Source organism: Beta vulgaris, chromosome 1 (assembly GCF_026745355.1).
Source record: "Beta vulgaris subsp. vulgaris cultivar EL10 chromosome 1, EL10.2, whole genome shotgun sequence".
Lineage (NCBI taxonomy): Eukaryota > Viridiplantae > Streptophyta > Magnoliopsida > Caryophyllales > Amaranthaceae > Beta > Beta vulgaris.
The window spans coordinates 13582823-13654911 of record NC_079202.1 but is presented as its reverse complement, the minus strand read 5'-3'; the positions used below and the strand labels follow the sequence as shown (position 1 = coordinate 13654911).

Here is a 72089-nt window from a genome sequence, read left to right as displayed (position 1 = left end):
GACTTCTTTTTAGTTGAAGATAGTTTTCTCATTTCGATTTTAGTGTAAGTAATTAATTTATTTCTAGTATTTATATAAGTTTGTTTGTATCAATTAGTTATTTAAAAGGATTTCTTGTAGTAGTGACATTCCCAGAAGACAATGTTTCCGCCATCGTCCTATAATACTATTATTATGTCTTTTTCCGCTTTGAATGTCTGGGGGTTACAGTTGGTATCAGAGCAAAACGCTCCTAAACTCTGAAAAAAGACTTGCTAATGGTTCTTTGGAATTATTAGTTAGCTTAGGAGATAAAATCTGTTCAGAATTAAGTTTTGTAGTTTCGCTATAATGAGAGAAAGATGGGTGGAGTAAGTAAGAGGAAGCCTATGGAATGTGGTGTGCTCTCATGCTTCTGGAGCATATATAATATGTATAGTTACTTGTTTATTGGTGCAATTAGTCTACCAAGTTTGCTAATCTTATTTGCAGGGCCTCCTATGTTTAACCTTTCTTATTATCAGAGTGCGCAGTGAAAGCGAAGTGATTTATAACCCTCTAGTTCGGGGTTGAGTTGCGCGTTCAAATTGTTTTGTGTTCTGCATTTGAAAAATAAGCTTCTATTTTATTTTAACATAGTCATGTATAGTGCATTGTTGTTATTCTATTTTTATGGTTGCTTAATAGTGTGTTTTATTATGTGAGATGATATATACCGTTTATTTCTTTCAACTAAGTGTTGGTTTTATGTGAGTACTTCTTATTTGTTTTTTTTTTGTCATTTACAAAACTTTGAACTTGAGTTCATATTTCAAATAATATTATATATTTGCTCTTAATAAATTCATACTTATATTAGAATTATTTTTATTTCAAGTTTTGTTATTGTTAATATTTTGCTATTCTCTTGAAAAGAAAATCGGTTTAGCCGAGATCTAAAACTTGTTTGAGTTGATATTAAGTCATAATGGGTGATTCCTTTGACTTGTATGTCAATTTGAAAAGTCTAAATTTTAAAATTATTTGAGTTGATATTGAGTCATAATGAGTGATTCCTTTGACTTGTATGTCAATTTGATAAGTTAACACATTTTATCTATTTTGAGTTAGTTTTCTTTCTGAGTTGATATTAAGCTTATATTGGGTGTAACCAGGAAACTTTAATGTCGATTTGATGTGTGAAGGCTTTCAATTATTGTTTTGTTGATACTAGATTGCATTGGGTGGTTCCTTGCACATTTGTGTCGACTTGGAAATTTTATTGACCCAATATGGTTTTGATATTGACAAACTAAAGTAATTTAACTAACAAAGTTTATGAGTTTTATGTGTGCAAGAATCATTGTAAAAGGTTGTGCCTATAGCATTGAGAATGCTTGTTATGAAAGGTGTGCGAGGTGCAGTTCCTATGGATAAGAGAATACTACAATCAAGGTTGAAGTGAAGAGGCTTGACTTGAAGATTGAAGTGAAGATATTCAAAGAACAACTATCCAACATGAAGCTTAGAATGCATGAGTTTGTATTTAAGTTCCTAAATGTAAAAAGGCAACAGATCCGGAAAGGTAAGGAAACTTGAGTTATAAAGTGGATGAAGGTTAGAGTCTCTAGTTAAGTTCTTAGGTTTAATGAGTCTAAATGGTAAAAAGGTTGTGTCGGTTTCTATTAATTAAGTCTACGAGTTCCTGTTCTGTTCCTATGTTGGGAACAGACGTTGGTACAGATTGGGAACAGACCTAAAACGTTCTATGTTGTGCGCCTAACCTATATGAAGCGCTTAACCTAGCTTAGTTTGACTAGATCCACTAATTTAGGGATTAGTTAGGAGTTTGTTAGGAAAAGATTTTAAAATGATTTTCTGTTTTGAAAAGGATAATATCTTATTTTAAAATCTTATCTTTTTATTCTAAGTAAATCAAAAGATTTTCTTTTTAAATAAAATCTGATTTTTAGTTTTTAATATTTTAAAAAGATATTTTTTCTGAAATCATTTATTTAAAAATGGTTTAATTGTTCCCCATGCAACCACTAACCACGTAATATTTACTGTTAAACATTTTATTTGTTTTAGTGGGTTTAGTGGGCTTGCTTATTATTTCCCAAGTATTAATTAATTTTATATGGTTTAATTACTCCCCAAGCAAACTAATATCACGTTTATGCTTACTGCTACATGTTTACCTGTTTGTGGAGTAATGGGCTTGATTATTTTATTAAAGCCTTAATTTATTTTAATTAGATTAATTAGGCTTCAAGTTTTATAAACCACGAAATACTTTACTACATCTCCTAGGGGTGTCAATCTGGGTCACTGACTGGGTTTGGGTTGATCCAAGCTGGCTCAGAATTATTTGGGTCGGAAAAAACTGGGTGACAGTGTGTCATGGGTCGGAACTGGGTGGGTCGGGTGAACTTGGGTCGGGTGAAACTGGGTGTGGGGATCTCAGAACTAGGTCAGAATTGGGTCGAGTGAGACTGGGTCGGCCGGTATCCGGGTTGGGTGAATTTGTGTCGGAATGGAATAAGGTGAAGTCGGTCCAAATCGGTTTTCGGAATGACTTTGGTCGAAAGAAATCGGCTTTCAGAATTACTTGAGTCGAAAGAAATCGACTTTCAAAATGACTTGGGTCGGAATAAATCGGGTTTCGTAATGACTTGGGTCGGAAGAAATCGGCTTTCGGATTAATTGGGTCGAAATAAATCGATATCGGAATAACTTGGGTCGGAATAATTCGGCTTTTGGAATTACTTGGGTCGGAAGAAATCGGCTTTCGGGTTACTTGGGTTGGAAGAAATCGATATCGGAATGACTTGGGTCGGAATAATTCGGCTTTCGGAATTACTTGGGTCGGAAGAGATCGGCTTTCGGGTTACTTGGGTCGGAAGAAATCGATATGGGAATAATTCGGCTTTCGGAATTAATTACTTGGGTCGGAAGAAATCGATATCGGAATGAATTGGGTCAGAATAAATCGACCTTCATAATTAATTGAGTATTCAAGAAATCGATTATTGGAATGACTTGGGTCAGAATATATCGGATTTCGACTTGGGTCGGCATAAATCGGATCTCGGTAGGACTTGGTTCTTGGTTCTTGGAATGACTAAATATCAAACCGGCGGCGCCGCGGCGTATTGATTTGGGTCGAGATTGTTATAAACTTATAACATGTGATATTGTGGTATAGATTATACTTTATAATGGTATATTATAGTAATTATACTGATATTGTGAATTGTGATTGAGTCATTATGAATTTTTTAATAATACATTGAATCATTAATAGTTTGATACTTATATTACTAATTTGAAATGTTACTAAAGTAAGACTTATAAGTTATACTTATATTATTGGGCCATTCGCCATTATTGGCTATTGGTAATTGCCCTATTGCCTAAGTATCGCCTATTAGTTATTCACTTATTTAGTTATTGTTATTCATGATTGCATAAGTATTCAAGTAACAAGTAACAACTAACATCTAACAAGTAACAACTAACAACTAACAACCATAAGGATTATTGATTAGAGACTTATAGTGTTAGAGTCAATAGACTATTAAACTTAAACAGTTTGTTAGTTAGTGACTTACTCACTCTCAAGTCTGAATCAGTCACTATATAGCAACAAAAAGAGTTATACTTTCATCGTTCATTGAACAACTCCACAAGTAATGAAGTAACAATGATCAACGTTAATCACTTATCACTTAATCAAATATGTCAATATGTCATATGAAGATGAAACATAATCAAACAATATGTTAGTAGAGGATGAACATGATCGAATTTCGTTAAGTTAAGGTTCATAATCTTGGCATAAATTAATCAATGAAATGATCATAAGATTGATTGTCTTCGACATTAATCAAAAGTCAAAACCATCAAATGATCATAAGATTGAACATCGGTGTTATTACACGGTTTTAACAATAATCAAAGCATCGTTAGAAATTTAGAATAGATTGATCGACTTTCATCGATGACATTTCAGTTTTGGATCTTAAAACACAGTATCTTACTAAGTTCTTATACGTATCGTCATATAGCAACTTAATCATATGTATCGTTGTGGATCTTAATCAAAAGTCATACTAGGAATCCGTCTATTTCATTACTTTAATAATCACACATTCATATTTCATACTTAACACTTAACAATTTATACTTTAACTGTTTCACATCAATATATCATTATTCATTGAACTTCTAAAGTAAGTAGGAATTATTAAGACAGTTAGTAAACAACTAAACATCATTCATAATAATTTTTACATTAATGATCTTGTTTATAATTAAAAATAGTAATTAAACTTCTAAAGTTTGTAATTTTTATTAATTTACAATATTACTAATTAGTAATTAGTATTACTAAACAAATTTACAAATCAATACTATAAGAACTCTTAAGACTTAACCTTAACCATTTGATTTGAGAAAGAGTAAATATAACCATTGTTATTTTGAAATCCATGTGCTTGTTCACTCTTGATGTTCATTGGTCACTTTTCAAATATGTAAAGGATTAAGGATCATGATTTGAGACCATTGATTAAGTAATATCAAATCTGAGCCCTTGAACCTTCTATTTTTTAATCTCTAAAATCAGAAATCTAACACCCTAAATGAACTCACTAAAATAAATCTTAGCCGCTCATTCACTCAATAGTTAAATTCAACGGTTGAGATTTAACCATTGATCTAACCCTAAACCTCCCCCTAATCGCTTAGTACATAAACCTAAATCTAACTCACACGCTCATTTCTTCATTTTATTTTCTCTCTCCTTCCGGTTTTTATCTCTCATCCTCTATTTCTTCATTTTCTTTTCTCTCTCATTCTGGTTTTATCTCTCAGAGACTCAGACTCATCCTCTCCATTTTCTTTTCTATCTCATTCTGGTTTTTATCTCTCATCCTCTATTTCTTCATTTTCTTTTCTCTCTCGTGTCCGAAAAAAGAAAGTGTTCATCAAAGAAGAAGCAAAAAAGAAGAAAAAAAGCAAAAAAAAAAAACGCAAATTTAATCTTTAAAAACACTATGTCGCAACCACCAGGTAAGTTTTCTCGATTTCATTTTTTTTTTTTAGAATTAGGAAGATCTGCTCTTGCTTGTGAATGTGGGAATATATGCTGGTCCAGCTTGCAGATCTACTGGAATATCATGTTTTTTTTTTTAATTTTACTTTTTTTTTTGTCAAGATCTAGATTTTGAGCTTCGGAATATCATGTTTTTTTTTTCGACCTTCATACTGATTTTGTATTTGTTGTATTTGATTTTTTTAATATTTTACTTTTATCATACGTGACTATGTGAGATATGAGATCTATAATTTTTTCGGAATATCATGTGTGTTTCTCAATCTTCATACTGATTTTTTTATTTGTATCTTTTTTTATTATTTTTCTTTTTTTTTATTTGGAATATGCGACTAATTTTTTTTTTAATGTGAGATCTGGAACCTTCATTTTGTTATAATAATTATAATTGTATATAATATTGAATAAATTCTTTTATTTATGTTAAGCTTTTGTGAATTCTCGGTTTATTTATGTCTGTTTTTTTGTTAGGGTTTGATTTGTTTAGGTTTCACGTTTTCTGGGTGCATGTTTTCTGTGTTTATTGATTTGGGTTTGTGTACTTTTCCTTGGAGACTATGTACTATATATTCTTTCTTGTTGTTCAAAGATTAAATCTGTTTAAAGATTCAAAGGATTTTTATAATTTGTGCAGTCTAGACTAATGTGTTGTATCATTTTGATATTTCGTATTTTGTATTGTTTATAATGAAATGAATAAATAAATAAAGCGAAGGTGAGAGTTTTTTTAGTTGTAACTTCTAATATTCATAGATTAGTCTGGTATTACTTGGCAGGGTTTTTTTAAGGGGACATTTTTTTGTTTCTTATTTTTTTTAGGGGGTGGGGTGGGGTGGGGGTGTGTAATATCCCAAGTTTTTATAACTACTTTATAAATTTATTGCGTTATAATAAGATTTTATAAATATAAAATTCTGAAAAAATAAAGTAAAATCATAGTAAATCAGATTTTTTTTATGAAACTGTTTTATTTATTAAATCAGATTTTTATCTTTTTTTTAAAAAAAAAAAAGAAATTTCGAAATAGAATTTTTGAAATTAAATTTTTCGTTCAAAAAGAAATATAGAGAGAAAAGAAAATTCTAAAATTATAATTTGAGTTGGTTTTGGAAAATGATTAGATTTTTGTAAATACTTATCTTTTAGTGAAACCCTAGATTTACATACATATATATATCCCCAAATACCCAAAAATCCCCACGTAATTCACTTTCTTCATCTCTTTGGTAATTTCTAAATTTCAACTCTAAAACCACCATTGTTACTTTTCGAAGCTTTCAAACAACAAAAACAAAAACAAAAAAAATTTAAAAATCCCGCCATCGGTTGCTTGGCCGGAGTATCGACGCCAGTCTTGGTATTCTTCTCTTCCTTTTTTCTTCTTTTCTTTATTCGTCTCTTTTGCTGCTCTGAAGTTTTCAAGTCTAGTGCTCGGTTTAGCACATCCTTTGAAATAAAGTTGCTAAACTAGTGTTGCTTGAATACAGATTTTGATTTCCAAATTTTTAACAATAGGTTTTAATGTGTTTTGTTTTTAGTGAGGCAACAAACAACTTCCATGACGTATTGTTCATCTGCCAAGTCACAAGTGGTTTACAAATTTCTAAAAGTTTCTCATATAATATTTAGTTTTTTTTTTTTACAAATACTTTTGTTTGTCCGAGACGTGACTTGGATTAATAAAGTTTCAAACTTAACTTTTATTTTCGGGATATTATATCAAATGTCTAACTTTAGGTAATATTAGTTGTTGTAGACGGAACTTTCGTAGAAGGCGACTTTTAGTTGATATTGCTATACTTAGGAAACGTTTGAGGTAATTCACAATGTCCATCAACAACTATAATCCCGTTAGGAATTGTATGTGCTATGTGTAATACATGTGGTTATGTGATTCTATGTGTATATTAGATGTATATTATGTGGCATAATTAGTATTATTACTTGTTATGACTAGAATTATTATTATTATATTTATAGTACCTATTATTTTTATGTATAATACATATGTATCTACAAGTGTTTTGTTATTACTTTTGGAATATAATGTACATATGTAATCACCATATTCAAGAAAATTATATTAACGTGAGGCGTGAAGAGGAAGTTATGGGGAGGAATAAGATAAAAGACCCACCTAACAACCAAAATGACCATGGAAATGACAAGAAACCTAGATATGGGGGGAACAATAGTAATGGGGGCAATGATCATAATAATGGTGGTGGTAATTATCTAGGAAACCATTGAACTAGATGAGACATTATCCTTTGAGCAACGCCCAGTTAGAATCCTTAATACCAAAACGAGAAATACCGGGAACAAGACGGTAAAATTAGTCAAGGTGTTATGGACAAGTCAAACTTCTGAAGAGGCTACTTGGGAAGCCGAAGATGATATAAAACAACCGATATCCCGAACTTTTTCAGCAGGTACGCTTGTGTTTCGGGGACGAAACTCTTTAAGGGGGGTAGAATGTGATACTAACTTTTTGTTTGCATATTAGTAGCGAGCGATAACATTAAAGTTCGAGGACGAACTTTCTTTTAAGGGAGAGTAGATGTAATATCCCAAGTTTTTATAACTACTTTATAAATTTATTGCATTATAATAAGATTTTATAAATATAAAATTCTGAAAAAATAAAGTAAAATCATAATAAATCAGATTTTTTTTTATGAAACTGTTTTATTTTTTAAATCAGATTTTTATCTCTTTTTTTTAAAAAAAAGAAATTTCGAAATAGAATTTTTGAAATTAAATTTTTCGTTCAAAAAGAAATATAGAGAGAAAAGAAAATTCTGAAATTATAATTTGAGTTGGTTTTGGAAAAAGATTAGATTTTTGTAAATACTTATCTTTTGGTGAAACCCTAGATTTACATACATATATATATCCCCAAATACCCAAAAATCCCCACGTAATTCACTTTCTTCATCTCTTTGGTAATATCTAAATTTCAAACCTAAAACCACCATTGTTACTTTTCGAAGCTTTAAAACAACAAAAACAAAAACAAAAAAATTTAAAAATCCCGCCATCGGTGGCTTGGCCGGAGTATCGACGCCAGTCTTGGTATTCTTCTCTTCCTTCTTTCTTCTTTTCTTTATTCGTCTCTTTTGCTGCTCTGAAGTTTTCGAGTCTAGTGCTCGGTTTAGCACAACCTTTGAAATAAAGTTGCTAAACTAGTGTTGCTTGAATACAGATTTTGATTTCACAATTTTTAACAATAGATTTAAATGAGTTTTGTTTTTAGTGAGGCAACAAACAACTTCCATGACGTATTGTTCATCTGCCAAGTCACAAGTGGTTTACAAATTTCTAAAAGTTTCTCATTTAATATTTAGTTTTTTTTTTTTACAAATACTTTTGTTTGTCCCAGACGTAACTTTGATTAATAAAGTTTCAAACTTAACTTTTATTTTTGGGATATTATATCAAATGTCTAACTTTAGGTAATATTATTTGTTGTAGACGGAACTTTCGTAGAAGGCGACTTTTAGTTGATATTGCTATACTTGGGAAACGTTTGAGTAATTCACAATGTCCATCAACAACTATAATCCCGTTAGGAAATGTATGTGCTATGTGTAATACATGTGGTTATGTGATTCTATGTTTATATTAGATGTATATTATGTGGCATAAATAGTATTATTACTTGTTATGACTAGAATTATTATTATTATTACATTTATAGTACCTATCATTCCTATGTTTAATACATATGTATCTACAAGTGTTTTGTTATTACTTTTGGAATATAATGTACATATGTAATCACCATATTTAAGAAAATTATATTAACGTGGGTAATGTAATTTGATGGGTACAACTAGTGAGTTAATGATGTTCGAACGATTCTATAAGTTGGTATGGTGACTTTATGAGGTTTTGATAATGGACGTATTGGTTACTATGAATTATGGACGTTGATTATTACAATTTTATTAAGTGGCTAAGTTGTGAAAAATATTTATTGAACTGAAGATGTTCTTATTAATGTTAATGTGTCATAACTTTTAAAATTTATTAATCACGTAAAGTGAAACATTATTGAGGGAATTATCCTGTGGACTTGGATCCTCCATAGGTGATGAACAGTACTTGATTTTATTCTGTTACAATTCTTTATTGTCTTCCTCCTAATACTATTGGTGCGCATTGTGGATACCCATTAGATTAGTGAGGGGTGTGCACACTAGGGACGTTCTGCAAAACGATATTGGCCAATACTCTTAATTATCTGGGTGACGACCCATATTGACGTAGGTGGTTACTGGGATTAGTCCCGGCCTACTGACGTTCGATTCCCTTCTAATAATTAAATTTGATGTGTGTGAATCATATAAACTTGGAGTATTTAAATTGATTAAGTGTGCTATATATTTTTGTATTACGTTATACATTGTTTGTTTTATGTTATACTTGTCGCATGTATTATATTTGTATGTAGTTATAAAAATATTTTTAAATATAACTATTATTATTTTACGGGATGGAGTTGTAATTACTTAGCTTTCGCTAATTTTTGTTTTTGTTTTCCTTTGTTCTCTTCCTATTTATATTGTGCAAGTTGGTGAAAGGGACTACGTTGCAGGAATGAGTGAATTTGTAGTTTTTAAGTTCACCTAGTTTAATAAACATTGCAATACTGTTATTTGGAATTGCTTAGTTTTAAATTGGTTTAAATTAGACAACTTAGTTTGGTTTATTTTGATATATTGGTTGTAAGTTAAATTTTTATTTAATAATTAGCCTTGCATTTATTTTAACAATAGATGCGGCGGTAACACCCTAAAGGTTTGGTCAGGTATTTTAATGAAAAGTGAATATTTTATAAAGTGTTAGAATCAAAGTTTTGGGGTGTTACAGGGTGGAGGGCGAAGGACAAAGTAGAAAAAATCAACTTATGTTGAACTAATAATGAGGTAGAGTGTGGTTGTTTCTAGTTACTTTGTTCTGTTAGAATGGTTTCGAAAGAAGGCGATACATATTGTTTGGGTTCTAATTATTTGTGGGGTAAAAGAACTGTCTTACAGCAAGAGTAGGTATAAACTAGTACACGTAGCAGTTGAAGAACGAGCATGAAAGTCATACTTGTGCAACTGAGTACCATTGCGTGTAGTGGAGTCAATTCAGACGACCCATTTAAGTTGTAGTAATTTATTATTCTAAGCACTTAAATGCTTACCCATGTGGAATTATCAGTCTTTTGGGAGGTACTATTACAAACATGGTTATATCAATTCAATAACTCTATGAGAGTTATTCTATGTATGCTTTGATTGTACTCTATGTGAAATTCTTTTTGTTTTGAATAAATACTCTCCATGAATTCTAGATAGTACTTAAATGTTATGACTACGTTATTCATTTTATTTCTTAAAAGGTAATAGAGTAAAAGCAAACATCTATAACGCTTTATCATAGAACGAGGTCAGCCAAGTGTCCAGTCGCTTAACATCTGAATCGCGGATCTACGCTGATAAGGCTAGAGACCTAAATCGACAGGTTAGTTGTTACAGCAACAATAATTATTTGAAGTGTTATTGCAGTCTTTGATCCACTTAAATGACTAAATTCAGAGCAAAACCTTTGAGTAACAAGCAGCATCTTACTAACCATATTATTCAGAGCAGCAAAGGAAACAAAACTATCGATAGAAAAACTTTTGAGTTTCCTTGCTATTTTGTTTGATAGAAACATTTGAGGTTGTCTCCTTTGCTGTCAAGGTTCTGCTCTGAATTCTTGTTTTTCTATTGTCAAGAATAATTTGTCAAAAATAATTTGATAGAAGGTATTGATAGTTTTGTCAAGGTTCTGCCCCTGATACCTTAGATACTCAGGAAGGTACTGATAGTTTGTCAAGGTTGTTTGCCGAGTAAAATTTTCGTCAAACTGAACCTTTATGCCGCCGTCATAAGGATGCAGGGTAATAACATAAAAGAGATGAAATGTCAAATTGAACTCAATTTTTTTTAAAGTAGTTTTATCTGCTAATAATGCAGCTGGCCTCTATGCAGAAATTACGTGTGCTCTAAATATTGGTTGCCACAGGGGAGAACAGGCCACAGCGTGGTCTTTAATGTTAAGCGGTTTCGGGTTTTGTTTCCACCAGCTCAATCCTATAAACGCAAGAGATTCTAGAGTTCAGAGATAGAATTTCAAGTGTAGATGGGAATTCAGATAATAAGAATCCTTTATAATATAAGAGAAACTAACCATGAGCATCATTCTCCAAGGAGACTGAAACTGACAAATGTTCTTCATTTGGAACATGCCTACAAGCCTCTGGCCCTTCTAATGAGCTCACAGGAGGGCCTGGTTCAGAAACATTGCTTCTGTTTTTCAACTGCAAAAAAGGCACCCAAAGCATGAGGAGAGGAGAGGAGTAAAGAATTGGTAAAAGGAACCAACGTAAAGGAAGTTGTAGAGCTAGAAAGATATAACGCACACTAAGCTTCTTAAAATATTCATTATAACTAACAAAAAATAAAAATCTGACAAGTAAAGCTCATTAAAAGACTGAAGTAGAATAACCAACAACTAGTAGGTTTGGATCTGACAAATGAAGCTTGTAAAAAAAATGTGTGTAGTTGGCAATCCATGTATATGTCTTTGTCAATTATCCATGTGGACTTACTTCCAGCATTTATCTGTATCAACTATCAAGAGGAACAACATAAAGATTACTCGGAATTTTCCTGTGGGGCTCATGTAGCAGGCTGTGTAATATATATTTATTGCTGATCTTACATATGGGTTAAGGGTTCCTTACTTATTCTAATAACTTAAAGTTGATTGTAAGTTTTTAATAACTATGTTGTGAGCATGAGCGATCTTCTTGAACATTTCTTTGATAGGAAGTAGTGTGATTTATTCTTGTTGCTGCCATGGGAAGGAGTTTGTACTTTGTAATGAAGTAATATAATGGAATTGAATCTAATGTTTAGGACTTTATTGCAAGGCAAAAGCACTTGTTTGGTTCATTTAGGAACTTAGTCCCTAGCTCCTGTGGAAATTTGTACTTTTAAGAAACTTATTTCTGCATACGCTTCCTAGGCAATGGCTTCACATGTTAAGTTTACATTAGGGAATTTGCACTTTTTAGGGGAATGGAAGTCACTTGACACATGCTTTAGGAATTTCCACTTTCTAAAGAAAGTCACAGCCTCACCCTTTACTTATAATTCTTCATGTCTACTGGGATCTGCCACCTTTCTTTTGCTATAAAGTTCCATAAACAGTGTATTTGCATGGTCGTAGATATATTACTTTTGAGTTCTGACAATTTAAGTTTCATAGTGACTTCCGCATTTTCTTTAGTCATTGTAAAGGATGCTCCCCATATTCATCGAGTTCTGTTCATCACAGGTTTGCTGTAACACTAACTTCAACTCTAATAACCCCTCCTTAATTTTCACTGACATGGTTTGATTATCTCTCTCTGCAAGCCATCAGAAAAAGAATGTGATTCTGTCATCTAGAATACCGGAGTTTGCTTGTAACTAATAAGAAAATGGAGCTGGTGACATATTGGTTAAGTAATATTCAGCATCATCTAGAATACCGGAGTTTGCTTGTGAGTCTCAAGTTTCTCCATGTTTAGTGGTTCTGTGATTTGAGGAAGACAATGTAATAGAACTTTGAGAAGTGCTTGCTTATTAGCTTCTGTTCTCTCTATTCCTTAAGTTGTACTTTGTTACACAACCTTTCTCTATTTCTTTAGCTTACATATGATCTAAAAGTATTTACATGTTTTGTTTGTAGGAATTGTGACAGTGTTATTATGACATATCGTAGCAAAAGGACACGAGTTGTTGCTGCTTCAGTATCTAATGATGTTACTTCAGATTCCGCTGCACCAACTACTTCACGTTCTCCTGCCATGATTACTACAGAGGTATTGTTATAATATTATCATTCATTGTTTCAGTTGAATTATCAAAATCAAGTTGCTTACTAATAACCTATTCTTTTCTTTTGTCATTAACTAACTTTTTTACATCTTTTATAATTGACCATCACTATAATATATCACATTATATAAGATTACTTATGTCATTCTTTGTTTTTTTTTTTCAAGGATCAAGATGATAGTGAAGGAAAAGAAGCCAAAGACCCATTAAATTAGTACAACTCGTAAAGCTATTAATGATTTGAAAAGGCCTTGTAAAAGATATATTTCTTTTGTTATGGTTTTTTTTGTAAGGTTTTAAGAAGTTGATAGTAGACATTATCTAATTGACTTATTTGTGATCGAACAGAATATTCTAGTGTGTATTTAATCATTAGTTAATTAAGACAAATATTAATATTATTATATATATATATTATTGGTCATTTCTACTTCAGTATTTTTTATTGGAAAATCGCTTATAATATATTATATTTGATCCATATCCAATTAAATAATGGTTATTATTATTAGATGTTTTTTCTAGGCTAAAATCTCGACACTTTTTCGTGTTAAGAGTTCTTTTGGCTCTAAAAATTTATTTATGGAGGTAAAAAAATCTTGACGCTAGAATGTGTCTAGAGCATATTGCGCGACGCAGAAAAGCGTTGAGAAACCCAACACAAAACAGCGTCACGCATATTTCAAGACGCAGAAAAGCGTTGAGAAACTCAACACAACAAAGCGTCACAAGTCATACTGGACGCGTCTCTGCGTTGAGAATCTCAAAGCAGGAAAGCGTCGAGAATTCTCCACGCGTGAAATCTCGACGCTTTTAGAAAGCTTTGAGAATCAATTTCTCAACGCATTTTTCCGTCTCGAATATTGAGGAAGAGCGTTGAGAAAACACTCTTTTTCTAGTAGTGAAAGAGAATTACTTTCTTACTTGAATTCTAATGTGAAGCATATTTCTAGGAATACTATGCTTAAGCATTGCACTAATCAGTTTGCTGCCCTTAAAGCTCAATTAAAAATAGCTATGGGTAATTTAGAAGGAAAAATTTGTTGTACTTGTGATTTGTGGTCTGCTCTTAACAATTTTAGTTTCACTGTTTTGACTGCTCATTATGTTGATAACTCTTGGGTGCTGCGTTTTAAAATTCTTGTTTTTTAGACATTTTCCTGGTTCCCACACTGGTAAGGAGTTGGGTAAGTTTACTCTTGATTTGTTTCATGAGTGGAATATTAGAGATAAAGTGTTTTCTTTGACTTGTGATAATGCTACTGGTAATGATGTTATGATTCAAGAGATGGTTAGGGACTTAAATAAAACTAATTTATTGCCTTGTTCTGGTAAATCTTTTCATATTAGATGTGCTACTCGTATATTGAATTTGATTGTTCAAGTTGGTTTTAAGTTTATGGATAAAACTGTTATGAAGTTGCAACAAGTTGTTACATATGTATCTTATTCAAACATTAGGAAAGAGAGGTTTGATGATTGTGTTAAGTATGTGAATACTGGTTTTTCTGGTTTATTGATGGGTGATGTTCGTACTCGTTGGAATTCTACTTTTCTTATACTCCGTAGGTTTTTACAAGCTAGGGAGGTTGTTGATAGGTATTGTTTACTTGAGCATGGTTTAGATGTTTCTTTAAGTGATTTTGAATGGGGTAACTGTCCAAAATGTTTGTGATTTTCTTGAACCTTTCAATGATATCACTTACCTTTTTTCTGGTTCTGATTACCCCGCTGCCAACTTATATGTGGAGAATATTGTTTTTATTGAAAGTCTTCTATATTATGCTCAAGAAAACCCAGCTGATTCTATCGTCTTATGGCTGCTCCTATGTATGAAAATTTTAACAAGTATTGGAAAAATTATTCTCTAATTCTTACTATTACTATCATGCTTGATCCCCGTCACAAAAAAAGCTTTGTTCATGAGTTGTATGCTACTGTTTATTTGCCCGAAGATCTTAATGGTAAGGTTAAAGAAGCTGTTAATGCCTTTAGCGAGTTGTATATGCACTATGCTACTATTTATTCTCACCTACAATCTTCTTCCACTACATCTTCTATGACTACTGGTTCTGAGTCCTCCACTCCAAGTTTTGCAAGGAACTTGCCCGTCCATTTAAGAAGGCCAATCTTAGAAAGGTTGGCTATTATGTGTATCATTTTATTTAATTAGTGATTGTTGTTTGGTAATAGTTTAGTGATGATATTATTTACTTTGCTGTTTTTTAGAGTTTTGGTGCCAATGTTGCTGCTAGTAGGGGTGTTGAAAATGATATGGAATCATATTTCAAAGCCCCACATGTTCCTGCTGACCAAGATGACCACTTTGATGTTTTGGCCTTTTGGAAAACTCATGTGGGTATCTATCCTATTTTGTCTCGGATGGCTAGAGATGTGTTGGCTATCCCCATTACATATGTGGCTTCCGAGTCTTCATTTAGTATGGGGGGCAGAGTTTTAACAAAGTATCGCACACGTTTGTTGCCAAAAAATGTTGAGGCTCCAGTGACTTGCCAAAATTGGATATTTGGTTATTCTAAGGTTGAGGATGAGGAGTCTCTTGAGGTTGTTTAGGATACGGAACCTACTGATATTGATTATGATTCAATTCCATAAATTGTGATGTTGTTGTTTGATGGTTCATGGTTGTTTTGGTGATGCCTGTTGTTTGATGGTTTTTGTTGTGGCCTATTGAAATTGTTTGATGGTTGTATTTTGGGTTTGTGTTTGTGTTTTGAGTTTGTGTTTGCTTCTGTTATTGTTTGTTTATGGGTTTTTGTTTTTTCTAGTTTGTGTTCTAGGGTTTGTTTGTGTTTTGGGTTGAGTTTGTTGTGTTATCGGTTGGCGTTGATATGTTGTAGGTTTGTGTTTTGAGCTATTTATTTAGGGTTTATTGTTTAGGTTTCATCACAAATAACGGTTTAACCCTAAACCCTAAATGATAGCCCAAAACCCTTACCCAAGACACAAACCCTAACCTTAGACCCAAGCCCAAACCCTAAACCCAAACCCTAGACCCAAACCCCTAGACCCAAGCCCTAGCCCCAACCCTTCAATGAGAAAGCCCTAAACAGAATTTTGGGCTTTGGTTTAGTTGTTCTATGTCCTTTTGCTTAATAAATTAATGTCCCTTACGCAAAGATAATTGGGGTTTAACTTGTTAGCGACTTTTTTTGCCTACATTTAACTTTACACACATGTTTTGCCCTTAGTGTCACGATGCATCTCTACATTTCTTTTACTGGCTTGATTGAACATGATACGTACTTTACTGGTATTGTTGATGCTTGTGTCACTTTGCTGGCTTTCTTGTCGTGTTAAGTTGTGTTGTCAATTGGAGTTGAGTGCTCGACACTGAGGTGAAATTTTTACCTGAGAGCTGTAGTTGTTCTTTCTCTTGTCTTCCACCTTTGCCCCTGACTAAATTGATTTAATTATGTTTTGTATTGATGGGATTTGGTCGGGAGCAGAGGCTGGAAGAAAAGAGTGGGATGGCTAATTATGGTTGTTTGATTTGGTTTCTAAAACGTCCCTTTGGTTCTTCGCGACTGTTTTTAGCTACATTTAACTTTACACACATGTTTTGCTCTAAATGTCGCGATGTGGAGCTACCTTTCTTTTGTCTCTATTGGAGTATTGGACATGATATTCACTTGATTGGTAAAATTGGTTTTGGTATTGTTAAAAAGACAAAGAATTGTGGATGCTCGTGTCACTTTTGCTGGCTTTCTTGTGTTGTGATATTGTGTTGTCAAGTGCAGTCGAGTGCTCGATGATGAGGTTAGCTTGTGAAACCTGAGAGCAATTACTTATTTATAAAGAAAATTTAATATTGGCTACATTTTCTTTTGCTTTTTTCTACCAATTGTTTGAGATAATTTATTCTTTTTGCTGCCTTATTTCATTCAAAATTCTGCCTTTGGTTTTTATTTTTAATATTTCCTTTTATTTAGAATTTTTTGAGTTTATAATTTCAGGTTCATCAAGTGCAAAATTGGACAAAGGAAAGGGTAAGGTAATTTATGAGAGAGTGGGTTGTAGGACATCTCTAAGACTAAAATGTAGAGGACTTGGTGTTAAAATTTGTTATTTCCCTAGGAACACTACAAGAGGGGGGGGGGGTGAATTGTAGGTGTAGAAATAAATGTAACTTTTTGCGGAAATTAAAACTTAAACGAATAAACAAGCTAGAGGAACAAGAGGGATTTTTACGAGGAAAAACTTCTTGGGCCCAACAAGAAGAAACAACCTCGACCATTAGGGATTTTAAACTCAACTCTTTCACTAATTAGGCCAAACAACTTTGTTACAACCTAATTCTAACTCGAGCCACACCTTGAGTTCCTAAACTCAAGTTCCTGAGCCATTGTTCCCTTAACAGCAGTTCCTCTCAACTTCACTAGAAGTTTTCTCACACATACAAGCTTCACTCAAAGCCTCTCTCTTACAAAACTTCACTCAAAGTTCCCTTACCCCAAAAACCAAAATACAATTGATCGAAATAAGCTTAGTGGAATTAGAGTAAGAAAGCAAAGAACAAATGGCTATTATGAGAGAATGAAGGCACTGACACTTAATTAGTTAAACTCACTTAATTACCTAGTTAGACACAATTTGGAACTAATCTAGACTTAAATATTTATAGTAATACTCATGAAGAACGTGGGATTAAAACTTGATTACATGTTAAGTCCATTAACCCATGATGTTCCTTCCCCTAAGGAACACGTTTAACATCATGTCCCATGATCCCATGAACTATAAATGAACGTGGATATATTTTAGCCACTACTCCTAAGTAATAGGAGTTCCTTGAGCTTTATCCGAAAATCAGTTTTATAAAAACTTTTTATCTTATAAAACTGAATTTTTAATCTTTAAGAAAATAATATCTTTTAAACAAATTCTTTCTAAAAACCGGATATTTATTTTCTTAATTTTCCTAAAAATAAAATCTTTTTCTTAAACAGATTTTCTTTTTAAAACTGATTTTATATATTTGAAATTAGATATAACTAATTTCCTATAATTTAGGCATGACTTACTCAAATATTATTTTAACCGTTATATTGTTGCACGCCTAAGTCTAGTTCCTTTTATTAACTAAGTTCCTTTAACATATTTTTAGTGCCACTTAGTTTGTTCCTTACAAAGGAACAAACTCTCATTCTCAAATAGCTGCCACTGTTCCTTACCATTCTTCTTTGTCCTTTACATTGGAACTAGAAAATAAAACGCCTAGCTTCTATTCTTCTTGATCCAATGCTTGCTCCAGTATCAATATAGAAACTTCTTTACTTAGCCTTTGAAATCCTCTCTTGACTTCTTCCTTGACTTCGTATTCTCCCAGTTCCTTTCATTGATACCTTAAACATCATACACTTAAATAACTCATTAGTTCACTACTTAGTTTGCATCTTTGTTTCTTTGTCATCATCAAAACTAGGGTTCAACAAAATTCATGACAAACCTATGGAGGAAGGAAAAAAAAACGAAGGAAAATGTGTTTACAAAGGTGATAGTATGTGGTTTAGAGGTTGGTGGTGGTGGGTTAGAGGTTGGTGCTGGTGGCTTGGAGGCTGGTGGTGGTGTTGTTAAGATGGATGGGTTGGAGATTTTTGTGGAGGGTGAAGATGGGGCTTTCACTCGATTCATGGTTGAAGAAGAATGGGATCACACTCTCATTGATGATGGTCATGAGATACCAATGAGCCCTTGTGTCAGTGGGGAGTTGGACCCCGAAGAACACTGTTTTCTGATTGTTCGAGGAGTGTATTAGTTGCTGCCTTGCTGGGTCACTGGATGTAGTGATGAAATTTTTTGAACTAATTTTTTGCTGCCTTGTTGGGCCATGTAAATTATAATCACTATGTAATTTTTTGTTTATTAGTAATGACTAACCTAACTTGCTATGTATTAGGTAATGTCGTAATGGCCTAATGTTGTAATGTTTTACTTTTTTTTTCCTTTGTAATGAATGTTGGAAACATGGAAAGGGCCAAGGGGTAATGAAACGAAATTTTTTGTCCAATTTTGTTTTTATTTTCTTTTTGTTTGTCTAATACTCTAATTTTTGATTTTATTTTATTTTATTTCCAATACTTATTAAATACTATGTATTTAAGTTAGCTCTAAAAGAGCACGTTACAATTTACATATAAGCTCCAAAAATATTGTATTTTCTAAACATAACCAAATATAAATGGGCTACATAAGCTTTTATAACAGAAAATACACATGAAGGATGAAAAGATCATAACTAGCAGCCCAAAAACAAAAAACTCACAAGATGATCATGAAATCGGGTTTAGTTGGGTCGGGTGGTAACTGGGTTGGGTCAAAATGGGGTTGGGTCATAACTGGGTTGGATCAGAATTGGGTCGGTGATAGCTAGGTTGGGTCACAACTAGGTCGGTGATAGCTGGGTTGGGTCACAACTGGATTGGGTGGTAACTGGGTTGGGTGATAACTGGATGGGTTTAACAAGGTCATTGGCGGGTGAAGTTGGGTGCGGGTTATTTTGGGTCGGAAACAGGTTGGGTCTGGGTCGTTGTTCACGGGTGCAACTGGGTACGGGTAAAACTGGGTCAGCCCAACTCAGGTAGGGTTAACAATTCCACGGGTTAAACTGGGCACGGGTGAACGCTGGGTCCGAATGGGTCGGCTTTCCAACCGACCACTCTCGGCTCGGAACTGGTTGGGTCTAGGTCACATGCGGGTTCACCCGTGGGTCGGCCCAATTTTTGACACCCCTACTTCTCCTATTAAGTTAAGTAGTGGGTTAGTGGTTATTTAATTCTCAAGTAAAGTTAAATAAAAACTAATTAATTAATGAACTTATGGATATCATGGGGTTAGTGGGTTAATTAGTGGTAAGTTATTTCATGACTACTTATGTTATAAATAGGTGCTTAATCTAAAGTTTAATGTGTCGGACTTTAAGTTATTCTTACATAAAGTGTCAAACTTTAGTAGTCCTTCCATAGTGTGTCTGACTTCGGTTTTAATTGGGTTTAACTAAGATAAAGTCAGTACCGTCATTCCTTCAATATACTCTTGTGTTCCTTACGTATTTCCTACTTATTCCCTTATTGTTTTTATCGTTTGTAATCTTGATTTTTGGGGTAAGGGGATTTTGAGTGAAATCCTGTATTGAAAAAAGCTTTGAGTAAAGCAAGAGAAAGGGAAGAAACTTGAGTGAGTTTCATTGTAAGTGTGAGAAGCTTTGAGTGAAGCAAGAGAAAGAGAAAGAGAAAGGAACTTCGAGAGAAGTTTGAGAGGAACGACAGTTGTGGGAACCGTCGTTGGGAATTTGAGTTTAGTAACTTAAGTTGTGACTCGAGAGAAAAGTAATAGGATTATAAACAGAGTTGTTTTGGCCTATTATAGTGGAAAGTTTGAATTTAAAATCCCTTATGATCGAGGTTGTTTCTTCTTATTGGGCCTAGGAAGTTTTTCCTCGCTAAAATCTCTTGTGTATTTCTCTTGTTCCTTTCGTTGTTTTATAATTCCGCAAAAATAACGTATATTTGTCACACTATAATTCACCCCCCCTCTTATAGTGTTCCCTTAGAAGTCAACAAATTTTATAATTGTTGTTTATAATTTAATACTTCATCGCCTATTTATTATTAGTGTTTCGTCGTTGTGAAAGTTATTTTAAAGTTTTCAATTTCTTTTGCGAACTTTAAATTTCATATATAAGTTTAGGAGGCGTACGCTCTTATAACATATGTCATGACTTGTATTCGTAAGTGTTATTTTAATAAAGCAGCTAGCTACTCTTTATTAAAATGTTCTTATCTCTTTATGTGGAGTATAAGCTTGTGTGGTTATCTCTATTTAAATTGGTTTGACTATCAATTTATGAACTTTTGCTTCTCATTTCCTTTCATAAAAATATTTATGTATGATCAGATTTATTCTTTCATAATTTTATGTAAATATTTATTCCTGCTTCTTTTGCAAAATTACCTATAGTTTATTGTGCAAGCATTTTTACCTACTTGTCTTTGGTTCTTTCACATTTTATGAATGATGGTTGTTACCATACTTCTTTACAATACAACTCTTTTTGGTCTTTCAAAATAAAATGAATATTATTTGAGATATCAAATTTCATACCCGCAAAGTTGCTTAGTTCTTAATAAAATCCATTGATGTGTGTTTTTCTTAATGTTCATTATTTAGACTATTTTCTATTGATCTCTTGGTTGTTTTAAAGTTTCGAGGACAAAACTCTTTTAAGGGGGAGTGATTGTAACACCCCGTAATTTTCACTCTTTATTTTTGGTGTTGTTTACATTAAAAATGATGTTTGCCATTAAAATAAAATAATTTATTATTAAAAACTATTTTTGAAAGTGTATAATTATTTAATTATTGTTTATGTTGTTGTGATTATTGATTTCAAGTGTAAATATTTATTTAGGAATTTTATTTTTTATTATTATTAATGTGCATATTTGTTTTATAATATAGTTAGTATTTTTATTCTATAAAATTAGGCAGCGTGTGATTTTATTTTAAACGTTAATTATATATTTTGGACCGACCAACGTAACGAATTTAGCAACCCATTTCCTTCTTATATTGTCCGAAAGTTAGAGGAGTATTAAGTAGAATAATATTAGCATCTTCTACCCTCTTTGTAACCACCAAGAGATGAGAAGTCAAACCTTCATAAACCCCCCATCAATTGCCACCATTAACCCCCCATTAACCCACCTTAATGCATCCTTCAACTCCTTGCATAATGAGGTGAATAATCTAATTACTTTCTGCACTTTAACCCCCCCTCCAAAAGCTAGAAACAATAAGGAAAAACGCATCACAACTCTTCTTCTTCTCCCTTCTCGCATTTTCGGCCATTTCTGCACACCCTAACTTGTTTGCATCATATCTCCTTTGTCTCTTATCGGAATTGGGTGAGTGAGTAGTCAAAATTCATCTACTCGGAAAGATATTGCTCATGGTGTAATTTGTTTTTGAATAAAGTGAAAGAAGCATCTGTGGTTACCATTTCAAACATGCGACTTATCCGGTTTTCTTGGAGTTTTTGGGAGCAATGTTTTTCTCTTCTTTCTTTGCCATTCTAGTATTATTTTCCACCTAAAATCCAAGTAACTAGCATCTCTTCTAGCACATTAGGATTAGACTAGTGATTTTATTTGGTATTGTTAGGATTTATGTTAGTAGGCTAGAACTCATGTTATTAGGCTTAGGAGTATGTTAGGATGCTATTAGAATTACTCTTGTTATTTTTTATTCATGTTAGTATCATGTTAGGATTATGTAAAAGTTATTCTTCATGCCTATTGTTACACTTGTGATGTTATATTTAATTTTTTATCATGAAAGTATTAGGAGTTTGTGAAAAATTGGTAGCATGATGTTAGGGTTATGTTTAAGCATGTTTGTTGTATGTTGTTTAAGATTAGATGTGGTTTTGGATGAATTTTGGTGGTTTTAGTGATTTGAAATTTATTTATTTTTGAGCAATGATTCACGTATTTTCTGATTAATCATGGTAGAATAGTTAATATATGTTGGATTATCATGTTTGGGGATGTGTAACTTATGTTTCATATTAATCCTCTTGTTAAAGTAGTTACGTTTCTATGGTATAATCTTAAATTGGCTTGGGTATACTTTGTTATTGTGTATGCGTATACGTGGGGAAAGTTTGGGTGAAATAACATACCTACTGTTGTGCAAGAGAAAAAGACACGTAAGGCATTTCGCGGCTCGCGAGCTATTTCACGACCCGCGACCAGTTTGGACAGTGTATGTTCAAAGTGTCATATCTCACTCGTTTTACATCGAAATTGCGCTATGACCATTCCTTGGAAAGCTACTGAGATAACCTTTATCATACAATTGGAATCTCATAAAAATATTGTGTATCATAAAAAGTTATGTCTATTTGAAGTTGCTGCTTATGTTTAAAATCATTTCAAAAGGCGTAATTTGTTTTGTTGAAGCACGTCAAGACTTGTTTTGAGGTGAAATCTTGTTATGGAGCTTTTTGAAGAATTATTGCATGTTGTATTTATTTATTTCATTATGATTATTATTTTATTTATAACTATTATTACTTTGGGAGGAATAAATCTTGTTGAATTCCGACTCTTGGGTTGCGATCCTAGTTTCTACTGATTTTAGGTTTAAGGCCTTAAGGGCAACCTTAATGATTTTATTTGAGGGTTAATTGATGAATAAATTATTGTATTTATTTGTGGAACTATTTTATTGAGATTAAGATATCCGGTGGGATAGATGTAGTCCCCGTTGAAGAACATGGCAACCACCTAGGTTGCGATTTAGGGGTATTACCTGGGTTAATTGTTGTCGTCCGAGAGGTTGGGAAGTACTGAGATGGTACTATGCTACATCGGAAGTACCATGCACCAGCATGGGAATAAGCTTATAGGCGTCTCTAGATTTCGATCTGACAAACCTTAGGAAGTGGGTTGCGATCCACTAGCGTTCTGCTCTTTCTCAAAACCTATTATATTTTTTTTAAAAAATTATTTTGGAGGCTTATGCTATGGATTTTGGATGACTATCTTAAGTTCATTATTATTATTATTTTTTACTTATTGTTATTCGAAGCATGTTGTTGTGTGGTAACATTTATTTTAACATTACTTAAAATTGCTATTTGGATCCTATATTTTGGGCTGGAGAGCTGTTAGTTACTCCCCACTGATTGTCGATATTTGCTGTGTATTTTGCAGGTTTTGTTGATGGGTTTTTCTTTGATTTTGGGCTTGGGTTGAGATGCGAGAAATAATCTATTAGGTGTTTTATTATTTCTAGACTTCTTTTTAGTTGGAGATAGTTTTCTCATTTTGATTTTAGTCTAAGTATTTAATTTATTTATAGTATTTATATAAGTTTGTTTGTATTACTTAGTTATTTAAAAGCATTTCTTGTAGTAGTGACATTCTCAGAAGACGATGTTTCCGCTATCGTCCTATAATACTATTATTATGTCTTTCTTTTCCGCTTTGAATTTCCGGGATGTTACAGCCGCTGTCCCTAGAGCCCGCCACTCGTTTTTCTGTTGGTCCCTGTTCAATTGAGCAGAGGTATGAAATATACCACACGTTTTTCTTGTTTCTTGATTTAATGAGCTATAGAAGTTCAAGCCAAGTCCAATTGAGCATTAGATAAAATTATTGGCCCTAAAAACTGATTCACTTAGTTAACTAGTTGGGCTAATTTTATAAAGACCAAACTGACTATGTTAGACTAATGAACCCTTATTTCTTGTGATCTGAATTTTTGGTATAATATTAGAAGACCCACATTAATTCGTATAGAATTTATTAGCTTATATTCCTATTAAATTATTACTTATCGGATTAGTTAAATAGAACATATTCTATATTACATGACAACTACTTAAGTATTAGTTATGATGGTAATGAAGTAATTTAGTATGACGATGACTTTAGTTTATCATTAATCAAATACAAATTTATGATATTATAAGACGAGTAATCAAAAGCAATAATAATAATGTTGTGAGTTTTTTTAATGATTAATAAGTTGGGAGGGAGAGGTGGTAGCTTAGTGGAGTACCACCCCAAATTCCACGGCATTGTCTAGCGTTCGAATCCTCATCCTAACAATATGTTGGGCATTTAATTATGGGTTTTTTAGCCTTGTACCCAGCCTCTGAGCTGGTGTGCCCTACAGGCTAATAGCTTAGCAAGGGTTGGTCTTCAGACCAATTATCTTTCCTAATATTAAAAAAGGTTAATAACTTGGTAAAATACGCTTAAGTTTAAGATATGGAAAATATTAGAATATGAAAATCATATTTACAAGTTATTAAACATCAATTATGAGTTAAGATTTAACAATTTCTACTACCACCTTAATATAGGTTTTATGTTTAAAAAGTGTCAAGAATAATAACGTGATTTACAACTCAAAAACTATCATTATGTTCGCCTAAGTGTGACTCTTATGCTTACAAAAATTGTTTGGATAATGATATAAGTACTATAATGAGTAGTGAAAACACTAGTAGAATAATTGTTTATTGCTGCGGCTTTACCTATACGCAGCAATAAACCACGTAAAAAAATCAAAAATTAACCTATTGCTGCGGTTTTGGGTGAAGACCACAGCAATAGATGTCAATGGGAGATTTTCAAAATTATTTGACAGGTTTGACCAGATCTATTGCTGCGGTTTCTACACGAAACCGCAACAATAGGTTAAAATATTAATATTTTAATTTTTTGTTGCGGTTTTTATATACAATCGCAGCAATAGAAAGACTCAATATTTTATAAATTAAATCGCAGACTTAGATGTTACAAAACCCTAACTCGAAAATAACTTACCGCACCCCTCCCTCTCACTCCTACTCCTTCCTCTCTCATTATAGCAGATCTCCTTCACCCTCCTTCACCGTCTCTTCCTTAGTGCCTCACTCCTTCACCATTCACCCTCCTTCACTCTATCTCCTCTTTCTTCGCCGGAAATACACGGGAAGGCAACAACCTCGAAATACACGACCTCTCTCTCCTCTTTCTTCTCCGGAAATACACGACCGACAGTTGTCGCTCGCGAAGCCCTCTCTGTTCCATCTAACCCCTCTTCCTTCACCATTGAGCAACGAAGTGGTTCGAAGGAGAGAGAAAAAAAAGTGGTTCGAAGGAGACCCTAGCAAAATGTTAAAACCCAAGGTGACACTCAAGAAGGGGGGTTGAATTGAGTGACGAAATTTGATCGATTTTAGCAAAACCTTCGTTATTGCACAGTGCCAGCCACTGTGCGAAATAATCGTAAATCTCTGATTTGAGTTTTTGCGAAAAGTAAAACTTAAATTATGTAGAATTTGATGCACAAACACAGAATATAACGTGGTTCAATCTCACCTCTGAGATCTACGTCCACACGAAACAAAACTCTTTATTTCTTTGAATCTTAAGATACCAACCTCTTGATACAATAAGACTCCCTCACTACTAACCTAGTAGTGCAACCAACTCTTAACTCTAAGAATTGACACTCTCTATAATAGTGAAATTACAGAAAGAAAGAATCCTCAAAGTGTGCTTCTTAGTCAAGCAATTAGAGGACAATTACACTCGTATATTCGTTACTTGAATCTGACTCAAACAGTGCTATACTCTGTGCGAAGGAAATAGTTTTCAGCTCTTAATATCTCCGATTTTCTCTCTGAAAACGTGAGATCTAAAAGTGAATTATAAATCCCTTTTATAAGACTTGGTTTGGACGAAAATCCTTCAAAAATATCTTTATCTTTTAATCCTTAATTTAAGGGATAAAACTCTCTTTTTAGAAAAACAAACTTTATCTTTTTCTATCTTTATCTTTAATCTCAAAAAGATAAGTTTTTTCTTATTAGATTTTCTTTTCAACTAAAATTCTGTTTTTATCAAAAAATATTTTCCAAATCCTTTTTGAAAACCAAATTACGTTGTTTACTAAAATTCTTTTCTAAAACTCGTTTTGGTAAAATTATTTTCATAAAACACGTTTGTAAAAATATTTTTCTAAAACCACGTTTTTATAAAATTCTTTTTCTAAAACATTTTTTATGAAAATCTTTTATCTTATTTTATATATATAGACATATAATATTAATACAATTATTTATTTTCTTAACTCTAAGAAAATAATAATTATACTAATTTTATATTTCTATATTTAGCACATAGTATATCACCTAATTCAAGCCTATTACATTTTTACACAAAGTAACTATTCTAAGGAACATATAAACTTGACTTCAATCTTGATTCTTCTTTTCTTCAAAGTCTTCATTTATTAATTTCTTTCTTCATGCCCTTTTCAACTGTTACATACTTTCATACTATAAATATTATATTAATTTTCATCATCAAAACATAATATGTGCATAAACCATAACATGTACTGCACAACAAATTCCCCCTTTTTGATGATGACAAACCATAAATATAATATTGTTAGATAATCACTTGTTCCCCTCAAAGTATGCATCATTAATCACAACATAATATCATTCACATACGTTTTCACAAGTAACTTGGTAACCAAGATAATTTCATTCAATAGTCTAAGTATTATACCCATCTTCCCCCTTTTGACATTATCAAAAAGGAGAACATCAACATGTTTAGCAAGTCAAAGTGAGATATAGTCTGTAAAATAATTCAAGTAGCTAAGCAATAAATACTAAGGATGCTGGTGCTATGTCATAATCCAACTCACAATCCGAAGTCATTAAGCAAAAATATAATCCAACTCACAATCCGAATTTATGAAGCAAGAAATAATCATGAAGGATCATGTTAATAGCTAAGAATGTAAGATGGAGATAGGTAATGCAAGCTTAAAGATTTGAAATGGCAATTGGCTCAACAAGTGCTTAAACCCTTTTTCATATTTTCAACTTTCGCAAATAAACATCATAAGACTTTCTTCACTGTGGCACTGTGTGTGCCACTGTGCCACTGAACAATCTATTTCCTTTCAAATATAACTAATCTTCGGATATACGGGAATCCAAAATAATGATTTTCAAACCTTTGATAATATTTTTTCCATCTAGAAATTGAACTCTAAGATTTATCTAACACAAGTGTCTTACACTTCTTTTCTTTTCTTCTCTCTCTCTCTCTCTCTCTTTTTTTTTTTTTTTTTTTAAAGAGAGTCAGACCATACAATATTACTAGAGTCAATCAATAAGATATCAAAGGTGAAATAAGTTAATTCGAACCTCATTTTCTTCTAGATACATCTCATGGCACTGTGCCCGCACAGTATGAAACAGTACTTTCATTCTTTCAAGCATTAGTGTTTCTTCCAACCTTTTCATGTTCCCCCTTAACTAATGCGTCTTCTTCTTTCACCATCTTATCAATATGTCTATGCTCCATATACCATGAATCAAGATTAAAAGCACTTGTTGAACTTTGGATGAATGTGTGAAGAAAAGAAGGATAATAATAGGGAAATGAAGATAAGGTGAATATGAAAGGAAAAAATGATGAGGCACAAATGTCAAATTCATGAATAGAAAATCAGAATATTGGGTGCAAGCTTGCTATAGGAGAAAGAATTTGCATTTCATAGCTCAAAAATTCGGCAACTTAGGATCATATAGCTTATTAGTTCGGCAACTTAGGATCATGACATTAGGACAGCATCATTAGACCATTACGAGTCCTTTTATATCAAGTGGACCTTTACTCACAAAGCTTCACCAAGACATGCATCAATAACACTCTAATTAACATATTTAAAGGAGGACAATAGGCATAATACTCAACTAATTTCCAGAAATTAATCCCAAAGCCACGAGTTATCTTGTAAAAGGTTCATGCATGACATTCAACATAATTACCTTGATCACATAATTACTTTTCAAACCACTTACCACCATCACATTCTCTATGGAGTGTGTTAAAGATTTGCCGACATTTCAAATACCAATTTATCCTTTTTTATTAGTGCCAAATATAACACACCCTCCATGGTAGGCTACTAGTGAGAGGAATTGAGATTTATCACTAGTCATATGTCTTGAGCAGCCTTTGTCAAGATACTATAGGCTGCTTCCTCTCACATTTGCCTGCAAAAGAATCACTTGTTAGTTTTAGGAACCCAGATTTGTTTGGGTCCCTTTTTCTTACGCTGAGCATCAAGTATGTCTTTCCTAACCCAGATTTGAGTAACACGTTTGATATTCTTTGCAATTTGATTTTTCTTTTTGTTGCAGTCGTCAATTAGATGACCATTATTTCCACAAAAATTGCAAATTAGATATTCAGGAAGGCCCACGTATTTTCTCTTTCGGAAGTCTCTCCGTAGGTCCTTACACAGAGCCTGGCACTGTGCGGCTGATTAGTGTATCCTAATCCAGTTTTGTTCATGTTGTTTGTGGTGCTAGTTAAGTAGTTTAGAGCATTCATTCCGTTTGTCCATTTGTCATGCATCTTACGAGCAATGGAAAGTTGTGATTCTAAGAATTCGACTGAGGTATTTAGATCACTACTTCTTTTTCTGGAAATCTCTAAGTCTCTTTTAACTTTTTCAAGATCTTCTCTTAACTTAGCATCACTAGGCAGCATTGAAGGAACAATACTAGATTCCTGTCTTGAATTTTTAAGTTCAGTCAATTCGTTATTTAGTGTTTCAATCTGTTTTTCAAGACACGTTTTTTCAGTTTCACAAACAGTGGATGGCACTGTTCGATTTTTTATGTCATCAGCCAGGATTGTTTTTTCGTGTTTTAGTGTTTGTATCTCAATGTCTTGCTCATCAATCCTTTTCAACAATGTTTTTATTTTCTTTCAATAAATCCTTATACTCTAACTCTAATCCATCTTTAGTTGGTCAAATTTTTTATTTCCTTTTTCATGATATCAAAATTATCATTCATGTTTTGACAATCATCAATTACATTACCAAGTAGAGTGACAAGTTGACTTTTTGAAAGAAGATGAATTGAAGGTTTTAAGGAAGTTAGGCTTACCTCACTATTTTCTACCTCTTCAAGAGGGTTCGAACTTTTAGCCATTAAGCATAGATGTGAGTTGTCCTTGCACAGTGCTGTCTTCAGTGTTGTCTGTACACCATTCAGACATAATTTGTCCTCGTGGCACTGTGCCACGCTCTGATCTTCGTCAGAGTCCGAATCTCCCCAGGCAGCTATCATAGCCTTTTTAAATTCTTTCTTGGATTGCTCCCTTCTTTCTTTAGGTTTTCATCATGCCATAAGGGACACTCCTTTATCCTGTGATCGTACTCACCACACTTGAAACAACCAGAATTAGTAGCACTTTTCTTAAAGTTAGAGGTAGTAGCCTTACCTTTGAAATTTTCATCTTTTCTTAGATTGTTGTTTTTGTTCTTTTTGGGAAAATTTTTAATCTCCTTGTAAGAAAATCAATATATCATCACTATCACTATTTTCAATTTCCAATTCAGTTCTCAAGGTATACCTTTACTTTTTGGTTCATTAGTTTTAGAATCTAAGACAAGTTCATGAGTCATTAATGATCCAATAAGTTGTTCTAGTGAAAGTTTTAGTCAATTAGCTTCTTGAATAGCGGTTATTTTTGGGAGCCATCGATTTGTTAAACTTCTTAACACCTTTCTCACTAAATCTTCAGAAGTATATGTTTTGCCTAGAGAACGTAATTCATTAGTGATTAGTGTAAATCTAGTGAACATCTCTTTAATAGATTCGTCCTTATTCATAGCAAACAATTCATATTGTTGGACAAGCAAATCTATTCTAGATTGTTTTACCTCATTCGTACCTTCGTGGGCCAATTCCAGCTGTCCCATATTTCTTTTGCTGTAGTACAAGCCGAGATCCTTGAGTATTCTTAGGTCCAATTCCATATTGGAGAATACTCATAGCTTTGAAGTTTTTTTCGGCTTTTGCATAGTCAACTGAGTTGTAATCATCTTCGTCCTTGTCAATCAAGTTTCCTTCAGCATTCTTGACTTGGATTAGTATAGGCCTTCTTATGATTCTCCAACACTCATAGTCTGAGCCTTGAATGTAGATCCTCATTCTTGCTTTCCACCATCCGTAATCTTCTCCATTGAAAATTGGACACTTGGAGTGTCTGTCTCGAGAGTCATCTTGCATATTCATGATTTCTATTCTCTAGATGTTAGTCTTACGAGAATAGCCTGCTCTGATCCACTTGTTAGAACCAAGGTGACACTCAAGAAGGGGGGGTTGAATTGAGTGACGAAATTTGATCGATTTTCGCAAAACTTTGTTATGCACAGTGCAGCACTGTGCGAATAATCGTAAATTCTGATTTGAGTTTTTGCGAAAATTAAAACTAAATATTAAATCACTCAAACACAAGATATAACGTGGTTCAATCTCACCTCTGAGATCTACGTCCACGAAACAAAACTCTTTTATTTCTTTAATCCTAAAATCAACCTCTTGATACAATAAGATTTCCCTCACTACTAACCTAGTAGTGCAACCAACACTTAACTCTAAGTTGACACTCTCTAATGGTGAAATTACAGAAAAAGAATCCTCAATTGTGTGCTTCTTAGTCAAGAATTAGAGACAATTACACTCGTATATCGTTACTTGAATCTGACTCAAACAGTGCTATACTCTGTGCGAAGGAAATAGTTTTCAGCTCTTAATATCTCCGATTTTTCTCTCTGAAAACGTGAGATCTAAAAGTGAATTATAAATCCCTTTTATAAGACTTGGTTTGGACGAAAATCCTTCAAAAATATCTTTATCTTTTAATCCTTAATTTAAGGGATAAAACTCTCTTTTTAGAAAAACAAACTTTATCTTTTTCTATCTTTATCTTTAATCTCAAAAAGATAAGTTTTTCTTATTAGATTTTCTTTTCAACTAAAATTCTGTTTTTATCAAAAAATATTTTCCAAATCCTTTTTGAAAACCAAATTACGTTGTTTACTAAAATTCTTTTCTAAAACTCGTTTTATAAAATTATTTTCATAAAACACGTTTGTAAAAATATTTTTCTAAAACCACGTTTTTTATAAAATTCTTTTTCTAAAACATTTTTTATGAAAATCTTTTATCTTATTTTATAAACTAATTTCCTTTTTATATAGACATATAATATTAATACAATTATTTATTTTCTTAACTCTAAGAAAATAATAATTATACTAATTTTATATTTCTATATTTAGCACATAGTATATCACCTAATTCAAGCCTATTACATTTTTACACAAAGTAACTATTCTAAGGAACATATAAACTTGACTTCAATCTTGATTCTTCTTTTCTTCAAAGTCTTCATTTATTAATTCCTTTCTTCATGCCCTTTTCAACTGTTACATACTTTCATACTATAACATATTATATTAATTTTCATCATCAAAACATAATACTACCTCCGTTTCTTAATAAGTGCAACATTTCCCTTATTTGGAATAGTCACAATAAGTGCAACCAAGCTCAAAATGGTAAAAAAAGTTCAATATTATTACAAATATGCCACCAAAAAACAAGAAGGGACCACAACTTTTTTGTTTCATCACTTGAATTACTCTACTTTATTGTGGTCCCAACTTTCTCTCTCTACATTCCTTGGTATTCCCCCACTTTCTCTATGTTGCACTTATTATGAAACGGAGGAAGTATGTGCATAAACCATAACATGTACATGCACAACACAAAATCGAACTCCTCTCCTCACAATGGTGGAGCTTCGGCGAACAAGTGAATGTTCCCTTGGAGTTTGGTGTTATGTGGATGAGTTTCTGCCATTCTTCTTTCAATCTTACTAGTAAAATGAGTGGATCTGGATTTGTTTAAGTAGATCGAAGGAGAGAGAGGAGTTCGGTTGTGGAGGCGCCAGATCTGAATTTTCTTATTTTTTTAACTTTTAGTTTTATTTGCATTCTTTTATCTTCTTCTTGTTTTTCTTAATTTTGATTCTTTTTTTTAATTAGGATTGGTTATTGTTTGCAATTATGGAAAATTATGATATAGTTATATTAGTTTGATGTAATTAACCTTCACAAAATACATTTTAATATAAGTTTTACTTCCCTAGTTGTGATGTCAGGACTCTTCCTCCATTTTTTTGTTTCTCACTCATAATGTTAGTTCTTATCTAACATTTTTCAAAAAAAAAAAATTAAAAAATTTAAAATTATGACCTATTGTTGCTGTTTCGGGTACATACCGTAGCAATAGGTGTAACATATTGCTGCGGTTTTTTGTTAGGAACCACAACAATAGCTTGGCCTATTGCTGCGGTCAAAAATCATAGCAATATGTTAATTACCTACTGCTACGCCCTTAATTGTTGCGCGGTCGAAACCGCTACAATAGGCCATTTAATGAGCGCATCAATAAGCAATTATTCTACTACTGAAAGATATATTAGAGAAATCCAAAGTAGTAATAAATTTCATTAAGTATCTCCTCATTAGATTAAAGGAAGGAATATTACAAGCTTCCCCCGACTATCAAGTAAACTAACGTCAACTGTTAACACCCGCATTCCTCTTCTAAATATGTTTTACGATAATGTTTACGTCGGTATTATTATTTGTTATATGGATTATGGGATATGAAATAGTTGTGATGAATATTATGATATGAAATAATGTTATAAAATGATGACGACCTTATGAAAGTATATGAGGATGTTATGTCATGAAAAAAAAAATTATATCATGATGATTATGAATATCCTTAAAAGTCATGAAACATGGTAACTCTAAGTGAAAAATAATTCTTGGAAATATCATGTTATCTTGGGTCGTGCAAGTACCTTCTCTTGGAAGACTATGTACTCGGTGGCTCTTCCTTTTGTTACTATTGGCATTATATGCCACCTTTTGATGGGGGACCAATGTCCTTGGTGGCTTTTGCTTCTGCTATGATCTATGGCATTATATGTCGCCTTCTGATGAGGATTTATATCCTTGGCGGCTTTGCCTTCTGTTGTACTCGCCAAGTTACCAAATGAAAGATATATCGTTATGAACATGATAGATTATAATTATTATTAAATGTTTATGTTTATGAAAAACTTTTACTAACTTTTTCCTCCCTTTTCTCTAAAAAAATAATTTAAAATGCTTTTACGATGTTAGAGTCATATGTTAATGAGTCTCGAATCATGACATTATGTTTTAGGTACTGATGGTGCTAATGAGATGGTGTAACAGTGATGATGAGTTTAATACTTAAACTTTTATAAACACTTATGGTTATAATTTAAGTCAAGACCATGTACAGTAACAAAGTTTTAACTTGAGTTTTTAACAATGGATATATAATTATGTTTTATAGGCATAAAATGTTCAAGCATTTATGAATGTATGTTTGACTTATGCTTTCCAAATCGGGAAGTATAATAGTGACGAACCGACTATCTAGATTTTGCTGCTAATAACTCATTAGTCAACCTAATAATGTTGATTAGTAGTCGGGGCGTTACATTGCCTTTGTTTCCAAAATGACTACTGTTCGTACTTTCCTAGCTAGCTATTACAGTTGTGAAAAAAGTGGCAGAGTTTATCAGATGGATGTCCATAATACTTCCTTTCATGGTGATTTGCAAGAAGAAGTATATATGAAAATTCCTCCTAGGTTTTAGGAACAAAATAAAAATTTGGTGTGCAGAATGAAAAATTTATCGGTTATTTCACCAAATACCCCTGACAAATCAAGAAATTCACAATATACCCTCAATGTTTCAACAATTCACCATATACCCATGACATTTAATTTTTTGCACCAGTTACCCTTTCCGTTAACGACCGTTAACTGGAGTTAAGTTTGAAACTTATTGCACCATATACCCCTACAGTAAAGTTATTGCACCAAATACCCTTTTTGTCATAACGGCTAATTTTCCAGATTTAAAAAACTAGTCGTTGGGTTTTATCTTATAAATGTAGTTGCTTTTTTGACTGTTTAGCATCCTCATTTGTTAGCAATGAGTTCACATACTAAAAGCTCATCCTCTTCTCATGAATATCCATATGATAAGGTTCGTAATTGTTACTGTAGTTGTAGAAGAAGATTTAGCATTCGAAGTTTAGAGAGCTCAACAAATCCAAGCAGGCTATACTGTACTATAAGTGTGATGATTGCAACAACTTCAAATGGTGCAAAGGTACATTTGGACAAAATAGAGGAAGTGTGTATGAAGAAGAAGACGATAGTGCAGCAAGTACACAGTTGGGAGAAGAAGTGAAGCAACTTAGGAAGAAACTTAAACAACAACAAAAATTAATGCAAGCAACAATTAAAGTAGGTCTAATCATGTTTGTGGTATTGATATTTGTAATCTTGAAGTGAAGCACATAGTAGCTTTACAAAAGTAGTTTGGGCTCTTGGCCTCTAGCACTGTAATCCAATTTGCAAGTTAATGCACAAAAAAATTCTAATCCATATTGTTTGCATAAGTAATGAGTGCTAATCCCAATTGCTATACAAAAAGTTATAATCCCAATTTCAACCCCAAAAAACTGTACAAAACTGTATCACTTCTTGCCTCTCTTAGGTGCTGCTTCACTGGTGGAAGCTCCATCTGCCCTGGAAGTCTTCTTGGCTCTCTTAGGTGCTGCTTGACTGGTGGAAGCTCCATCTGCCTTTCTCTTGGACCCTTTCCCCTTCCCATTATCAGTCCCACAGGTTCTGGAGTTGTGGCCCACTTCCTTGCATTTTTTGCACCTAACTGAGTTGTGCCTCTTCCCTTTCTTAGCTTCATTAGGCCCTCTCCTTCTTTGCTTCACAGGTCTGCCAGGTGGTCTCTTGATATCAGGTGGTGCAATTTGAGGGAGGTTGAAGTCAGGCCATTGAGTGGGGTCAGGCATAGGGTGGATATGATCCCCATATGTGAGCTTGTATGCTGCCCCCTTGAAAAATGGGGATACAAAGTCGGAGGCTCAAGCCTTTGATTGAATATAACCCTTAGAGCATGTTTACAAGGGATGCCTGAGCCTTGCCATTTCCCACACCCACACTTGTAGTTTGTAAGTGTAATAGGGAAGGTGACATTGCCATCCCTAACCTCATACTCACCACCTCCACATGATGTGGCATAGCAGAACCTTGACTCATCACTCCTTGTTTCTAATATCCTCTTTGCATAGTCTCTGAGATCAGTAGGACGTATGTCCACAGCTTTATCAAACCTTTCCCCCATCCTCTTCATGCACCATATTCTTATTTCTGAAAAAAACCAAAAGGAAAATATTATTGTTTATTCAGTGGTGGTGATTAAAAGAAGTTGAAATGATAGAAGGAATAAATCATTACCTTCAAGCAGGGTGATCACAGGTAAGTCCCTGTAAGGCTTAGTGCAGGCATTGAAAGATTCCACAAAATTTGTGGTGCTGTGATCACAACAAACACCACTGTCAAAGAATGCTCTGCTCCATTGCTCAGTACACTTCTCCAAGTACTCAACATCTTTGGGATTGTACTTGGCTATCTTCTCCATAGCCTTAGTGTACACATATTGGTTGTAAGCATCAACTGCTGTCCAAAATAGTCCAATAGTTTGTGGAAGGCTGTCCCACTGAAGCCTTCATTCTTGCAGTTGCTGTAGAGATGTTGGCAACAAATTCTCCTTGCTGCCTGAGGAAAAACATCAGAAAGTGCTGACTCAACACCCTGAAAATAAGAAAACAAATAAGTTAAAGCCAAAAGGAAATAAGTTAAAACAATTTAATGAAATAAACACAAAGAGTTAAGGAACTTACCCTCATCCTATCACTGATGAAGGTCCAGTCAGTCCTCTTGCACCCTTCTTGCTGGAATATCAGTTTGAGATTGCTGAAGAAGTAGCACCAAGAGTCAATGCTCTCAGTTGGCACAATAGCATAGGCAATGACAAAAAGTTCATTGTTGCCATCTATGCTAACTGCTGTCAACATAACCCCCTTGTATCCTCCACTGAGATGTGCTCCATCTATCCCAATAATGGACCTGCACCCCCTAATGAAGCCCTTAATCTGTGCACTGAAGGCAATGACGCAACTCTTAAATTTGGGCTGACTTTGGGATGTGTCCCCTGTCCAGCTGATGAGGGCATAACTCCCTGGGTTTGTTTCCTTAATGATCTCAGCATACCTAGGAAGCAGCCCATATGCCTCATCAAAGCCCCCATACAGCTCCACCCTTGCCATGCTCCTCACCTTATACAACAACCTTCTTTTCACCCTCAACCTATACCTATTCATGCAGACTTTTTGTAGGGACTCAACTGGAATGTCTGGGTTCCCCCTAACCTCATCAGCCAACTTGTTGCAAAGCCACTTAGACGTAACCATGGGGTTCTCCTCAAGTCTGCCACAAGTAGTATGCTCACCCCTAAGTGTCTTAATTGCCCAAGATACATCATCACTCATAATTTATGCATGTATCCTCCATTCACAACACTCCATAATGCAAGTTGTTGTGAATCTCTTCCTATCAGCCTTCTCTATGTTCAATCCAAACCCCTCCTGTATACAGAAATCCCTCAAAACCTGTAGGAACTCCTCTTTGTTAGGGAAGATAAGCCAAGGCTGCAATTTTATTGATTCAAATGGTGCTTCCCTCCAAATTATCCCATTTTCATACAACTTATCTGTTGCTGCACTCCCATCAAGGTGATCCTCAAACTCTTTGTCACCTGTCTCATCCTCAGCATCAATCATGATTTCATCCTCTATGAAATCAGTTTCAAATATGTCATCCCCACTGCTGTCATCATCATCCAACAGCTCAAAATCTTCATCACTAGACTCCTCACTCACCTCAGGTTGGCTCTCAGTTACCTTCCCCCTAGACCTAGTATTCCTAACATTAGTTGTCATCTTAGGTCTTGGAATCCAAAACTTAGCAGCAGTGCTTTTGGACATCCTAAACCCAGCAGGCCTTGTCCTAGAAGGACCTTTCTTGGATGACTGTCCTTCTTTGCTTGGAGGAGGTTCTGTTGAGGGGGGCTGTGAAGGTGCAAGCTGTTCAGTTTCAGGTGGTGGTGTTGACTGTTGTTCAGTGGAGGGTGGTGGTGTTGACTGTTGTTCAGTTGAGGGTGGTGGTGTTGAGTGGTGTGGAGGTGAGTAAAGTGGTGGTGAAAGAGTAGGAGGGCTAGGTGGTGGAGGTGGAGGTGAGGGGGTTGTGAAGGTGTGGCAATTGGAGGTGAAGTAGGTGGTGTAGGGTGGTTAGGTGGACTGACAGGTGGAGGTGAAGGAGGTGGTGTTGGGTGGTTAGGTGGAGTGACAGGTGTAGGTGAGGGAGGTGGTGAATGGGTGGCAGTTGGAGGTGAGTTGTTAGGTTGAGATGTAGGTGGTGGTGATGGTTGGTTCTGTGACTGTGGGGGTTGTGAATCCCCAGGAAATACCTCAACATAATCTTGTGAGGAGTAAACCCTCATATACTCACTCATATACTCACACACAACCTCAGGTGCATCAGCATCCCTAACTGGGACCTCCATAGCCACTAGGAAACTCCTTAACTGCTCCAATTCCCTTTCTTCCTCCTCTTGTTTTTTCAATCTTTCCTCCTCTTCAGCCTGTTTTTTCAATCTTTCCTCCTCTTCTTCCCTCTCCTTCCTTAACCTCTCCTCATAAAGTCTCCTCTGTTCTATTACCTCCCTCTCAGCTTGTTCCTTCAAAGCTAAGTATGACATAAACACTACACTAGGTTTGTCTGTTTCCTCTACCCAAAGTTCTATGGTGTCACTACCCCAATACATATCCCACAACTTTATCAACTCAAGGTCAGATGCAAGCTCTGTTTTCCTATTTGTTCTAGGCCCTCTGAATAACAGCCTAAATGCTTTGGGTAAGAACACACTTTGCTTCTCAGATTCAGTTACTATATCCTCATACAACCCAATCAAATGACACAAGTTAGTGTCACTAACCCTAACATCAAAGTCATTAGAACCATAATGCAACAACAACCACACAGCTACCATCCTAACACATGCACAAAAAATCGAACAACAAAAAAATTCAAATTTAAGCAAAATTCTTACTTTAGTGTATACCAAACAAACGCATAAACCCAAAAATCAACCCTAAACAAATTGCGAACAAATTTTTAACTTACCTGAGTTCGAATTTTGTTCAAAATTTTGAATTTTAACCACCGCAAAACTTCCGAAAATGCTTCCTCTAAGTTGCTCTTCAAAACAAATGTGTCCTCGAGTTCAGTTGTCGAAGAAATTCACTCGCGAAAATCGTTTTTAGTGGGTTAATTCTAGGGTTTTTCCTTGATTTGTGATGAACAATGTTTAGGGAGAGAAGAAGATGAAGGGCCCTAAATTTTTGGTTGCATAAACTGCTAGAGGATTACGTGTCCAGCACCTGACAAACTGCCGCCAAAACACTTAATACTAAATAAGGGTAATCTTGTAAATAAAGGCTAACGGAGAAATAACGGACGTTAAAAAAGGGTATTTGGTGCACAAAATTCAAATGTCAGGGGTATATGGTGAATTGTTGAAACATTGAGGGTATACTGTGAATTTTTCGATTTGTCAGGGGTATTTGGTGAAAAAATCCAAAATTTATTGTATGGTTTAAACAATGCAACCCGATATTGGTTTGTAAAATTGGCAGTTGCGCTTAAAAGTTATGGGTTTAAGCAGTCCTACTCTTATTATTCATCATTTACATTTAGTAGAATGAACATTAAGCTAAATGTTCTTTTTTGATATTTTTTTGGGTCCCCTTTCGGGAATCACGTGGCAAGATTCCTTTGTGCTACCCTCGCACAGGGTCACTCACCCAAAGGCCCAACAAGTCCCAAACACCCCCCTCCCCAACAATATTGAAATTTGCTTCCACAAGATTTGAACTATGGTCTCAAATGTGTGAGATAGGAATTCATGCCATTGGACCAAGGGTCTTTGGTACGCTAAATGTTTTTATATATTTGGATGATATGATTATTGTAGGGAACACTTTAAAAAGGGTTTATTGAACTTCAATAATTATCTAGGCAAATATTTCAAAATAAAAGATTTGGAGATTCTGAAACATTACCTAACTAGGCTTGGAGGTAGCTTGTAGTCCCTAGAGAATTTTTATGAGTACGAGAAAATACGCCTTAGATATTATTTTCGGACCGATTATTAGGAGCTAAACCTGCAGAGTTCATATGGAGTAGAATCATTAGCTTGCCATTGTTGTTCGCCCCTTGTTTGATGATGTTGAATGCTATTGTCGCCTCATGGGACGATTGATATATTTGGCGGTACGCTGAGTCGTTTAGATTTGGCATATGTTGTACATATTTTGTCACAGTTCATGTAGGCACCAAAAGTGGTGTATTGCATTTGGAGGCTGCACTTTTTGTAGTTTGTTATTGGAAAAAAAAAATCACAGGCAAGGTGTTTTGTTCTGTTCTGATAGTGATCTTCTCCTGGGGTGGTGGTGTGATTCCGATTGGGCTAGTTGTCCTATTACTTCTTATCCTCTGAGTGGATGGTTTGTTCTGCTGAGCAATTCTCCAATTTCTTGGAAAACTAAAAAGCAACCTACGGTTTCTCCTTCCTCTACTGAGGCCGAATACCGTTCTATGGTTGCTATTGTTAGATATAATATTAGGATATTATATATCTTCTTGGATTCAGATTAGGACTATCATTTATGTTCAATATATTCCTTTTCAAATTAATGTTAACAAGGAAACAATAACACGAGATCACTTGATTGAAACTTAACAAAGGTGTTGTGACTCTAAGTCAATGTTATTTCGATGATGGTAAACACTTTGTGCTATAACATGTATGTATGTAACAATGATCTAAGAAAGCTATCAAGATTGGATGTTCATGAAAGCTCAATAACTTGAAGATATGGAAGCTTAAGTCTAGTTATATTCTTAGTCATGTTTATGCAATGTAATTAACTTATTAAAATTTTGAGCTAAACTAGAAATATAAATTAGGATATTAACTATTTTCATCAGTTAAGAAAATATGTAATTATATTAATTTCATGTTTCTATATAAAAAAGGAGTTTCTAATTTCAAAAATTAGTTTTGAAAGGAAAATATTTTTATAAAGATTTTCGGATAAAGAGTTTTTTAAAAATTGATTTTACATACAGAAACCGTTTCTTTAAAAACATTTTCGAAAAAAAAAAGGAGTTTTAAAAAATCTGATTGTTAAGAAAAAAGATTTTGGATAAAGATTTTCGAAAAAAGAACAAGAAGAGTTTTAAGAAAATTTGATTTTTAAAGAAAAAGATTTTGATAAAGATTCTAGGATAAAAATTGATTTACAATATGATTAATAGTTGACATAAGATATGGAGGAATCCTTATCTTATAAGGAAAGAAAAAAAAATCAGTTTTTATAAAAGATAAAATTTTATTTTGGAAAGGAAAAGATTTTATCCCTTATTTTAGTAATAAAAATTATTCAAGATGATAATCATAACATGGAGAATAATTTTTATTCACTTGATAAGTTATATAAGGGATTGAAAATAGAAGAACAACTCACGTTTTCAGATTTGGTTTTTGATAAATTTTGAGAGCTGAAAATGGATTCCCAAAGCACAGTGTCTGACACAGAGTTCCAGTAAGTTTAGGTTTCTAAACAACGACTGTAATGATCATTCTTTCTGTAGTTCTCACATTATAGAGAGTAGCAACACTTAGAGTTAAGTGTTTGAGAGCACTACTAGAGTTAGTAGTGGGGAGTGTATCAAGAGTTTGGTATTTTAAGATTCACATAATAAAAGAGTAGTTTGTGTGGACGTAGATATCAGAGGTGAGATTAAACCAGGTTAAATTCACGTGTCTTATAATTTGATTTCATTCTTTTCGTGTTTTGATACAATTTAGTTCGAGAAAAAACATCAATCGGAGAGTTAACGGGTGAATAACACAATGTAAGGCATTGTACCATAAGAGTGTTTTTGCAAAATCAATTAGATTTTGACACTCAATTCAACCCTCCTTTCTTAAGTGTCACATTGTAGTTCAACAAAAGGTCCAACTGCTAAAAAGCGTGTCACAAAATATTTGGATTTTGGTATTAAGTGACCATCATATGTGACATTGGGCTACAAGATCGAAAGATATGAAGTATACTGCAAAACTAAAAAAGAAGATTTCATGTTGCACAAATCCAATCTCCTTTTTATAGGGACTTTTCCCATATTATAAAAAATGAAGTCAAATAAAACAAGCACTTGAGAAATGAAAGGTTTACAATTTCATATTATTCACTAAGCTCACGGTATGTATACAGAAATTTTCATTTTGATATTGAGATCTTATTCCTCATCATGTATGCATCCACAACACGCATCGAAGAGACTTTCCTTCAAGGAGCAACTCAAAGGCCTTGTTGATGTCCTCAAACTTCATCTCGTGAGTTACAAACTCATCGAGTTGTAGTTTCTGGTACAAGTTATGATATAGCAGAAGTACAAGTGTGAGATTCAAAATCCATAAACAAAAACTTGGATATGGTAATATATGAATTGTAAGATAAAACCAGCTGTTTTATAAAAAAGTAGACGATGAGAGAAAGAATTGGTTTGCAATACCTTATCTAAGTACCATTTAACTAGAGTGGAGATGTCAGATTTGGCTTTGAGACCTCCAAACAGAGAACCTGTAAGGGTCTTCCCATTGTGTAGCACGTCGTGGGAGCTAAGGCTCAACTTGGACATAGGCCTATCGACTCCTAAGACAACTGTCTTTCCCCAACCCTGCGGCACTCATGGCAAGAACATCAGACTTCATCAATAGCACAAAAAATGCTTAGAAGACATGAGTACTAATGACAAGCTATATATTACTTGGAATCGAGTACTCATTTAATACAAGTTTATGCGTCCAAGTGTCAGATTTTACTTTTATGTTGGAAAATTGCATAATTTGGTCTAAAATGAAGAGCAGTTGTCTAGAGAAAGCCAGGTTAAAATGTTTAAGGATGCAAAACAAGAATTTGTGACGTAACTATGAAAAGAGGAGTTCGAGTAACATGGGTTAGTAGTGGGTACTAGGGGTTTGGCTAATGTCAAATTGGCTTTTGTTTAGTTTGATTGTGTTTGCTTAGTTGAGCTTAAGCCTATCATAAGTTTGCAAATAAATCGGTTAAACAAAGAGAAAGACCTTTCGGCAGCAGGCGAAAGCTTCTTCCACCAACGATGCCATGCCCACGCACTCGAAGCAGTAGTCTGCACCCCCATCTGTCATCTCATTAATAATCTGCTCAGCATAAGAGTTTGATGTCAGGAAGACATTAGTTTCTTAAGTGATCAATCTTCAAGCAATATTTTGGTGATATTTAACACTAATGCCTTTAACTTTTTTTATGACCGATCAATAAGAATTAGGTAGCTAAATCAAGAATCTAAACAAAGCGAGAACAATCAGAGAAACTGCAAGCATTAACTAGGTAGGGAAAGAGGATCAAGCTAAGACCTCACTAGTTGATTTAGTTGCATTATCCATAGGATTGACAAAGTCTGTAACTCCAAACTTTTTTCCTGCAGAAAAGAGCATGAGATAAGCGAAACTACCTTAGAAGCTCAAGTACATAATATCAGATCAAAAAATTCGGAGACAGAAGATTAGTAGGATATTTGATGCTAAACAGACATGGAATGCCAAAGACGGAAGTTACCTATTTCAAATTTAGAAGCATTAACATCAACACCAATGATTCTAGTAGCTCCACAAATTCTTGCTCCCTCTGCAACCTTTATGAAAGCAACAAGAACAAATCAATTCCTGATTTAGTTAGATAGAGGGAAATGAGTTGCATACCGCTAAACCAATTGCACCTAGACCAAATATAGCGACTGTTGAGCCTTCTTCTACTTGTGCCGTTATCCAAGCAGCACCAACCCCTGCAGGTAATATTGCTGTCAACACTTGTTTCACTTGCATCTTTTCATAATGAAGCCTTTACCACTGAGATAGAGATGACTTGTTTCATATGCACTTGTTCATAGATCTTTGGGCTTTGCCGCTTTGCTTACTAGGGAATAAAGATGCTACAAAAAAAACTTGAAAAACCTATTATGGTTAAAGTTTATAAATATGCTTGTGATGTAGCCTTTGACAAGAGCGTTACTTAGAGATCAGGAGCAAAGAGGCTACTGCATCTTCATGATGTTTCTTATTGACCGTCCCAAAATCTTTGCTTCATATTTTCTTTTTAATCGTCCTAAAATATTTGCTCCATCATATTCTTGGTGAACTTCAAGGCAAACATAATCTTGTCAATTATTTCAGTTTCAGTGACATTTCTGAATAGTAGTATTTACTATGGCTTGAAAATGATTTAGAAGGAATCTCAAATTTCTGAACCCATTATTCTCGTCGATAGATTGTTATTTGTCACTACTAAAAATGTTTCTTAAATGTTCGACTAATAATATAGAAGTAAGATCTCTGTTGCCTTCTAATTCGTTGTACTACAAAAACTACTGCCGGGATGCAATTCTCTAAAATTTTTTTAGGATCAACCATAAGTATACCACTTGCATGTAACTATTTGCGTATCAGGTATCACAGTTTGCGCGGAGTTCAGCAAATTAGTAGAAGCTCCTAAAGTCTATGCCGGTCAAACTATATCGATTAATATGGGAAGCAGGGTACATGTAAGTTGTAACATTGTCTATAACATGAAGATGCTATACAAGCTAGAAAAGTGAACGGAGTTACCTGTGGAGACACCACAACTGAGAAGGCAAGCCCTATTAGGTGGTATTTGTGGATCAATCTTGGTTAAGTGAGCAACATCCACAACTGTATACTGAGTAAAACTCGAGACATGCAAAGTATGGTACAAGGTTTCTCCTTTAGTATTTGTAAATCTGCCAGTCTCATCTCTTGGCATCAGATTTGACAACTTGAATGGAAGCGTTGAACATAGGTTGCTTTTCCTATGTTTACAGTCACCACATTCCCCACAATTTGCCAAAAATACTGGCATTACAAAATCTCCTTTAGCAAATTCCTTCACATCCTCGCCTACGCTCTCCACTATCCTATAGTACCATTACCAGGAATAACTTTGTAAATTAGTACTGTTCGGACACATAATACAGTTGCCATACTAAGCTAGCAAACCCATAAATTCAAATCCATGCAACTCGAACAGCCAATGTACCCTCCTTTCACATTTTATTACAATAAAACTAGTTACTAGGCTCGGGTTATCGATCATCTGGGTTAGAAAAAATTTCATTTATTAACATAATACTTTATGATAATAACACTAAATACAACTTAGTTGAGTGGTTATGACTTTAGTATATATGTACTTGAGATCTCAAGATCAAATCCTATACATGGATTTCATGAACTAAAACTCCCTAGGAATAGCGTTACGTGGCATAATTTCTTTTTTATACACGCCTTTAATATATATAGATAGATGATATATAAGTAATCACGCGACAATGAAAGTTTAGAAGAAAAATACATGTTTGAGGATAGCGTTATATCATCATGGCATTCTTAAATACTTATATTTAAATTCATTACTATCATAAGCCACTTGTTCACCAATATGTAAAATTAATAGCTGAAAATATTCTACTCCCACTATTTTATTGTCTGTTATATATACAAGCTTTGATCAATATCTTTCATTTTGTTTATTAACAATATCATTAAATAATTAACGTATTCTCAAGTTATGTATTACTTCCTAGGAATTTTATTGTTTGAAGTATAAGGAATCTACTACTATCTTACATGATAATGGTTATTTTTAATAAGTTAACCTTTGCGCTTTCTTCCTAAAAGAAGTCAATTCGATTAAATATGAATAAATTAACCGTGCATTATAATGTGAAACAGAAGGAGTATAAAATATCTGATCATGAAAAACTCATGTAGTCTATTTTAATTTAACGGTGGGCTAAAGCCTAAATATAAAATGATCAGATGATAGAAAGAAGGGTACTAAGTATATTTTGCCAAGCAAGTGAAATTTTAGGAGGATACTCATAATCTGAAATCGAAATTTGTCTAAATTATAAGCATATAATACATGTAAGTTTTAATTGCTTAATATATTGATACTACTATGACAAATTTTATCATGAAAATGAGTTACTCCATCTGTTTTAATTTTACATGAGTTACTTATAATTTGGAACATGCCTTATAATTTGAAACATGAGTTACTCCATTTGTTTCAATTTATAAGGCATCGATCATTACGGTTGTTAATTGCTAAAAAAAAAATTAAAAGGTTGTTTCTCACAAAAAAAAAGTGCATATAAAATATTATTTCTTATAAAATTTCCTCTATGACATTTTTTCATAAATAGAACTAGTATTTGGGCTCGGGCATTGCTCCGGGTTGGTATTCTGTTTCCGACTTGATATGCATTAATTATTTTCCATTCTCACTAAAATATATTAAGGAAAACTCAAGATTTGAAAGGTACAAATATAATAATGTGAACACTTAGAGCATGATTAAAAGTTGGTTGAGATGGTAATTGTGTCATGTATAATAGCAAGAGGTCACTTGTTGCAAGCTAATTTTACTTTTGTTAGTTGACATGACTTATGTACACATTGGACAAATTTATTGGAGTAACATACATTGTCACGCACACCTTTTAATATATTTGTACTAGTTGCATATGCACGCGATGCGTGCGTCGATAATCTTATTTAGTTATATACAAATGGACATTTTTTATTTTATCTAAATTTTTTTTATAGTGATGTAAATTATTGATGTTCTTTTGTAGATGTTATTATCTTTTAAAATTAAAGGTGAATGGTTTTTAACTGTTCAATACTGTCACTGTAAAATTTGGTCGATAATTAATAATTTTCTTTTCAGCGACTTTAGTATAGTTCTTTAACAATTATAAATATTAATAAACCATATTGTTTGAACTTTGTAAATATGAAATATTATGTTATCACATATATTGCTAACTTTTTCTGGTTGAAGATTCTAATTAATTTCGTGAATTGATTGTGTCAATCTAGTTTTTCAAGTTATTAATGGTATTGCATATTCCATTTTTGACCTATTCATATGGCAAGTTTCATTGAATCTCAATTTTTAATTTTTTATAAAAAGAAAAATATTGTTTTAAATTATTAAAGGGTATTTCAGTCACTTCAAAAAAAGGACACCACACCTCCTCCCTTAGCTTATATAATAGAGATAAATTGGTCAAAGGAGTACAACTCTTTTTGGGTTAAATGTCAAATACAGTACATTAGTACCAGTATGACACATCATTAAACATAAAAGCACTTGATTGTGAGCAAGATTCTTTCACTAGAATCACCCCACCAATAAAAAAACCTTGAAAATTCCACTCTATGTCATATGTCAGAAGGATTTTTCCCCCAAATATAGCTTTTTAAGGTGATCATTTTATTAATTATAACTTTTCATTTCAACTTTGTTAATTGTAGTCTTAATTAAACAAAAAAAATTTAAATTGAAACACAGAGCTATCTTCAGGCCAAATTAACCTAAAAATGACTTCACATGTTTAACTAACTTAGAATTTTTAGGTCAAATTTAACATATTTCACTAATTAGTCATTATAAGTTACAACTCAATACCATTTTCAGGCCAGATCAATTTAAAAATGACGTCCCATGTGAAAATAAATAAGCATATCTTTGAGATTTTCATGCTAATTTTGCCTGAAAATGGCTGAGCTGTAACTTAAAATGGTTAATTTAGTCAAACATGTTAATTTGGACTGAAAATTCTAAGTTAGTCAAATATTTGACGTCATTTTCAGGCTAAAGTTTTGAACTATAATTTAATTTTTTTTTATTTAACGCTACAATTGATAAACTTGGAATGAATAAATTGAAATTAATAAATTGACTACAATAAAGAGTTGTATTTGGAAAAAAAAATTAGAAGTCATAAGATAAAAGCTACCATAAATGCACAACTTATCATCTTTCTCAGGTTCACCCAAGAAAAAAAAAAAGAAAGAAAGATAAAAGGTACAATGAATACATTCACATTAAGATCGAACAAACAAACAAAAAAAAAGAAAAAATAAAATCAAGCATGATGGAAAACGTTACCCAACAGCTTCATGGCCCAATATCCTTGGAAAATACCCAGGAGGTTCCTTAAATAAAAATTACAATATAATTAGAGTTTGATACATACTATATACTTCCTACGTCTCATAATATAATGCCTACTTCATTTTTGGTGGGTTAAATTTTAAAATTTTTGACGGAATATTCTCATTTGTATATATAAAAAAACATCTTCATATGAGATCTTGTTAGATTTGTGTAGTTTCATAATATCAACTTTTTATATTTTTTATTAATATGAAATTAAAGATATTAAAAGTCAAAGTTACGTCTTGGAGATTGTGTAAAAAAGAAACAAACACTATATTATGGGACGGACGGAGTAGTTAAATGAAAATTATATATAAAGTAGAATCAATTAAAAAGATGCTAGTTATAATACGTTTAAGTTCCACAAGGTAAGATCGCTGTGACAAAGAGATGTACAGAGGATTTTTACGCGAACTTCATGAACACTTGGTGGAGCTACTATCACTTCTTCTATTACCAACGGTTTCCCTGCTTCTCTCGCTACAGCAGCTGCATCGTTTCATCCATCAGAATTATTAAAATGGTGGGTTTAACGTCAGAAGAGAGATCAAAATCATGAACTTGTAAAAAAATTATGAGATTTACCTTTACAATGAATAGGCTTCCCAACTGATATGGACATGATTTGGAAGACTTGTGATCTTTGACTTGTGAGTTTATGGAGAGCTTCGTTATTTTATTTTAGTTTTAGAAAAAAAGAATAGTTTTACATTTACGTATAGGAAGGAGAAAATTTATAATGGGAATAGCGCCGACAAAACTAAGAGAAGAACTGGTACATTTCTTATATACTCCACCCTATAATGCAACTCACGGTATCATAAGGATTGATACATTTATATCTGGCAGTTTCAGTTGACTGACTCTTTTCGCTTCCTCCATCCTCTATTAGTTTACCCCTTTCTTTTGCACAGAATTTTAGGAGAAATAATGTCGTGGGTCATAAAAACAAAGAAAAACTATTATTTTATATTAAAGTTGAATGTATGTGTGATGAAAAGTTTGTGGTCCATTCCAAAAACAGCAAAAAAAAAGAAAGGGGTAAACTAATAAGTAGGGATGGCAATCCAGTCCGAATCCGACCCTAGTCCGCTCCGATCCGAAGGAAAAAAAATCCGAGTTGACTCCGACAAAAAAGTAATCCGACTCCGACTCCGTTTAAAAAATCCGACTCCGAGTCGGAGGAGGGTCGGAGTGGGATCTCATAAAATAATCCGAATCCGACTTCGACTTTGAGTCAATCAATCCTTTTTTTCTTATTTATTTAATGTATTATTTATGTATAATATGACTTCAACTTTCAGCCAATTGTATTATATAGGATTTTCCAATAGAAAAAATGATTGTTAAAAATAATAGTAATAATTAGATTATTTGTACTATATAAGATTTCTATATGATGACTAGAATAAATTGTAATGATTAAATTATTGTATTATAGAAGACTATTCTATTATAAAAGAATTGGAAGAAAAATAAGTCGGACCATGTTCGGAGTCGGATGTTCGGATTTTAAGTCGGATGTCCGGATTTTAAGTCGGGTCGGGTCTCAAAGTCGGATGTTCGGATTTTAAGTTGGGTCGGATCTCGGAGTCGGATGTACGGATTTTAAGTCGGGTCGGAGTCGGATTTTCAAGGTCGGATGTCGGAGTCGGACTCAGATTTAAATTCCGACTTTCTGTAGGGTCGGAGTCGGATTATGCATAATCCGGTCCAAGTCCGACCCGTTATCATTCCTACTAATAAGGGACATCCTTAAAAGAAATACGGATAAACTAATAAAATACGAACGGTGTATATAACATGGAGAAGTAATCATGGATGATAATTGATAGATATGTTGACAATAAATGATTTCGCGGTTTTGGTTGTATCACTATCTGTTTGGTCTCATTAGTAACAAGATGCTTTAAATAATTTGGCGGTTTTGGTTGTATCACTATCTGTTTGGTCTCATTAGTAACAAGATGCTTTGAAGCTTTCACAAGCATAAGAAATTCGATGGTTGACGTGTCTCGATCAACTGCAACTTATTTTTATTTCTTTGGGATAAGAGATCAACTGCAATTTTGAGTAAAGAAGTAATGAACTACCCCATTAAAGACTTCGAACGCCACCACATCTTGCATTGCATTATTGATTATACTCTCCCATCTTAAAATATTAATTATCCTTTCTTTTCGCATGGTCTCAAACAATATCTTTAACCACCAAGGCACCAATCTAACATCTTTAGTTTAGTTATATATTAATAATTTAAAAATTATAAAAAATTGATATAATTAAATGACACATTTAAACATATATAATAAGATCTCATAAAAGTATTTTTTTTAATATATATTGATAAGAATATTTGGTAAAATATTTGACCATAAAAATGAAACAAGAGCTATATTTTATAATGGAGGGAGTAATTAATATTAGAATGGTTCATAATTTTTACAATTTTTATTATATATGGGTTTACATTAAGTATACATGTACACTTAAGGTTATTTTTTGCTTATTAATCAATTGATATCCTCTAAATAAGCAAAATGAGCTATAATTGAGCAAATGAAGAAAGAATACCTTTGGCGTAATGTGATTGAATGCTCTTGCTAGTTCTTGTATCATAATATTTAAAAATAAGCTATGCTTAGTATCAATTATATATATTAGTTCTGTATAATTTCTTTCTTGTTTGATGATTGCAAATGTTTTGACTATATTATTTATGTATTAATTTTGGTCATGTTCTTTTGCTACTTTCACACGGGTCAACACACAATTTTGACCATTAATATACTTAAGTATCTAAATTTATATATATATTAACAATTAATGGTATCAAAATTTATATAATAACAAACTCAACAACATCTTATATACTTCCTACGTATCAAATTAAATGCAACAATTCAAGTTGCACAGTCTCCTAGGCAAAATTTATTAAGGGTTAATTAACAAAAGTGAGGGTAAGTGTTTAGTGTAATTAACCACCACCAAGTATCACCACCACATAATGTTGTCACCACATACTACCGCCACCACCACCACCACCACCGAGGCACCACACACCACCGAAACGCCACCACCAGCACCATCAAAACACCACCACCATCAAAACACCTTCCTACTGCCCCCAAAATTCGAATCCAAAATGAACCAAAGGCGTTCCTAGTTCCTACTGCCTCCACCATCACCCACCACCATTAAAACACCGTCAAAATGTGTTTCCACCATCAAAACACCTTCCTACTGCCCCCACCACCACCCATGGTCAAAATCTGTTCCACCTCCACAACAACTTGAAGGTGAGTGAAACAAATCGAAGAGGGAGAAAGAGATGCAGGAGAGAGAACGAAGGAAGATGGAGGTAAGAGAGTGACGAGAAAGGAGATCGAAGGTGCACTACTACAAAACTAGAAAAAGATAACACATCTATAATAACAATTATTATCATAACTGTTATCTTTAATCTAATTAACATTTTACTAACAAAAGCGTTATCTAAAGTTTGAAAATAGTCCATATAAAAGAAGAAACTTAACCCTTTATAAATTAGGCGTTATCTTTTATCCCCTATTCATATCCTATTTTCCCTTCACACGTACACTGTTATCTTTGCTATTTTTATAAAAAAAAATTAAATGCTTCTCAAATCCCTAATTAGTTTGAAACCCCACTACCTTTCAAAAAAAAAAAAATTAAAACCCCACTAACTATTCAGTTTATCAATCCTTCACTTTGTTAAAGGCAACTTCACCGTACTTGTTGTCGGCAACACCACTATTCTCACAGGCGTCAAGACCACCATTGTTACAGGCAACTAAATACAGGTATGATTACTCTTTTATTTCGTATCTTTAAAGCCTTCGAATTTCTTCCCTTTGTCACTGAGCTTTACACCTTCTTCATTTTCCAGCGGTACTTTAAATTTCTCTCCCCCCCCCCCCTTCTTTTTATTTTAAAACCCCAAATCGGCGGCATCAACAACACCTTACGGCTTACAATCAATTAGCCGACGACGAGCGAATATCCGTTTTGAAGAACCTGCAATTCAATACAAAACCCTAGACGAGCAAGAAATGACGACAGGGTCGCTACTGCTTCCGTCTCGAGAAGAACCGAGTCTACTACGCCAGCGAACATCTGCTGAAACGCGCGACGAACGTTGCGAAGAAGAAGCTAAGAAGCTGGTTTCATTGGGAATACAAGTGGGGACTCGAAGTTCACCCACCATGTCAGCTTTCATTTTACGATTCACGCACTCCCTTTGCTGGCCTCCAATTCTAAGCATCAGGTATGGTTTAAATCCACCTTTGAGATGTAGTTTTTGTACAAACTGTTTTGGAGGCTTATCTAGGCAGGATTACGATTCACGCACTCCCTTTGTTATTTACTCTATTTTGTATGTTGGGGATGATATAGTTTACCTAAACAACTGATTTTATTGGCTTTAATTCATTAGCAATCTCAGTTACTTTCAATTTTGATCCATGGTACCATATTGAAAGACGAGGTCATACTCTTAGGGTTTTCGAGTTTTCAATTTCAAGAACAATATGTTAATCAGTTTAGTACCGGCCAACTCGACATCAAACTTTATTTGGAAAATCAAATTACTCGTTGGTTTTTCAAGGATTATAATGCCAAGGTTTTCTTTGCCTTTTTTGTTCTTCTCGTCCTACACTCCTGCCCCTAAGTTTTAGTTAATTTGCTTATGATGTGAGGAACTATGATGAGTCAATGTTGGTTTATTAAATTAATGTAACCTAATTATCAAATCTAGATTTTTTTTTAGTGTGATTATTTATAATATGTTTCATTATGATATATTTGTATAGAGGTGCTAAAATTATTATGCTTAGTAAGTTAGTGTTCTTCTGCCTTACATGGCTAAGTGGTTGCATTTCTCATAATATACTAAAATCTGCAAGTTTATACACAAGACCAAAAAAACAATATGCATTATTTGTAGTATTCAAAGGACGACTGTTGTGCTTTTTCTCGACCATGTTCTTGTTGATGCTATTGTAGCAATAAACCAATAAGATTTTTCGTATAAGATTGCACAATGTGAGTTTCTTTTATGGCAATTTTGCTCAAAGAATACTAAGCTCATTGATGGTCATATGTGATCTTACTGTTATTATATATTCTTTGCAACAATCTTATTAGAGATTTCTCATCTAAATTAATTTAAGCTCTATGTTATTGATAATGAAAGTTTTCAACATTTGATATATAGAAACAAAAATAAAATGTTAGATAGTCTCTTTAATTACTTCTCTACTACAATTGCTCCGTTGTGTTCTTTTCATTGTTTAGGGTTCACCAATTTCCTACTTGGTGTGTTTGAATTTTATTTACTCTCAGTACAAATTTGTAATTACTAGATCTTTTAGTCTACTAGCCTAATTTTATCTACTATTGCATTATTGGGAAGATGTTAGATGATGATGTTGGTATTTTTGTACTTATGATCGAGGTATTTATTATACTAAAAGGTTCTATAAAAAGTTTTGAAGAGAAAAGTTGTGTATACCTTAAGCTTAAATAGTTCAGAGTATGATGCTATATCTATTGATGAGCTTGTATACTATGTCTAATTTGGTGAGTCAAGACGTGAGAGAGCTCCTTTGTTTAAGTGTATTTGTGCAATCCTTCATGAGGGTAGGGGGGAGTCTTGCCCAACATTATTATTGATCTATTTAATTATCTATGTACCTAGTTACTTTCTCTTCATGTTTGCCCTTCTAATTACCATTAGTATTGTTTAGTTATATTCTTTATATCTTTGATTGTCATCACGAGTGTTCTTAAAATTGCAAATTATGTGCTTTATATATATGTAATTTTTCCTTGTTATTTTTTTTTTTTTGTTTTCATGTAGATCTCCCTGCTTTGCTGTGCTCCCTTCGTGTGCTCCGTGTCTTTACAGATTTATAGAGATAAAGGTAATCTCATGTATACCTATTTAACATTGTGGTTTTGCTCCATATATTGTGCAGCAAGGCCTACACTTTTAAGTTCAAGACCTATTTGTTCTAACTGAAGACCTAATTTCTTATATTAGGCTGTTTTTCACGTTACAGAACTTCAGTGGGTACCCCATATTATCTGTGGCTAGAACGTACATGATCTTGCAAGCCAAGCAATGGGTATTTATGCTACTTTAGTATCCTGACTTAGGGTGCGTTCTATTCAACTTATTGGACCTGAACTTATTGGAACTTATCTGAACTGAACTTATTGAACCTGAACTGAACTTATTGGAACTTATTAAACCTGATTGGACCTGATTGGACCTGATTCAACTTATTGGACCTGATTGAACCTGATTGGAACTTATTGGACCCGATTGAACCTGATTTACCTTATTGGACCTTATTGGAACTTATTGACCCTGATTGAAACTTATTAGACCTTATTGGACCTGATTGAAACTTATTAGACCTTATTAAACCTGATTGAAACTTATTTGACCTTATTAGACAGAAACATTGACCATGAATAACATAAATATTACCACTAACGTAAATACTACCCCTCAAAATTTTTTATGGAATAATAATAATTTTATAAAATACTAGTAGTTACTAATCTAAGATGAGCAAAAGAAAGATACTCCAGTGATGATAATGAAGCAATCAATTGATAACATTTATATCTTTCATAGTTATTAGTAACGAAAACATGTTATCTCTAGTTATTTAAAGACGAATTGCAAAATATTGTAATTATAATTATTATTATTATTATTGTTAACCTTAATTATTTGACCAGGATTATAATATTATTCAATAGCAATATGAATAATCAAATAATAGACAATAATACAAGTATAATACTATACATTGTGGTTCTTTAATAAAAAATTCTAATAATAACATAATCAGCTAATAGTAATATGAATAATAAAATAATAGACATAATATAAATAAATAATAAAATAATAGACATAATACAAATAAATAATAAAATAATAGACACTAATACAAGTATAATACTATATAATCATTGTGGTACTTTAATTAAAATTCTAATAATAACATAATCCGCTAATAGTGATATGAAATTATGAATAACAAAATAGTGGACAATAATACAAATGTTTATTAAACATTGACTATTTGGACCTTATTGGACCTTATTAGACCTGATTGGAACTTATTGGACCTTATTAGACCTGATTGAAACTTATTGCACCTGATTGGAACTTATTGCACCTGATTGGAACTTATTGGACCTTATTAGACCTTATTGGAACTTATTGAACTTATTAGACCTTATTGCAACTTATCTGAACTTATCTAAACTTATCTGAACTTATTGAACCTGAAACTTAATTTTTTAAGTTGAACAGAACGCACCCTTACTTGGTTTTATCTTCTTAAAATATGCTTGTGTTTAGAATTTTGGTCTGTGTTGAAGTGACGCTTGACCTGCTTTTTGTTATGTTACCCTACGCACTTAATTTTGAGTTTCATAGCGAGCATTGATTGCAACCTTATTAACTAACCTTTTTTTTTGCTTCTCCATCCTTTAATTCCTCACTTAGCTGAAATTGTATACTCATTTGAGTTCTTGCCACTCCAATGAAGGCTGCTCTGATGGTACGGTTGGTCAGAAATGTCGACTTCAATATATATATATATATATATATATATATATATATATATATATATGAAGTGCCAAATGAAATGGTGAGAAATAAAAGAGAGTGTGAGTCTATTTTTGTTGTTTATATGTTGTCTTAGAGTCCCTACCTTCTTCTCTGCCTGTTGGGAGAAAAGAAAATTTCAGCCATAGTATCCAACAAAATTCTTTTCCTGAAAGATTAGAGTTGATGCTGAAGAATAATATGAACTCTCATAAATCTTGTGAGCTAAGTTCACTAATAGAATTTTTTCTAACAGGATATGTATAATCACATCTATTGTCTCATTTTCTCCTAAATGTAGGCCTATGTTACTCGAACTCTGATAAAAGTTTTCAGTGAAAATTTCACATGATTTTGGCCTAAAATAAGTCCACGTCTATGTCGGAATGTCAAGTATCCCACAACAGTACTTGAGGTAAATTGAAGAGTCTGAGTAATGTAGATGTAGACTAGATCATTTTAGACTGATTTTCATAGATCATGTTAGATCATTTTTGTAGTATCAACTTGCAATCTACATTTTCCAAGGTGTAAAGGGTTGTATAACATCAGCTTGTAGATTTTATTTCGTTATTTGGGTGTGGATTTTATATCTGAATGATCTTGCTACAACTGTGATAAAAAGAGTTCTTAAAATTAAGCATAGTTTAAAGTAGATTTCCTCAACAAAGCAACTAATGTACCAACAAATTTACTACAAATTTATGACACCTGCATTTGTTTCCTTTTAATTTGTGCATGATTAATTATAAAGTTTACGGTTTTTTCACCATATACCCCTGATAAATTTTTTTTTGCACCATATACCCTTTCAACTTTTGAAATTCACTATATACCCATCACTTTTGAAAAAATACATCCAGTTACCCTTAATGACTAATGGCGTTAAACTCCGTTAGTCATTAACCCCTAATCACCTTCTAGTCCTACTTAACTAACCTAAATCTAACCCTAAGCCTAACCCTAACCCTAATAATTTATCCCTAATACCCTAACCCTAACCCCATCCCCCACTCACACCCCACCCCCACCCCACCCTCACCACTACAGTCCCCCTCCCCACCACCCCTGATGCCCCCTCCTCCGCCACCCGCAGCGGCGCGCCCTCCCCCTTCCGCCGCCCACATCACTGCAGCCCCCTCTACCTTCCGACACCCCGTAGCAGGCCCACTCCCACCCCCACTACAGTCCCACTCCCACCCCCCCACTCCAGTTACCCCACACTACAGTCCCACCCCCCCTCGCAAAATTGCTTTCGGGCTGAAATCTGGCTTTTATCAGGGATCGTGCGATGTTTTTCAGGGAGGTACGATGATGGTGCGAGGTTTTTGGGGTGGTGCAAAGGGTTTTCGGGGTAGTGCGAGGATTTTTTGGGGAGGTGCGAGGATTTTTAAGGGAGGTGCGAGGGTTTTAGGAGTGGTGCGAGGGTGGTGTGGGGGTTGTGCAACGGTTTCAGAGCAGAGAATCTGGTGGGGTGGGGTCGGCGAAAATCCGGTCAGGGTGGGGGTAGGGGTCAGGTGCGAAAATCCGGTCAGGGTGGGGGTAAGGGTCAGGTGCGAAAATCTGGTGTGGGGTGGGGTTGGTGCGAAAATCCGGTCAGGGTGGGGGTAGGGTCAGGTTCGAAAATTCGGTGTGGGGTGGGGTTGGTGCGAAAATCCAGTCAGCGTGGGGGTAGGGTCAGGTGCGAAAATCCGGTGGGTGAGTGGGGGTCAGGGGAGTGGGGAGGGGTTGCTGGGGAGTGGGGAGGGGGTGGTGGTGAGGAGGTGGTGGTGGTGAGGGGGTGATGTGGCAGTGAGGGTAAGGTGAGGGGGTGATGTGGTAGTGGGGGTAAGGGGTGGGGTGATGTGGCAGTGGGGGTTAGGGTTAGGGTTTAATTTAGGTTAGTTGATTAGGGTTAGAGGGAATTAGGGGTTAATGACTAACGGAAGTCTAACACCGTTAGTAAAAAGGGTAAGTTGATGTAACTTTCGAAATGTGAGGGGTATATGATGAATTTGGAAAGTTGAAAGGGTATACGGTGCAAAAAAAAATTTGTCAGGGGTATATGGTGATGAAAAAACCGTAAAGTTTAATTACTTTTCAAGTTTTATATATGAATACCTATTTTGTAATTACCTTTATTGTAGTACTCTCAAGCATTGGTCCAACCTATTCTCAGGAGAAAATTGATGAATTCAGGGAGTTGTGGATTACATAAGTCGGAGATCAACACGAAGCACAAATGATGAATGAGTTTTAACTTTCCGCCTAATTTTTTTCACCTTAATCCACTTTTAGACATACATTATATTTTTGGATTTGGATAATTATATCATGTGGATGTGGCTATAGGTTATATTTGATCTTGTTTATCATTTAGATTAATATTGATATGTATATACAATAGTTTTTTTAGAAGTTTAGAATTATGAATATTAGTTGAATTATTTTGTGATTTGAAGAATTTTGGAAATTTGGAATATCATATTCAATTTATTGATTGTAAGATCTTATGGGTTGAGTATTAATTATACAACACATATAGCATATATGTATTATACTGTACTGTAAAAAAAGAATTATAATGTACGACATTGTTGTGTTGTTGTTGGAACACAAGGTGACACTTTAGAAGGGGGAGGGGTTGAATTGAGTGATGAAATCTAATCGATTTTCGCAAAATCTCTTTTATGGCACTGTGCCAAACACTTGTAAATCGCTGATTTATGTTTTTACAAATAATAACTAAAAGTTTGTGAGATTTGATACGCATACACAAGATGTAACGTGGTTCAATCTCACATCTGAGATCTACGTCCACACGAAACAAAACTCTTTATTTCTTTGAACCCTAAAATATCAACCTCTTGATACAATAAGATTCCCCCACTACTAACACTAGTAGTGCCAATCAACCCTTAACTCTAAGAGTTGTAACTCTCTATAATAGTGAAATTACAGAAAGAAGTAATCCTCAAACGTGTGCTTCTTAGTCAAGCAATTAGAGGACAATTACAATTGTATAATAGTTACTTGAATCTTACTCACTCAGTGCTATGCTCAGTGCCGTAGGAAATAGTTTTCAGCTCTTAATATTTTTGATTTTTCTCTCTAAAAACGTGAGTTTGAGATTATGTTTCTGGTTCCTTTTATAGCTTAGCTTCGTAAAGAATCTTTTAAGCATATTCTATTTTATTCCTTAATTTAAGGAATGAAACTTTATCTTTTTAGAAAAACCTTTATTCCTTTTTCATCTTTATCTTTAATTCTTAAAAGATAAGTTTTCCTTAAATATATCTTTTCAACTCAATTTATGTTTTTATCAAAAATTATTTTCCAAAATCTTTTTAGAAAACTGTTTTACACGTTTTTATGAAAACGTTTATATAAAACACGTTTTTATCAAATTCTTTTCTAAAACACGTTTTTATAAAATTCTTTTCTAAAACATTTTTTATGAAAATCTTTTATCTTATTTCGAAAACTAATTTCCTTTTTATATAGTCATATGATATTAATACAATTATTTATTTCCTTAACTCTAATAAAATAATAATTATACTAATTTTATATTATCTATATTTCGACACATAGCATATCACTTTGTTCAAGCATATTATATTTGTATACAAGGTAACTATTCTAAAGAACATATAAACTTGGACTTCATTCTTGATTCTTCTTTTGCTCAAAGTCTTCATTTATGAATTCCTTTCTTCATGCATCTGTTGCAACTGTTACATACTTTCATACTATAACATATTATATTACTTTTCATCATCAAAACATAACATGTACATGCACAACAAATTTCTCCTTTTTGATGATGACAAACCATAAATATAATATTGTTAGATAATTACTTGTTCCCCCTCAAAGTATGCATATGCTATTATCTTTTGTTCCCCCTCAAAGTATGCACATGTCATTCGTTGTTCTTATTCCCTTTATTATCCATCTATATACATTAGATTAATAGCATTCAATTATTCACTTGTCCCCACATGCTCATTTTTATATTCGATTCACATATTATAACCTAGGATATCATCATGACACAAGTCAATATTATATGCTTTTTTTTCCCCCTTTTGGCATTCTCAAAAAGTGCAAAAAGACAAAAAAATCATGCACACAATCAGAATAGTTTAAAATAACCCAATAGCTCAACAATTTAAGCTAGTGATGTTGGTGCTACAACAAACACCAACTCACAATCTCCACAACAATCCAAAATATCATCCAAAAGTATCAAAACAGTTTGATAAAAAAAACCACATGTTTGTCCAAAAACTACAAGGCATAACAAAGTGACATAGTAAAACTAGGATCAAGGCGTTTATGGTTTAGACATAAGCTGGCAATGTCGCTGTGCCGCAAGGGTATCACTAGCACGTTGACGAGCCAAGAGCTGCTGCATCTGTTTCTTCATGTCACGCACCTCTTCCACCATCTTCAAACACCACACACATGCCTCCCTAGGTGTGAACCCCGGAAAATCCTTCTTTAGTAACTCGCCACCCATAACACATAAATCCATCCTACTTAGCATCCCATCGCTCATAACATCATTACAGGTGACTACCTTAGAGGTTGGAGTGATAACCTCAAAAGCCTGAAATATCTTGGTGAGCCACAGACCATATGGGTGATACTGAGAGGTGATAGACAAATTTTTCATATGGAGAATCATAAGGTGTGGAAGGCTAATCGGTATCTCGTTGGTTAACAACCACATAAGTACCTGGTCCATTATTAGGCACTCCCCTCTATTTTCAATCCTGGGAAGAATAGATAAAGTAATCAAATTGCGAAGGAGTTTGTGTTTGGCCGAGAGAAAGGAGGTAGGAAAAATCTGGGCTTGTGATAGTGGGCGGTCCGACAAGGTACGACTAATAGTGGCGTTGTCAACCCCTGACACAAATGGCCATGTTTGGTACGGTAATTCCGAAAATCCACTAGAGGGGACCCCCAAAATTTGAGCCAATTCAGCCACGGTTAAAGTAATCACAGAATTATTAACAAAAGAGGATAAAACCAAATCATCACTCACCGACAAATTCTCATAAAATTGTTTAACCTCAGATTCATAAATCCCATCGTTATAATCCATTAATTTAACCCATCCTTGAGTTCGTAATTCATCCAACAAAAACTTAAATGCTGGCCGTGATAACCAAGTGGTCGGAAAAACACGTCTGATCAGAATCTTGACCGTAGAAATTTTCGGCCGTTTAGAAGAAGGAGATGTGGGCTTACCGGAACTCGCGCCTTTCTGTTTGCGAGAGTGAGAGGCGTCAGGAGGTGTAGCAGCGGAAGTTGTTGGAGAGATCGGTGAACGGCGAGGAGAAGTCACGGGCGGTTTTTTCTGGGCCGATCTCGTGGTGGGTTTCGTGACGGATTTTTTCTGGGCCAAAATCTTTTTGGGTGGGGTTTTCTTGGTCGGGTTGTTCTTGGATGCGAAGGTCTTTTTACGGGTGAAGGATTTGGAGGTCGAAGGTGGAGGGTTAGAGCTAGCGTTTAGGTGGAGAAGGTGGTGGTGACGGAGGAGGGGTAGGATTTCGTGGAGGTGAGGGCGATGGAGACGGCGGAGGTGACGGTGGTTGGGACGGTTGAGGTGACGGTGGAGGGGAAGGTGTCAGTGATGGAGAGGGGGTCGCCGGAATTCCAGGTTTTTTCTTGACAAACCGTCGGGTAGTCTTGCGTCCCATGGTTTGTGTTTGAGGTTAAGTAGGAGAGAGAGGGTGAGAAGTGGTTTAGGGTTTGAAGGGATTTAAGGGGGGGATAGGTTATTTTGAAATAGTAGGGAAGGTGGAGGGTTATTTTGTTTAGGTTCAAGTCCCCTATCTTTCTAATGCCTTGCATATATATTTTTTTTTAAAAAAATTCCAAACCCGATTGTAAAAATTTTATAATTTTGTCAAAACACCATCAATGGATATTATAAAAAAAACATGATACTTTTGGAGTTTTTCATGGAATTTTTCTGGAGCAACTTAGGTATCAGTTATCAAGACAGCATCAATAGCCTTTTCAGGAGTCTTGGATTAAATCAAAAATCTGACTTAGTATAGATAGAAGCTTTCAAACTTTTAAGCATGTAAAGGGGTCAAATAAGCATATAAATCAACTAAGTACCAGAAATCAATCCCAAAGCTAATCTAAGTTTTTCAAATCTTTCACGAACAAGTGGTTTAGTGAAAATATCAGCTATTTGGTCTCAGTACAAACAAAATTCAAGGGCTATGTTACCTTTTTCTACATGATCACGTAAGAAATGATATCTAATTTCTATATGCTTAGTACGTGAATGTTGAACAGGATTGTTTGAAATGTTTATGGCACTTGTATTATCACACATAATGGGACATTATCAATCATAACACCGAAATCTCAAAGTTGTTGTCTTACCCATAATACATGTGCACAACATGATGCGGCTGCAACATATTCAGCTTCTGCAGTGGAAAGAGCCACGAATTTTGCTTTTTGGATGCCCATGAGATTAAGCAAGGCCTAAGAAAGTGGCTGTTCCAGAGGTACTTTTTCTATCTACTAAAAATCCTGCATAATCTGCATCAGAAAAACCAATCAAGTCAAAGTTCCTCCTTTAGGATACCATAGATATAAGTTATTAGTGCCTCTCAATATCTAAGATTCGTTTGACGCTTTGAAGTGAGATCCTTTGGACATGATTGAAATCTGGCGCTAGAGGCATACACTGTGAGATATCTGGTCGACTGGAAGTTAAATAAGAGAGAGAGCCTATCATACCTCTGTAGATTGTTTCATTTACTTTCTTACCATTTTCTCCAGATCTAACTTAAGTGCAGTAGGTACAGGTGTAGGATAAGTTTTGATCTTCCATACCATACTTCTTCAATAGCTCCTTCACATATTTCTGTTAATGTATCATGATGCCATTTGCCAGTTGCTTGATTGGTAAACCTAGGAAGAAACTTAATTCCCCCATCATAGACATTTCTAATTCACTTTTCATTAGCTTCAGCAAAATAATGACATAATAATTCTGTAGTTGCCCAAAAATAATATCATCAACATAAATTTGACAACTACAATTCTTCCCCCTTACTTTTCAGAAACATGTCATCTACTGAACCTCGTTTAAACCATTTTCCATTAAAAAGATAGATAAGCGTTCATACCAAGCTCTAGGAGCTTGCTTTAAACCATAAAGACTTATCAGTTTGTAAAACATGTTTAGGAAAATTTTGATAATAAAGCCAGGAGGTTGTTCACATACACTGTTTCCTTTTAAGTACCCGTTTAAGAAGCAGTTTTGACATCCATTTGAAAAAGTTTAATATTTTTAAAAGCTGCAAAGGATATCAAAATTCGAATAGCTTCTAAACGGGCAGGGGGCAAATGTCTCATCATAATCAATTCCCTCTTGTTGGTTAAACCTTGGCACACTAGTCTGGCTTTATTTCGAACAATCATCCCACTATCATCCAGTTTGTTTCTAAAAACCCATTTTGTTCCAACAACTGATTGATGAGTGGGACGAGGTTCTAAATGCCAAACTTCGTTTCTCTTTGAATTGATTAACTCATCCTGCATAGCCAAAATCCAATCAGGGTCAGTCAATGCAATTTTATAATTATGGTTCAATTTCAGATATAAAAGCATTGAAAGCACAAAATTATGAAGAGATGACGAGTTTGGACTCCCTTTGATATGTCGTGAGTATTAGGTCAGTAGGTGTGATCCTTGGTGTTTCCACTTCTTCGGAGTGAAAATTCGTTCTGGGCTCAGTGCCATGCTCTGAGCGTTCATTATTGTTTTTTGCTTCTTCAGCTTCTGTTGGTTCTCCAACACTTCTTCTTCAGCAGTTTCAATTACTTCTTCTGCATCTTTTTCATGCTCGCCGCAGTTGTTGTTTTGTTCTTCAGACTGTGCCATGCTTTGAGCCTCAGTTTGTTTCTCAATGTGTTGGTTGTCTCGTGGCTCTCTAAAAAGGGCAATAGAGAAGTCTTCGTCATCATCTACCTGCACATCTTGTAAACTTTTATCAGATTCATCAAATATGACATGGATACTCTCCTCCATACGCATTGTTCTTTTATTGTAAACTTTATATGCTTTGCTATGAGGAGAGTATCCAATGAACACTGCTTCATCACTCTTGGATCAAACTTACCCAAATTATCCTTGCCATTGTTGTGAACATAACAAGTACATCCAAAACATCTTAAGTAAGATATATTTGGTTTCCTACCTTTGACGAGTTCATATGGAGTTTTATTCAAGATGGATCGTACTTTAGTTCTATTATATATATAGCATGCAGTACTTACTGCCTCGGCCCAAAAATTTCTAGGTAAGCCACTATATAATAGCATGGTTCGAGACATGTCTTCTAGAGTACGATTCATCCTTTCTACAACTCCATTCTGTTGTGGTGTCCTTGGAGCAGAGAAATTTGATCAATTCCATTGTCATTGCAGAATTTCTCGAAATCTGTATTTTCAAACTCAGTGCCATGATCAGTACGGACAGACAGCAATTTACAATTTGTTTGATTTTGAACTTTTCGAATGTGAACAAGAAATACATCAAATGTTTCATCTTTGCCACCAATGAATAAAGTCCAAACAAATCTAGAAAAATCATCAACGAGCACTAATACATATTTGCTACCACCTCTACTCCTTACACGTATTGGACCACAAAGATCCATGTGAATTAATTCCAAGGGTTTAGAGGTACTAACAATGTTTTTGACTTAAAAGACGATCGAACATGTTTGCATCTAGCACATGCATTACAAATTGCTTCCTAATCAAAGTTTATGGATGGTAAGCCATCAACTAAATCCATTTTTCTTAATTTGTTAAGCAGTCTAGCACTAACATATCCAAGTCTTTTATGCCAAAGTACAGGGTTATCTTATAGAGCACTCATGCATGAAATTTTCTCGTTAGGTAAGGTATCTAGGCAGATTATGTAAACATTATTTAATCTCTTACCTTCCAATATTAATTCCCTAGTTTCCTCGTTCATGATTTGGCACATATTTGCATGAAATTCAACAACATTACCTCGATCACACAATTGAGATATACTCAACAAACTGTGCTTTAGTCCATTTGCCAGCATTACATTCTCGATGGAGTATGTTAGGGTTTTGCCAACGTTTCCTATTCCGATTATTTCTCCCTTTTTGTTGTCGCCAAAAGTGACACGCCCTCCGTTGTGGGCTACTAGTGAGAGGAATTGAGATTTATCACCAGTCATGTGTCTTGAGCAACCAATGTCGAGATACCATAGGTTGCTTCCTCTCACGTTTACCTGCACAAGAATCACTTGTTAGTTTTAGGAACCCATATCTGCTTGGGTCCCTTTTTCTTAAGTTGAGCGTCTGGTATGTCTTTTCTCACCCACATTTGAGTAACATGTTTGATATTTTTTGCAATTCGATTTTTCTTTTTGTTGCAGTCGTCAATTAGGTGACCATTATTTCCACAAAAATTGCAAATTAGATATTCGGGACGGCCCACGTATTTTCTCTTTCGGAAGTCTCTTTCGTAGGTTTCGGCACTGAGCCTAGCACTGGGGCTGATTAGTATATCCTAATCCAGTTTTGTTCATGTTGTTTGTGGTACTAGTTAAGTAATTTAGAGCATTCATTCCATTAGTCCATTTTTCGTGCATCTTTCGAGCAATAGATAGTTGTGATTCCAAGAATTCGACTGAGGTATTTAAATCACTACTTCTTTTTCTGGAAATCTCTAAGTCTCTTTTAACTTTATCAAGTTCTTCATTTAACTTTGCATCACTAGGCAACATTAGTGGAACAATCCTAGATTTCTGTCTTGAGTTCTTAAGTTCAACCAACTCGTGATTTAATGTTTCAATTTATTTCTCAAGAGTTGATTTTTCAGCTTCGAACACAATGGCTGGCACTTAGGGATGGGCAAGGGTCGGGTCTGGGTCGGGTCTGGCCGGACCCTAGACCCGGACCCTAATTTTTTTGACAGACCCGGACCCGAACCCTAAGGGTCTGAAAAAACTGGACCCTGACCCAGACCCTTAGGGTCTGTAGGGTCTGGAGGGTCTAGAGGGTCCAAGCCTAAATTTTCTTTATTTTGCCAAATTTTCAGCATTATTAATATCATTAATCAACTAAAAAAAAATCCATAAATAAGAAAAATACAAAATACAATACAAATCAGTAAGAACTTCGAAGAGTGAAATTAACAATTTCATACAAAAAATGTTCGAAAAAAAAAAGAAAAGGATCGAAGAATCAGAGAGAAAGAAAAAGAAAACTGAAAAAAATTAAAGAGAAATACCTGAGCAGCGTGAAACCGCCGGGAAGTCGAAGGAAACCGCCGGCGAAGTCGAAGGAAACCGCCGGCGAAGTAGAAGGAAACCGGTGACAAACTGACAGTGGATGAGTGCCGACGAGTGGAGGGCAAGAGGCGTGAGGCGTGACTGCGTGTTTGGTCTTTTGGGGTTAAACTGAATAACGTAACTGCGTCTCACTCTTTTGGGTTTAGGGTTTCAAAAAAAATCAGTTTTTTTTTTAAAAAAAGGTTAAAATCTATATATTACATATGTTTAGGGTCTAGGGTCGGGTCTGGGTCTACAACATCAGGACCCGGACCCGCAAAAAATACTTGGACCCAGACCCGGACCTGGACCCTAAGGGTCTGAAAAAGTTAGACCCAGACCCTTAAATTAGGGTCGGGTCCAACAGGGTCCGAATAGGGTCTTGGACCCATGCCCATCCCTACTGGCACTGTGCCATTTACGAGGTCATCAACTAGAGTCTTTTCGTGTTTTAGTGTGGTTATCTCTATGTCTTTCTCATCAATCCTTTTCATCAGAGTTTTATTTTCTTTCAATAAATCCTTATATTCCAGTTCTAATCCAATTTTTAGCTTGGTCAAGTTTTTTATTTCCTTTTTCATGATATCAAAATTATCATTCATGTTTTGACAATCATCAATTACGTTTCCAAGCAAAGTGACAAGTTGACTTTCGAAAGAAGATGAATTGAAGGTTTTAAGGAAGTTAGGCTTACCTTACTGTCTTCTACCTCTTCAAGAGGGTTCGAACTTTTAGCCATCAAGCATAGATGTGAGTCGTCAGGGCACAGTGCCATCTTCAGAGTTGTCTGTACAACATTCAGACATAATTTGGCCTCGTGGCACTGTGCCTGGCATTGATCCTCGTCAGAATCCGAGTCTCCCAAGACTGCCGCAATCATAGCTTTCTTGTACTCTTTCTTCGACTGCTCTCGTTTTTCCTTAGGCTTTTCATCATCCCATAGAGGGCATTCTTTAATCCTGTGATCAAACTCACCACACTTGAAACAACCAGAGTTAGTAGCACTTTTCTTAGGGTTAAGTAGTGCCTTTATCTTTGAAGTTTCCACTTCTCCTGAAGTTGTTGCTCCTGTTCTTTTTTAAGAAAATTTGAAACTTTCTAGTTAGAAACGTTGCTTCTTCATCACTTTCACTATTATCCGTTTCTACTTCAGTTTTTAAGGCTAACCCTTTATTCTTTGGTTCATTTGATTTAGAATCTAAAACAAGTTCATGAGTCATTAAAGACCAATTAGTTGTTCTAGTGAGAGTTTTGTTAGATCCTTAGCCTCTTGAATAGCAGTGATTTTGGGAAGCCATTTATTTGTCAAACTTCTTAACACTTTTCTAACTAAATATTCAGAAGAATAGATTTTTCCTAAAGAGTGTAGTTCATTAGTTATTAGTGTGAATCTGGTAAACATATCTTTAATAGATTCGTCCTTATTCATAGTGAACAATTCATATTATTGGATTAGTAAATCTATCCTAGATTGTTTTACCTCATTTGTACCTTCATGGGCCAACTCCAGTGTGTCCCAAATTTTCTTAGCAGTAGTACATGCCGAGATTCTCGAATATTCATCAGGTCCAATTCCAGATTGGAGAATACTCATAGCTTTGTAATTTTTTTCGGCTTTTCCATAGCCAACAGAGTTGTAATCATCTTCATCCTTGTCGATCAGATTTCCTTCAGTATTTTTGACTTGAATAGGAATAGGTCGAGTCTTTATGATTCTCCGGCATTCAAAATCATAATCTTGAATGTAGATCCTCATCATAGTCTTCCACCATCCGTAATCCTTTCCGTTGAGAGTAGAACACTTGGAGTGCCGGTCACGATAGTCATCTTGCGTGTTAATGATTTCTATTCTCTAGATATTAGTCTTACGAGAATAGCCTGCTGTGATACCACTTGTTGGAACACAAGGTGACACTCAAGAAGGGGGGGGGGTGGTTTGAATTGAGTGGTGAAATCTAATCGATTTTCGCAAAATCTCTTTTATGGCATTGTGCCTGGCACTATGCCAAACACTCGTAAATCGCTGATTTATGTTTTTGCAAATAATGAACTAAAAGTATGTGAGATTTGATACGCAAACACAAGATGTAACATGGTTCAATCTCACCTCTGAGATCTACGTCCACACGAAACATAACTCTTTATTTCTTTGAACCCTAAGATATAAACTTCTTGATACAATAAGATTCCCCCACTACTAACCCTAGTAGTGCCAATCAACCCTTAACTCTAAGAGTTGTAACTCTCTATAATAGTGAAATTACAGAAATAAGTAATCCTCAAATGTGTGCTTCTTAGTCAAGCAATTAGAGGACAATTACAATCGTATAATAGTTACTTGAATTTGACTCACTCAGTGCCATAGGAAATAGTTTTCAGCTCTTAATATTTCTGATTTTTCTCTATGAAAACGTGAGTTTGAGATTATGTTTCTGGTTCCTTTCATAGCTTAGCTTGGTAAAGAATCTTTTCAAGCATATTCATATTTTATTCCTTAATTTAAGGAATGAAACTTTATCTTTTTGGAATTAAACCTTTATTCCTTTTTCATCTTTATCTTTAATTCTTAAAAGATAAGTTTTCCTTAAATATATCTTTTCAACTCAATTTATGTTTTTATCAAAAAGTATTTTCCAAAATCTTTTTAGAAAACTGTTTTACACATTTTTATGAAAACCTTTTTATAAAACACGTTTTCATCAAATTCTTTTCTAAAACACGTTTTTACAAAATTCTTTTCTAAACACGTTTTAATAAAATTCTTTTCTAAAACATTTTTTATGAAAATCTTTTATCTTATTTCGAAAACTAATTTCCTTTTTATATAGTCATATAATATTAATACAATTTTTATTTCCTTAACTCTAAGAAAATAATAATTATACTAATTTTATATTAGCTATATTTCGACACATAGCATATCACTTTGTTCAAGCATATTACATTTGTATACAAAGTAACTATTATAAGGAACAGATAAACTTGGACTTCATTCTTGATTCTTCTTTTGCTCAAAGTCTTCATTTATGAATTCCTTTCTTCATGCATCTGTTGCAACTGTTACATACTTTCATATTATAACATATTATATTACTTTTCATTATCAAAACATAACATGTACATGCACAACAGTTGCGTCTGCCGATATATGTGTGAAATGATAATTTGATTATTGTTTTAAAAAATATCATAGATAACAGTTATAGGTGATATATGTTATTTATATTATAGGAAAACGTAACAGTTATTCAAGATAAGTGTTAAATTTTCCCTTTTTTCAATTTGTCATATAAATAGCAAACATAACACTTATTTACAAAATGTGTTATCTAGTGGCGTAACGTGTATTATAAATGAATGTTATGTTTTCTCTGGCAAACAAAACACTTTCGTCAGGTGTTATGTTTACTTTACATTACAATGACTTGTATAACATCTCAAAACTGTTATGTAAAGCCTTATTTAACAGTTATCTTTGCCGTTTTTTGTAGTAGTGGTGGTAGGGTGGTTGTGTGGTGAGGGAAAGGAGATCGATGAAGGTTTTCGGTGGATTTGGGCTGGTGGTGGAGGAGATCGAAGATCGAAGGTGATGATGATGGTGGTGGGTGGAGGAGACCGAAGATCGAATGTGATGATGATGGTGGTGGGTGGAAGAGATCGAAGATCGAAGGTGATGATGATGTTGGTGGGGGACGCCGGCGAGATGGGTGATGATGATGATGGTGGTGGTGGTGGTGGAGACGAGAACAATGGTGATGGAAGATGGAGGAGAGAGACGACAAGAGGATGGAGTCATGGAGATGGGAGCATGATGAGAGAGAAATGGTGGTGGGTGGTGCAGTGAAGGTGGTATTGAAGAGAGGGAGAGGTTATGTTTAGGTTGATTAATTGTGATTATGTTTCTAATTAATTTGATCTGGGTGTTATAATATGTGTCTTAGTTTTTTAATAAGGATATTTTTGTAATTTCAGGGTTAAAAATCATATCAAAAATGGAAAGAAGGAAATTTTTGCATTTAATTTGAAACAACCATTATTTTTAGAAATTATTGCATTTAATTTGATACGGAGGAAGTACTTAAATTTCAATTTATTTATTAGTAGAAAAATATGGTTGATCAAAACTAGTTTATTGAAAAATACACATGCATGGTCAAAGTTCAAGCTGTATTTAATATGAGACTAATAAAATAATATATATTATATAAATGTTTTCATGTACTATTATTTTATGACCATTTAATATTTTTTGGATTATTGTTAATGTCTGTTTTCATAGCCTTTTGACCAGTGCAAAATGCACAATTTTTTCTTATTTAATAAATTAAAATTTTAGGATATTTATCCTAAAATTATATATTAGCTCGACATTTAATATTTTTACAATCATATCGTACATTAATTACATATTATAATTAGTTTATCACCCATGCTCTCAGTGACTGATTTAGTTAATATTATGGTAGAGCATGTGACCAATCTTTTTTGTAAAAAAGGATAATTGAAAAAGTATTTGCTATGCCATTGCTGCACTCAAAGGCTCAGATATATAATATCATAATTCACACAATTATAGACACTCAATCATGCAACCACTTACGCTCCCGCTTTCCGCAGTCTTGCTCACCCCTTGTCTCTTATTATCTTGCATCACAATTGTACTGCACCAAGCCCACCACTGTCCACCACCCATATAAAAATATAAGATTCACCATCCTGTTAACTATTAACTACTTCATGTAACCTAAAATACAACTCCACCCATTTAATTTGTTCTCAATTGCGATGACCACTATATACATGGTGTTGTCATTGTTCTTGTGGGGTACATCTACTTTAAAAAGAAACACATTCCCTAGCAAGACATTAATGTCTTTAGAAAATTAACACAAACACTAGGAACCTTTTAGACTCGTGCAAATTGCACGAATTTTGTTTTGCTTTGTAATTTTAAATATTCAGATTATTTTTGTTAAAATCATGGTGTGAATATTAGCTTATGATTTCAATTTTCATAATCTTATATCGAGAATATTCTCAAACTGGCTTGTCACCCATCTATTCAATGGCTGATGTAGTTAATGTCATGATGGATCACGTGACTCATCATCATTAAAAATAAAAATTGATTGAAAAGGTTTTCGTTCTACCTATTAGAGGTGTACAAAAGGTTGAGAATCTGACCAAAATAGACTAGACCGATGCACGAAACTATGAATATTCTATGGACCGAGACCAGCCCATAATGTTTTTTCGGCTGGTTTGGTTTCGGACCTATTGGACCAGAACCTGTTTTTTATTTGTTTAGATTTAAACATATTTATAATTTAGATACATTAAAATTTAATAAATTCTAATAACAATAATATTAAAGGCATTAAAGAGTAGGTCTTTAACTTTATGAATTTACGACTTTTAAGCTTTTTAGAACATTTTGAAATCGTTCAACATTTTTTTTTTACGGTTTTTTCGCCAAGGACCCCTGAATTTCCAAGTTATATTCATGAGGTAACCTCGCCCTTTTAAAAATTGATGGGGTACCCCTCAATTTCAAGATAATACACCAAAATGCCTTTAGTGACTAACGACGTTAACTGCCCATAGTCATTAACCCTAATTTTCTGTTTTAAACCTTAATTAACCCCTAATCATAACAATATTCCTAACCTCTACCACTAACCCTAACCCTCCCCCACCCCCTCCTCCACCCTCGTAGCAGCCCCGCAGCCCCCACACTCGATTCCCCTCCCTTTCCCCATCCCAGTCGATTTTCGCACTACCCTTGTTAATTTTCGCACCCCTCCCTCCCACCCTCGCTGAGTTCTGCAGCCCACAACATTTCTCATAGCGTTGGTCTTCACTTTCATGGATCGATGGTGGCTGTTGTTGATTTAAGATCCATTTTAAAACAAAAATCAATGGGGGTGGAGGGAGAGGTGTGGAAATCGACGGGGGTAGGGGGCTGCGAGGGGTGGGGGAGGACAGGGGGTTGTTGGGGGTGGGGAGGGGACTGTTAGGGTGGTGGAATGATGGTTAGGGCCAGGGTTTAGTGTTAAGGTTAGGGGTAGGGGTTAGGTAAGGGTTAGGATTATGATTAGAATTAGAAGTTAATTAGGGTTTAAAATATAAAATTAGGATTAATGACTAACGACGATTAACGCCGTTAGTCATTAAGTGCATTTGAGTATATTATCGTGAAATTGAGGTGTACCAGGTGTATGTTGAAAAGTGCAAGAATACGTCGATTTTTTGAAAACTCGGGGGTACTTGGTGAAAAAAGACGCTTTTTTTACTAAAATAAATCAGAAGTATCGGTCTTTACACATCCATACGACCTATTGCTTGCCACATAACTAGGAAAAAAAATCATAATTCACACCACCACTGGCACTCAATCATGCAACCCTTTCTCTCTCTCTCTCTCTCTCTCTCTCTCTCTCTCTCTCTCTCTCTCTCTTGTTGAGTTGTTGTTGCACTAGTGCTACCTTGAATCAGGACACCATTGGCCACCACG

The 72089-nt window shown here is 34.2% G+C and overlaps 2 protein-coding genes across 2 annotated transcripts; both read right to left on the bottom strand.

Moving 5' to 3' along the window:
- Window positions 1-35010: 35010 nt before the first annotated feature.
- On the bottom strand, window positions 35011-36882 carry LOC104883618 (uncharacterized). Its single transcript, XM_057391188.1, has 5 exons — window positions 36235-36882; window positions 36052-36145; window positions 35789-36010; window positions 35541-35701; window positions 35011-35385 (listed from the first exon to the last, which is right to left on the bottom strand). The coding sequence occupies exons 1-5, from the start codon at window positions 36880-36882 to the stop codon at window positions 35011-35013; spliced, it is 1500 nt and encodes a 499-aa protein (XP_057247171.1).
- Window positions 36883-41600: 4718 nt separating this feature from the next.
- On the bottom strand, window positions 41601-48385 carry LOC104883598 (alcohol dehydrogenase-like 7). The gene is made up of 10 exons (XM_010668139.2): window positions 48175-48385; window positions 47942-48078; window positions 47539-47585; window positions 44166-44491; window positions 43263-43345; window positions 43120-43195; window positions 42918-42982; window positions 42606-42701; window positions 42035-42199; window positions 41601-41885 (listed from the first exon to the last, which is right to left on the bottom strand). Exons 1-10 carry the CDS (start codon window positions 48209-48211, stop codon window positions 41769-41771), a joined length of 1149 nt encoding a protein of 382 aa, XP_010666441.1. The 5' UTR covers window positions 48212-48385; the 3' UTR covers window positions 41601-41768.
- Window positions 48386-72089: the final 23704 nt, after the last annotated feature.

Excerpts from the sequence above, each read along its gene's own strand:
- LOC104883618 (XM_057391188.1), bottom strand. The coding sequence starts at position 36,882 with ATGAGTGATGATGTATCTTGGGCAATTAAGACACTTAGGGGTGAGCAT. Across the intron at positions 36,011-36,051 it reads CTGCAAGAATGAAGGCTTCA|CAGTTGATGCTTACAACCAA; the intron begins GTGGGACAGCCT and ends TATTTTGGACAG. Across the intron at positions 35,386-35,540 it reads GTGGAGGTGGTGAGTATGAG|GGGGCAGCATACAAGCTCAC; the intron begins GTTAGGGATGGC and ends CCATTTTTCAAG.
- LOC104883598 (XM_010668139.2), bottom strand. The coding sequence starts at position 48,211 with ATGTCCATATCAGTTGGGAAGCCTATTCATTGTAAAG. Across the intron at positions 43,196-43,262 it reads TAGGTGCAATTGGTTTAGCG|GTTGCAGAGGGAGCAAGAAT; the intron begins GTATGCAACTCA and ends GCTTTCATAAAG. Across the intron at positions 42,702-42,917 it reads CAACTAAATCAACTAGTGAG|ATTATTAATGAGATGACAGA; the intron begins GTCTTAGCTTGA and ends TATGCTGAGCAG.